The sequence below is a fragment of the Heptranchias perlo genome, unplaced genomic scaffold, assembly GCF_035084215.1.
Source record: "Heptranchias perlo isolate sHepPer1 unplaced genomic scaffold, sHepPer1.hap1 HAP1_SCAFFOLD_439, whole genome shotgun sequence".
NCBI classification, from domain to species: domain Eukaryota; kingdom Metazoa; phylum Chordata; class Chondrichthyes; order Hexanchiformes; family Hexanchidae; genus Heptranchias; species Heptranchias perlo.
Window position 1 is genome coordinate 2,186 of NW_027139452.1, and position 60,948 is coordinate 63,133.

The 60,948-nt window shown below is 45.7% G+C and overlaps 2 protein-coding genes and 8 non-coding genes across 11 annotated transcripts; 7 read left to right on the forward strand and 3 right to left on the reverse strand.

Annotated features, from left to right (window-relative positions):
* The first annotated feature begins 2,595 nt into the window (after positions 1–2,595).
* LOC137312826 (zinc finger protein 268-like) lies at positions 2,596–8,243 on the forward strand. 2 transcript variants are annotated; one of them, XM_067979240.1, is made up of 2 exons: positions 2,596–5,628; positions 7,663–8,243. In XM_067979240.1, the coding sequence occupies exon 1, from the start codon at positions 3,005–3,007 to the stop codon at positions 4,994–4,996; it is 1,992 nt and encodes a 663-aa protein (XP_067835341.1). In that variant the 5' UTR covers positions 2,596–3,004; the 3' UTR covers positions 4,997–5,628; positions 7,663–8,243. The 2 variants fall into 2 exon arrangements, with proteins under 2 accessions (XP_067835341.1, XP_067835342.1); XM_067979241.1 differs by having other exon boundaries at positions 2,596–5,605.
* trnat-agu (transfer RNA threonine (anticodon AGU)) lies at positions 6,608–6,680 on the forward strand. The gene has a single exon. It is a non-coding gene; the product is annotated as a tRNA-Thr (tRNA).
* Positions 8,244–11,082: 2,839 nt separating the features above from the next.
* On the forward strand, positions 11,083–11,154 carry trnaw-cca (transfer RNA tryptophan (anticodon CCA)). Its single transcript has one exon. It is a non-coding gene; the product is annotated as a tRNA-Trp (tRNA).
* A 1,582-nt stretch (positions 11,155–12,736) lies between these two features.
* Positions 12,737–12,828, reverse strand: trnar-ucu (transfer RNA arginine (anticodon UCU)). Its single transcript is given in 2 exon segments — positions 12,737–12,772; positions 12,792–12,828. It is a non-coding gene; the product is annotated as a tRNA-Arg (tRNA).
* A 2,670-nt stretch (positions 12,829–15,498) lies between these two features.
* On the forward strand, positions 15,499–15,571 carry trnac-aca (transfer RNA cysteine (anticodon ACA)). Its single transcript has one exon. It is a non-coding gene; the product is annotated as a tRNA-Cys (tRNA).
* A 16,344-nt stretch (positions 15,572–31,915) lies between these two features.
* trnai-uau (transfer RNA isoleucine (anticodon UAU)) lies at positions 31,916–31,989 on the forward strand. The gene has a single exon. It is a non-coding gene; the product is annotated as a tRNA-Ile (tRNA).
* A 16,030-nt stretch (positions 31,990–48,019) lies between these two features.
* trnaa-ugc (transfer RNA alanine (anticodon UGC)) lies at positions 48,020–48,091 on the forward strand. The gene has a single exon. It is a non-coding gene; the product is annotated as a tRNA-Ala (tRNA).
* A 5,667-nt stretch (positions 48,092–53,758) lies between these two features.
* trnal-caa (transfer RNA leucine (anticodon CAA)) lies at positions 53,759–53,840 on the forward strand. Its single transcript has one exon. It is a non-coding gene; the product is annotated as a tRNA-Leu (tRNA).
* Positions 53,841–54,860: 1,020 nt separating this feature from the next.
* trnat-agu (transfer RNA threonine (anticodon AGU)) lies at positions 54,861–54,934 on the reverse strand. The gene has a single exon. It is a non-coding gene; the product is annotated as a tRNA-Thr (tRNA).
* Positions 54,935–55,227: 293 nt separating this feature from the next.
* LOC137312825 (zinc finger protein 229-like) lies at positions 55,228–59,964 on the reverse strand. The gene has a single exon (XM_067979239.1). It carries the CDS (start codon positions 59,613–59,615, stop codon positions 58,434–58,436), a length of 1,182 nt encoding a protein of 393 aa, XP_067835340.1. The 5' UTR covers positions 59,616–59,964; the 3' UTR covers positions 55,228–58,433.
* Between the last annotated feature and the right edge of the window lie 984 nt (positions 59,965–60,948).

Consider the following 60,948-nt stretch of genomic DNA (forward strand, 5'->3'; position numbering starts at 1 on the left):
TATTACAAAGAGAATTCAATAGTTTAAATTATTCGATTGATTAATTTATTATGTAAATAACCAAGAGTTTAATTTATTGTATAAAAAATTCAATAGCTAAATTTATTATGTATATAGTTCAATTGTTTAATATTTTATAAATAATTCAAGTGTTTAATTTTTATGTAAATTATTGAATTATTTAATTTATTATATGAATAATTAAATTGATTAATATATTTGATCAATAATTCAGTAGTTTAATTATATAATAATTGAAGTGTATAATTTACGATGTAAATAGCTCCGTTGTTTAATTTATTGTATAAATAATTCAATTGGTGAATTTATTATACAAACAAACAAGTGTTTAATTTATTATATGAAGCATTCAAGTGTTTAATTTATTACGTAAATACTTCATTTGTTTAATTTATTATTTAAATAATTCAACTGTTTCATTTATTATATAAATAATTCAATAGTTTAATTCATTATATAAATAATCAATTGTTTAATTTCTTACATAACTACGTCAGTTGTTAAATTAAACTATTGAATTATTTTCATAATAACTTAAGTATCCAAATAATTCAATAGTTTAATTTATTATATAATAATGCATGTCTAATTTATTATATAAAAAATCAATTGTTTAATTTATTATATAAATAATTCCAGTGTTAAATTTATTCTATGAAGAAACAATGGTTTAATTCATTATGTAAATAATTCGTGTTTAATTTATTATATAAATAATTCAACAGCTTAATTTATTACATAAATCACACGTGTTAAATTTATTATATAAAGAGGTCGTGTTTAAATTATATAATTAATTCACAGGTTTAACTTATCATACAAAGATTCAAGTGTTTATTTAATCATATCAATAATCCATTATTTAATTTATTGAATGAAGACTTTCAAAACATTATTTATCATATAAATAATCAAGTGTTTCATTTATTATACAAATAATCAAGTGTTTCATTTATTATATACATACACATAATCAATTGTTTACTTTATTACATAAAGAAGTCTCGTCTTTAATTTATTATATAAATAATTCAACGAAATATTGAATTCTTTACATAATAAATTAAACAAAGGAATATTTATATAATGAATTAAACTATTGAATTGTTTATGTAATAAATTAAACAATTGATTATTTAATGAATTCAACGATTCAATTATTTAGAAAATAAATTAAACACTTGAATTATCTGCTTCCAATGTCTTTGTTTTTCGGCCTGATATTAAGATCATTAATGGCGGCTGCATCACCCAGCATGCAGCGCGGTACAGATTGTGCCCTATCTGAATCAGTGGAGCCCAGTGCGCAGGCGCAGTAGTGACTCATTACCGGTCAGTGTGTCCTGAGCATGCGCGGCCAGTCGAGGCTGCGGGAGGAGCGCGTTCGGTGCAGGTCAGAGGATCGGAGCAAGAGGCTCAATAAACCCCGGGGCCCGGGTCCGGGCTCAGGCCCAGGCTCAGGCTTTACAAACCCCGAGTGCGGCCCCAGACCCGAATATAAAACAGTGAACATTATCCCCCCCTCACTACCCGCCGGGAAATGAAGGGGAAATGGGGATCGGTCAGGGAGCGTCTGTAAATGAAGGAGAAATGGTGATCGGTCAGGGAGCGTCTGTAAATGAAGGAGAAATGGTGATCGGTCAGGGAGCGTCTGTAAATGGAGGAGAAATGGGGATCGGTCAGGGAGCGTCTGTAAATGAAGGAGAAATGGTGATCGGTCAGGGAGCGTCTGTAAATGAAGGAGAAATGGTGATCGGTCAGGGAGCGTCTGTAAATGAAGGGGAAATGGTGATCGGCCAGGGAGCGTCTGGAAATGAAGGAGGAATGGTGATCGGTCAGGGAGCGTCTGGAAATGAAGGAGGAATGGTGATCGGTCAGGGAGCGTCTGTAAATGAAGGAGAAATGGTGATCGGTCAGGGAGCGTCTGTAAATGAAGGAGAAATGGTGATCGGTCAGGGAGCGTCTGTAAATGAAGGAGAAATGGTGATCGGTCAGGGGGCGTCTGTAAATTAAGGAGAAATGGTGATCTCTATACCTTTAGTCATCCAGGGAGCTCTAGCTTTGGATGCTGTTCCTTTCCTCCTCGTGGGAATCTGTCTACTCTGTACCCAAACCAACTCCTCCTTGAAGGCCTCCCACTGTTCAATTACTGTTCTGCCTGCCAATTTTTGATACCAATCCACCTGGACAAGATCCCTTTTTAACTCACTGGAATTAGCCCTCCTCCAGTTCAGAATTTTCACATTTGACTGTCCCCTGTCCTTTTCCATAACTGTTCTAAACCAAATGAGATTATGATCACTGCTGCCCCACTGAAACATGCTCCACCTGCCCCACTTCATTCTCCACACCCAGCCCACTGCTGTACTCACACTCTCTCACACTCTTTCACACACTCACACTCACTCTCTCACACTCTCTCTCACACCCTTTCACTTATGGTTTAGGGCCACTGAAAGATGATGCGATGGGTTTGGATTTCAGCACAGGGAGGAGGGAGAGTGTGTGGGACGGGGATTTACAGCTTTGAGGAATGAGAGAGGAAATAATGTTCCATAGAAAGTAAAGTTATCTGATCTGAATTTCTATCCTGTAATTACAGTGATAACTTTTATAAACTACTTTTACAGGGGAGGATTTGCAGAGGGAAACTCAAACCAAAGATCACGTCAAGATCTGACAGAGTCACTCGATTCATCAGGACCTGAATATCATCGACCTTTGAATGTGGAAGGAGAAATGTTTGTCTGTTCTGTCTGTGGGAGATGATTTTAGACATCAGTGTGAGTGGAAAAGCACCGAGACATACACACACCCGAGTGAGAGTGTTCCAGTGCACTGACTGTGGAAAGAGCTTTAACCAGTTACACAGCCAGAAAAAACACCGCACCATTCACAGTGGGGAGAAACCGTACACGTGTTCTGTGTGTGGACGAGGCTTCAACTGATCATCAACCTGGAGAGACACAAGGACACCCAGACCATGGAGAAACCGTGGAAATGTGGGGACTGTGGGAAGGGATTCAATTACCCGTCCAGGCTGGAAATTCATCAACACAGTCACACTGGGGAGAGGCCGTTCACCTGCTCCGTGTGTGGGAAGGGATTCGCTCAGTCATCCGGCCTCCTGACACACCAGCGAGTTCACTCTGATGAGAGACCTTTTAAATGTTCTGACTGTGAGATGAGGTTTAAAAGCAAAATTAATCTGCTGATACACCAACGTACCCACACTGGGGAGAGGCCGTTCACCTGCTCCGTGTGTGGGAAGGGATTCACTATTTCATCCAGCCTCCAGACACACCAGCGAGTTCACACTGGGGAGAGACCTTTTAAATGTTCTGACTGTGAGAAAAGGTTTCAATGCAAAAGGAACCTGCTGACACACCAATGTACCCACACTGGGGTGAGGCCGTTCACCTGCTCCGAGTGTGGGAAGGGATTCACTCAGTCATCCCTCCTCCTGAAACACCAGCGAGTTCACACTGGGGAGAGACCGTTCACCTGCTCCGTGTGTGGGAAGGGATTCACTCAGTCATCCCTCCTCCTGACACACCAGCGAGTTCACACTGGGGAGAGGCCGTTCACCTGCTCCGTGTGCGGGAAGGGATACACTCGGTCATCCACCCTGCTGACACACCAGCGACTTCACTCCGATGAGAGACCTTTTAAATGTTCTGACTGTGAGAAGAGGTTTCAAAGCAAAAGTAATCTGCTGTCACACCAACGCACTCACACTGGGGAGAGACCGTTCATCTGCTCTGTGTGTGGGAAGGGATTCACTTGGTCATCTGAGCTTCTGACACACCAGCGAGTTCACACTGGGGAGAGGCCTTTTAAATGTTCTGACTGTGAGAAGAGGTTTAAAAGCAAAATTGAACTGCTGAGACACCAACGCACTCACACTGCGGAGAGACCGTTCATCTGCACCGTGTGTGGGAAGAGATTCACTCAGTCGTCCATCCTGCTGACACACCAGCGAGTTCACACTGGGGAGAGGCCGTTCACCTGCTCCTTGTGTGGGAAGAGATTCACTCGGTCATCCATCCTGCTGACACACCAGCGAGTTCACTCCGATGAGAGACCTTTTAAATGTTCTGACTGTGAGATGAGGTTTAAAAGCAAAATTAATCTGCTGATACACCAACGTACCCACACTGGGGAGAGGCCGTTCACCTGCTCCTTGTGTGGGAAGAGATTCACTCGGTCATCCATCCTGCTGACACACCAGCGAGTTCACTCTGATGAGAGATCTTTTAAGTGTTCTGACTGTGAGAAGAGGTTTAAAAGCAAAATTGAACTGCTGAGACACCAACGCACTCACACTGGGGAGAGGCCGTTCATCTGCACCGTGTGTGGGAAGAGATTCACTCAGTCATCCAACCTGCTGAAACACCAGCGAGTTCACACTGGGGAGAGGCCGTTCACCTGCACCTTGTGTGGGATGAGATTCACTCGGTCATTCATCCTGCTGAGACACCAGCGAGTTCACTCCGATGAGAGACCTTTTAAATGTTCTGTCTGTGAGAAGAGGTTTAAAAGCAAATTTAATCTGCTGACACACCAACGCACCCACACTGGGGAGAGGCCGTTCTCCTGCTCAGTGTATGGGAAGGGATTCGCTGGGTCATCCACCCTGCTGAAACACCAGCGAGTTCACACTGGGGAGAGGCCGTTCACCTGCTCCGTGTGTGGGATGAGATTCACTCGGCCATCCAACCTGCAGAGACACCAGCGAGTTCACTCCGATGAGAGACCTTTTAAATGTTCTGACTGTGAGAAGAGGTATAAAAGCAAATTTAATCTGCTGACACACCAACGTACTCACACTGGGGAGAGGCCGTTCTCCTGCTCCGTGTGTGGGAAGGGATTCACTTGGTCATCCTCCCTGCTGAAACACCAGCGAGTTCACACTGAGAGACCTTTAAATGTTCTGACTGTGGGAAGAGATTTAAAATCAGAAACGAACTGCTGAGACATCGACGCACTCACACTGGGGAGAGACTGTTCACCTGCTCCGTGTGTGGGAAGAGATTCACTCGATCATCCCACTTTCTGAAACATTAACTTGTTCACACTATTGAGTGACCTTTTAATGCAGTGACTGTGAGAAGAGCTTTAAAAGCAGAAATGAACTGCTGTCACATCATCGCATGCCCATTGGTTGAGAGACTGTTCACCTGCTCCGTGTGTGGGAAGGGATTCACTCAGTCATCACACGTGCTGAGACACCAGCGAGTTCACGAAATGAGCAGGTCCAACGAGCCGGTCTGTAACACAGGCCAATGACTCAGTGCAGCTCGTTACCCAGTCACTGGGCTCCGTTATAGCCTCTCCTTTGAGTAACACACAAGGAGAAATTGTAAATCTGAAACAGAAAGAGATAATGTATAACACTTCATATCAACCACCAGTTTTTCCCTCTTTCCGGCTTTTAAAACAATCTGTTTCACAGTTTGTCAAACCCGAAACAGCCTCTGGGATTTGCTGATTGAGAATTTCAGTGGAAATTGGGACCGTCATTCAGTATCGGAACAAATATCCCCGCTGAGGTTTCGGGATTGTTACTGGTTTATTTATATCAGTGAGTGACCAATTTTAAACTAGGTGAGGGTCTAAACCTAAGGTAAGAGCCTGGGATAGACAAGAGATTCTTCAATGTATCAAGTTAAATTACACTGATTCCACCAACATTGGACATCACATCCCTCAAACATTGTTACCTGTTACTGTATAAAACTGGTGAGGGTGGAAATGGGAAATAACTGAAAAAAACTTCATTGTTTCAAAGTTATAACCCTGTTTTATCTCTCCTACCCTTCCTAATTAATGGAATGACATTTGAAATTTTTCAATCCATGGAATTATTCCTGAATCAATAGAGTTTTGAGCGATCATGACAAAAGCATATACAATTTCCTCACCTGTTCCCCTTAGTCCCCTGGGATGGTAAACATCAGGTCCTGGAGATTTGTTTATCTTTAGTCTAATTGTTTTCTCCAATACCATTATTTTACTTACACTGAATCCCCTTGATTTATTTTCAGTTTTCCTCGTGTCTCTGGTACATTATCCTCATGCTTTTCTGTGAGTGTCAAAAAAGGCTGCTATTTCCTGATTTTTCAATTACAATATCACCTCCATTTGTCTTTAAGGGGCCCCCATTACTCTTAGTCACCCTTCTTTCTCTTAATGTACGTGTAAAAACCTTGAAAGTTGTCCTTAATTTCACTCACAAGTTTTTCTCGTTTTCCCTCTTTGCACCTTTTACGTTTTTTCGTTTCAGCACCACAATAAACAACTCTTCACTGTGAAATTTACTCAATTAGTTCTTCAGTGTCAGAGCGAGAATTGTCCATCCCGAATTTATTTAAAGTAACAAACACAAGCACAAATATTCATTCGTCGATCAAAGCACCTTTGGACACAGAAAGATAAACACAGCCTGAAACGCAGTCAGTATCGGGATTCACAGGGAAACGGGCAAGCGAAATCGACAAAGATCAAACAGTCTGAACCCACAACAGAATGTGATGTGTAGCTGATAGATATTAATGAGAGGAGGTGGGACACAGTACCATGAATTGGCACGTGGCTTAGTTGGTTAAAGCGCTTGTTCAGTAAACAAGAGATCCTGGGTTCAACTCCCAGTGGTGCCTTTGTTTAATTTGTGGTGTTTCGTGAATTTTAGACGGAAAAACGCACAGTGCGGTGTTTGTGTTTTGTTCAGGAGCCAACACAGAACTGATCAGGAAGTCTCTTCAAAAATGCCTTTTCATGAAACAGTCAGCCCTCTCATAGAATGTGTCAGTGACACGTTCTTGTTTCTGGGCTCATTGAGGTCGGGGGATAATTCTCGATTCGAGGGTCATACCCTGGAGAAGCCCTAATTTAACCCTAGACTTTTGATCTTGACGTGCGGTTCAAACTTTGCAAAGAGGAAAAATAAATCCCCAAATCACTCCACCTGAATCTCAAGCGCTTTCGGAAGAATTTCAGTTCAAACAATCAGGACTTTAAAGGCACCTCAATGAGCTGCACTTTCATTGAACGAGCTTTGCTTCCAATTACATTCGACCTTGAAACCGCTCTGGGTTTTCATCTCACTGAAGCAGAGTGTGGCCGCTCTGTATCTGTGAGCATGTCGGTGACGAGGTTCGCTTTGATATTGGTCGCTCTCAATTTTTAAGATCTCGTCAAGTTCAGGGAAAAGAAACCGAGAATCGAATTGTCCCTGTAAGTGATGAATTGAAGGGATTGGTGCTCCAAGCAGATCTGGAAAATGCGCAGTGCGGTCTCTCAGGAATTCCAAATCCACCCTCTCGCCACTCAGCGATCATATTAACTGAGCTTTACTCTGGCCCAGTGACACCGCGCTGAAATCGAGTATTTCTCTGGCACGTTTCTCTTAACTTCACAGTTGCTGGTTTAAGAGTGAAGACCGGCTCGTTGGATTTTCACTCCTGCAAGTTTCAACCATTCATTTTGGAAAAGTAAACTGACAGTAGACAGCTGTTATATTGGTCACTGCAGCCTCAAGGTTTAGCTCAGTGAATTACTGGTTTCGCAGGTGACCTCTTCACTTGTCTTGATGGTGCTATTGGTTAGATTGATTCGAGCCCTTATTTTATTTTTCCTCAGGATTCATTGCCTCAATGTTCCAGGGTTTCAATGTGTGTTTTGTCTGCAAGAAAATGTACCGTGATCATTGCCGGCTGAGCAGGGCTGATATTCCACCATTTACCCTGTGGACTAAAAAAAACCTTGTGATCGGAGAGCAGGCACATGAAACTTATAAAGGAATGGAACATTGGCTTCACGGAAATCACAATTCATCTTGACAGACAAGATCCTGAAAGGCGAATTCGCTGTGACATGGAGATTTCTGTAGTGAGCGAGACCAGACTGTTTCTATGTTCAGAGAATAAATGGCGCACGCTTTATGTTGGAAAAGCAAAACGGTGGGGATTTTTGTCATAGCCCGATGCCTTTCGTGTTGTATCAACTGTCCCTCGTTGCGTTACTTTCATCTTGATCGCATAACCAGTTCGGGCGTTCTTGTGATAAATGGCGACAATTGCCTGCTTTGATAAATTTAACAACGGCTGCACCAGATTCCTGGCGTCAAAAACACTGAACTTTTAACCCCACTCTTAAGATACAGTCTGTAAAATAATGAAATTTCATCACATGCAAAGCACAAAAATCAAAGATTCCAACCACTCGCTGTGTAAAGAAGTTTCTACTCATGTCACCTTTGCTTCTTTTGCCAATCACCTTAAATCTATGCCCTTTGGTTCATGTCCCTTCCGCCAATGGGAACAGTTTCACTCTATCTACTCTGTCTGGGCCCTTCATGATTTTGAATATCTCCATCAAATCTCCTCTCAGCCTTCTCAGTTCCAAGGTGAACAATCCCAGCGTCTTCAGTCTATCCATGTAATTTAAGTCCCTCATCCCTGGAATCATTCTAGTAAATCTCCTCTGCACCCTCTGAAGGCCTTCACATCCTTCCAAAAGTGCACTGCTCAGAACTGGACACAGTATTCCATTTGTGGCCGAAATAGTGTTTTATGAAGGTTCATCATGACTTCCATGCTTTTCTACTCTATGCCCCTCTTTATAAAGCCCAGGACCCCGTCTGCTTTATAAACCGCTTTCTCAACCTGCCCTGCCACTTTCAACGATTTGTGCACATATACCCCAAGATCCCTCTGTTCCTCTAACCCTTTTAGAATTCTGCCCTCTAGTTTATATTGCCTCTCCTCGTTTTTCCCACCGAAATGCATCACCTCGCATTTTTCCGTGTTAAACTTCATCTGCCACGTGTCCGTCCATGCCACCAGCGTGTCCATATCCTCTTCAAGTCTATCCACTTCACTGTTCTCTACCCTTCCAAGTTTTGTGTCATCTGCAAATTTTGATATTGTACCCTTTACTCCCAAGTCCAAGTCATTAATATATATCAAGAAAAGTAGTGGTCCCAGCACCGACCCCTATGGAACACCATTGCCCACCTCCCTCCTGTTCGAAAAACAACCATTCACCACAACTCTCTGTTTCCTGTCATTTAGCTAGTGTTGCATCCATATTGCTATTGCCCCCATTATTCCATGGGCTGCAATCTTGACAGCAAGCCGACCACGTGGCACATTATCAAACGCTTTTTGAAAATCCATATACACCACGTCAACTGCATTGACCTCATCTACCCTCTCTGTTACCTCATCAACCAACTCTATCAAGTTGGTTAAACACGATTTGCCTTTAACAAATCCGTGCTGGCTTTCCCTAATCAATCCACACTCGTCCAAGTGACTGTTAATTCTGTCCCAGATTATCATTTCCAAAACTTTCCCCATCACCGAGGTTAAACTGACTGGCCTATAGTTGCTGGGTTTATCTTTACACCCTTTTTTTGAACAAGGTTTTAACATTTGCAATTCTCCAGTCCTCTGGCACCATCCCCATATCTAAGGATGTCTGGAAGATTATGGCCAGTATCTCTGCAATTTCCCCCTTTGCTTCCCTCAGCATCCTCGGGTATATCCCATCCGGACCAGGTGACTTATCTATTTTAAGTACAGCCAGCCTTCTTTCTCATTTTTTAGCCCATCCAGTATCTTGACTATATCTTCCTTTACCGAGAATCTGGCAGCATCTTCTTCCTTGGTAAAGAACAATGCGAAGTACTCATTTCGTACCTCAGGCCATGCCCACTGCCTCCATGAGTAGATCTCCTTTATGGTCCCTAATCGTCCCCACCCCTCCTCTTACTACCCGTTTACTGTTAACATGTCTGTAGAAGCTTTTGATTCCCTTTTATGTTGTCCGCTATTCTTATGCTCTCTCTTTGCCCCTCTTATTTCCTTTTTCACTTCCCCTCTGAACTTTCTATAGTCTCTCTGGTTGGCACTTGTGTTATTAACCTGACACCTGTCATACACCACTTTTTCCCACTTCATCTTACTCTCTATCTCTCTTATTATCCAGGGAGCTCTGGCTTTAGTTGCCCCACCTTTCTACCTCGTTGGAATGTACCTTGTCTGTACCCGAATCATCTTTTCAAAAGCCGCCCACTGTCCAATTATAGTTTTGCCTGACAATCTTTAATTCCAATTTACCGGGGCCAGATCTGATCTCGTCCCACTGAAATTGACCCTCATCCAATTGAATACTTTTACTTTAGAGTGGACAGAGTCCATTTCCATAGCTATTCTAATCCTTATGATACTGATCGCTGCTCCCTAAATGCTCCCCCACTGACACTTGCTCCACTTGGCCCGCCTCATTCCCTTGCACCAAGTCCAGCAATGCCTCCTTCCTCAGTGGGCCAGAAACGTACTGGTCGAGAAAGTTATCCTGAACACATTTCAAAAATTCTTCCCCTTCTTTGCGCCTTATATTATTGTTATCCCAGTCTATATGAGGATAGTTGAAATCACCTGTTATCACGACTCTATGGCTTTTGCACCTCTCTGTAATTTCCCTGCAAATTTGCTCCTCTATATCCGTCCCACCAGCTGGTGGCCTATAGAATACACCCAGGAGTGTAATCGGACCTCTATTGTTCCTCAGCTCTAACTCAGGACCCAGGAGAAATTCCCTCCTTCCTGGGAACTTTGTATTAAGCAGAAGTTAGCAGCAAAAAGTGTTCGTGGTGGGACTGAGAAATGTTTAAACAGCCGGCTCCCTGTAAAACAGAGCACCAAGTATCGGTTTAAATAAAGTCCTGAACTGACAGAGCGGCGGGCAGATGAGGATTGAATTAAATCCCAATTCACTGAATCTAAACAAGGTTTAAATAAGTGAACCTGTCAGGAGTGGGATTCCTGAGCTTGTGTGTGAGCTGAAACTGGATCGGTCCCGTTCTGTAAAGACTGAATGGCAGGCGGCTCCCAGACAGGGCTCAGGCCGGGACTGGCAGCTCTCCGCAGGTAACGGCTGGATTGGAGAGCGGGGCTCCTGCGGTGTTGCTGCTGCTGCTTCCGCCTCTTCGAGTCCCTGTGGCGGTCGGTACCGATCTCCCTCCTATGGATCCGGCTCCAGGTGGGCGCTGTGGACCTCGTGGCGCAACGGTAGCGCGTCTGACTCCAGATCAGAAGGATGCGTGTTCGAATCACGTCGGGGTCATTGCATTTTCGCAATGTTTCAGTGTCACTCTGTTTTATCGCGGGGGAGTCTTTCAGGGATGGTCTGTTCACTGTGTGTAAAATAATATTTATCACAGAATGAACACACCACAGAAGGAGGCCATTCAACCCATCAATCCCTTACCTGCCTTTTGTAAGATCAATCCCATTGGTCCCATTCCCCGTCCCTTTCCCCGGGGCCCTGCATTTTCCCCTTCAAGTATTTATCAAATTCCTTTTTAAAAGCCACGATTGAATCTGCTTCCACCGCCCTTTCAGGCAGCACATTCCAGATCATAACCATTCGCTGCGTAAAAAAGATTTTCCTCATGTCGCCTTTGGTTCTTTTGCAATCACCTCAAATCTGTGTCCTCTGGTTCTCGACACTTCCGCCAATGAGAACAGCTTCTCTTTATTAACTTTATCTGAACCCTTCATGACTTTGAACACTTCTATCAAATCTCCTCTGAACCTTCTCTGCTCGAAGGCGAACAACCCCAGCACGGGGTAAATGCGGTCAATTAGCTCCAATTTATTTATTTGGGCATTAAACAAAATGTGAGAGACTGGCGAGGCGTTGTGTGAACGGAGCTCGCTGCTTTCAGACAATAAATCCAATCACTGCGTGGGCGCTGGGTTTAAATCTCACAACTGATAGAATTTCTGGCAATGTTCATTTTGACCTGTTCGCAGAAAACCCGATTGTCGTGCGATGGAGCAGAGGATGTGAAAGAAGCTGAAAGTGGAAGTGCAGATATTAGTTTCATCACAGTGACTGGACACGTTTCCACAGGTTCGGGTCTCTCACCTTAAGATTCTTTCCAGCAGAGTGGGACAGGTGATCAGAGTGACCGGGCTCCAGCGGCGCAATCGGTCAGTGCGCGGTCCTTATCTGACAGGACAGGGTCGGGAAATACCGAGGTTGTTAATTCGAGTCTCACCGAGATCAAACAATCCTTTTGCTTGTGAACATTTCGACCGGAGTTGAAGGTACAATTAGTTTGTTCCAAAATGCATCTTATTTGTATTGCCATGTGGTTCCTCCGGATTACGCTGTTGCAATAGCAGATGAGATGTTCAGTATTACTTGTTTGCAGGAGGGACGCTGCGGTTTTGGAGACACAAACTATGATTTTGATCCATCTACAAATCGTGGGATTTAACTGGAGCTTTAAACCAGCGCCTTCGACCGCTCAGCCAGGATACTTTCCAACCTACACTTCAGGAGCTAGTTTTACAGGAATAGAATTACTACAAGCAAGAATTCTACCCCTCCAGCACCAATGCTCACACGGCAGCAGGATGCATGTGTCCAGTTAGAAACCTGTCTGAAGGAACATTCAGTCTGACAGAGCCGGAAGTCCAGCAGATTGACTTTCGGTCTGAGCAGATGTTGAGTCTCCTCCTTGAGAGAGTTTCGCCAATCCAGCTCAGAGTGGATTCAGAATCATAAATCCGGGTGTGACTGGAGCCACTTGTGTAAGATGAAGTGCAGGGGGCAGTTTCCCGTCCTTGACGGACATTAATGATCCTGTTGCGGTTTTGCTGCAAAATTTCACTTCCCAGCTCCCTGAACTAAAACCCAACTCTGGTGGGACTCGAACCCACTACCTTTGAATGTCCCCTCCAACCACGAAGTAGAAGTCCAACACGCTGTCCATTGCGCCACAGAGTCAGTGATGGAATTTGAAGGAGAGCGGGGATCCTGTGCTGTGGTTGAGGCGGTCAGGCCGCTCCTGCTTCCGCCTCTCACATTCCGAGAGCCGGGGCGGCAGTCTGCACCGATCGCCCTCCAATGGAACCGGCTCCAGCCGCTTGTTGTGGGCCTGGTGCAAGAACAGTCGCGTCTGACTCCACATCAGAAGGCTGCGTGTTTTGAACCAGGTTGAAATCACAACATTTTCACTGTGGCTCAGGGTCCTGCCGACTGATTTTAGATCGGGACAGTGTTTTAGCGATGGGATGTTCAGTGTTTGTGCAACAATATCAAAATTAAATTTGACACATTAATAAGCTTTTTGTTCTATTACTTTCTATTTGCACCCTCTCCAGTTTTATGTAGAAACAGTGAACAATGTTTAAGGGATGTGGTGTGCAGTGTTTGTGGAATCAGTGTAATTAAATTTGATACTTTCATCTGTTCCTTCTCCAACCCAGACCCTTATCATTAGATTTGTAGCATCACCCTGTTTAAAATAGGTTACTCAGTGATAGAAATAAATCAGTAACAACCCCGAAACCTCAGCGGGTATATTTGTTCCAATACCTTGTGATGGTCTCGATTTCCATTTAAATTTTCAATCAGCAATTCCCAACGGGTGTTTTGGGTTTGACAAACTAATTTAAGTACTTGACTGGTTCCTGGAAATGATCCAGTGGGGATTTCCTCACCGGTACAGATATAGAAATAAATACATTCCATCATTTCACAAATGACAGTTGTGTAAATAAATATATCGCGATATCCAACATGGAAAAGCAGCTCTTCATGTTCATAAAAAAACTTCCACATTTTATTGTATTAATCCACTTACGTTTCAATGTAGAACATATATTCAGAGCATCCCTCTAAACTTAAAGAATGGTAAAACAATTGCAGATTTTACAAACACATAACACGCTATCGTATAATTAAGATTAAGGCCTACTTTGTGAAAGTTGTATTCTAATTGTCTTTATGATGTTAAGAAAAATATTTCTAGATGTACATCCCCAACTTAACGGAGAAACTAAGATGTAAACCGAAAGGATTTTTCAAAAACTATTTGGGGCGATTTGATCAGTTCCCCTTCTCCTTTCTTTAATTGTTACCTTTTGCTAATTGTTCATCTTGATCCGTTTGCTTCATTTTTTCCTCAGTCATTGATGGTGAATTTTCTATCCGTTAACGTTCTTAAATATTTGATTTGTTTGTTCCTTTCCTCTTGACTTGTGATTTGTTGACCTCCAGGTTAAAGTGTGAAACAGAAATGTGTTTATATTCAGGCGTGACTCTGAAGTGTGAGACCGAGAGGTGATGCCGGATGTGTGACCGAGAGAACAACTGCTGGAGGCGGAACTGTCCGTGACCTAACATACCCCCTGTGGCATTGCTCATGGTGGGTCGGATGACAATGTTTTATATTGACTGAACGGCTATGTATATAACACACAACGGATTTTACTGCTGCTTTAACTCCACAAAGTATAATCACCATAAATGCCCAAAGTCTCAGATCAGTTAGAATTGAATTGCTGTTGGTGAGGGGAGTTTGTACATTGGAAGGAGTTTATCCATTTTCAGCTCCAGGTAAACCTGCAAACCTCCCTCACCTGTAGGTTACGTCACCATGAGGTTTCCACCTTGCTTTGCGCTTCTGGACTTCTGAAATGTGATTGAACCTGACCAAAAGTTTCCTATAATTAGTGAGGAAGGAAGGTATCAGTGTAAATGGGAGATATAAACGTGGATATTTCACTGGGTACCATGAGAACCAGATACACTGCTCATTCCAGTTATTGGTCCAGCAGGAAACAGAAATCATTCTCTTCAACTGTACTCGCCCGAAGGAAAAGGAAAGAAACAAAACTACTCAGTTCTTTTTTTTTAGCTTCTTCTGCTGGTTTACGTTCACTCACCGAGAAAGTGAGAGAGAGACTGAGAGATTGGATTGGCTGTTTCACTTAATAATCTATTATACTTTGTACTTATTGTTAGAGACGGTTCCATCCCAACAATCCTGTGCCTGACCTTCTCATTGATACTAAGATGTGTTCAAAATGAGTTTCAACCAATTTTACTAAAGCTGAACAGCGAAAACTGCTCTGAAACGAGCTTCGCTTCGCAACTCTTCATGGAGATTCGGTTGCTGGTTGTAAGTAAAGAAGTTTGTACAATCAGCCCTCTGGAGCAATATCCTCAAAAGGTGTTTCGGACACATTGTATGAGAGGTCCGCCTGTACAATGCAGGAACACTTACATACTGCAGATCTGGAATCCTTTCCTTGTTGGCTCCGGAACTAATACAAATACCGCTCTGTGTTATTTTGTTGCTTAATTCACAAATTGGGTAAATATCACAGAGGAGGCTGAAGACAAAAAAGGCCCCGACCAAACGGGCACTTTGAGCAGCTCAGCCACGGGGCCAAATCAAACTGCAACTTCACCACCTCCTCTCACTGATACCTGTCAGATACTCGCCACTGTCTGGTGGAGTTTGAGGCCGTTTGGCACATTTCTATATCTCTTGTCTATTTCGCTGTGTTTGCCGACACTGTCTGCATCTCTCGCTGTGTTTCTCTCTCTGTGTCAATCTGTGGGTTGATTCTGAATGAAAAATGAAATAAAACACATTAGTCATCAGCTGGGCCAGTGGCGCAATGGATAACGCGTCTGACTACAGATCAGAAGATTGTAGGTTCGACTCCTACCTGGCTCGGATTTAAGCAATTTTCACTCTGACACTGGGGAACTGAGAATCAAATTTCATAATAAAATATTGTTTATGGTGAATCAGCGAAGAAAACATTCCATTTTCAATGATTTCGGTTCAGTTATGTACAGAATGAAACTGTGACCACAACGTGTTTCGAACACGCCGCCTTTTAAGTTGATGTCCGGCTCGCTAACATTACAGCACGAGGTGTGGGCACCGCACTGATAACCTTCAGGTGTATCCGGGCCTTTCAGACACTTCGTGGGACACAAGAGCTTTCCAATCCCCGCCAGCTCCTGGACACCGAGACTTCCGTTCGAAGCAGCATTCACCACCAGGACCGCTATTCCGCTCCCTTTGCCGGTCTGCATAAAATCCGATGCTAAAATTACAAAGTTGGACGGACAGTATCTGGAAAACAGTTCAACTTTCAGTGTTCAGACTTTGGTGAGAGCTGTGAACAGGACTTTGGGTAAATATAAATTGGGTGTGGATTCGGAGTGAGCTGTTCTGTTATAAACTGTGGATGTGTATATATGAATGTGATGTTTATATATGAACTGTGGGTGTGTATATATGAATGTGATGTTGATATATGAACTGTGGGTGTGTATATATGAATGTGATGTTTATATATGAACTGTGGGTGTGTATATATGAGTGCGATGTTTATATATGAACTGTGGGTGTGTATATATGAGTGTGATGTTTCTATATGAACTGTGGGTGTGTATATATGAGTGTGATGTTTATATATGAACTGTGGGTGTGTATATATGAGTGTGATGTTTATATATGAACTGTGGGTGTGTATATATGAGTGCGATGTTTATACATGAAGTGCGGATTGACCGGGAGGGGTAATTCCTCCTGGGGTTATATTTTCTTCCAACATAAGGACACAAAGTTCAATTTGCAGTGGGGCGGTAATCGCTCAGTTGGGAGGGCGTTGGACTAAAGATCTAAAAATCTCGGGTTTCACAAGTTTGAGTTATTTAGTTTCTGCCTCTTTGAATCCCGGAATCATAGAATGGTGACAGCACGGAAGGAGGCCATTCGACACGTCGAGTCCGTGCCGGCCCTCTGCAAGAGCAATCCAGCTTGTCACACCGCCCCCCCACTCCCCCAGTTTACCCGTAGCCCTGCATTTTTTTCCCTTCAAGTACTTATCCAATTCTCTTTTGAAAGCCACGATTGAATCTGCCTACAGCACTCACTTAGGCAGTGAATTCCAGATCTTAACCACTCGCTGTGTAAAAGCGTTTTTCCTCATGTTGACTTTGATTCTTTTGCAATCTCCATAAATCTTTGTCCTCTGGTTCTTGACCCTTCCGCCCATGGGAGCAGTTTCTCTCGATCCACTCTGTCTAGAATCTTCATCTTTTTAAAAACATCGACGAAATATCCTCTCAACATTCTCTGCTCTCAGGAGAACAACCCCAGCTTCTCCAGTCTATCCACGTTACTGAAGTCCTTCATTCCTGGAACCTTTCCAATAAATCTGTTCTGCACCTTCTCAAAGGCCTTCACATCCTTCCTAAAGTGCGGTGCCAAGAACTGGACACAATACTGCAGTTGTGGCCGAACCAGTGTTTTATAAAGGTTCATCATAACTTCCTTCCTGATGTACTCTATGCCTCTATTTATAAAGCCCACGATCCTGTATGCTTCTTTAACCGCTTTCTCAATCTGCCCAGCCATCTTTAAAGATTTGTTCACATGAACCCCCAGATTTCTCGGTTCCTGCAGCTCCTTTCGAATTGTGCCCTTCAGTTTATTTCTCCTCTCCTCGTTCTTCCACCAAAATGTATCGCTTCGCACTTCTTTGCGTTAAATTTCATCTGCCATGTTTCTGCCCATTCCACCAACCTGTCTTTGTCCTGTCACTCTCCTCCTCACTGTTGTTGGACTGGAAAAATACGCTTGTGAACACAGATCCAAAACCTCCAGCCTCCCCTCACCTAACCTGATATATATATATAATAAAGAATGATTAGCCACTCCTATCCTCACAAAAATTCGATAGTTAAATCGCACATGTCGCATTTAGGTAGCAGCAAAGCATGATGGGATACTTGACCATTATGGGAGCAGTTCGTAACCCACACTGTAAGAGCTGACAAAGGCAGGTTTGTTGGATTTATGGCCACCCCCTCGATTATCTCCAGAGCACACGAAGGAATGTTTACTCAAGGACATTGTTTATCCTAACTAACTCACTTGGGATGATCAAGGGAGAAGCGGTGGATATTTCCAAGGTCACCCCAGCACAAAAGGGAGTGAGGGATGAGCTGCTCAGGACTTGTGAAGACCCCCGCCCAGTCTCAATGTTTGGGACTTATGTGTTTACTGATAAGGGCCCTCCTCAGGAATGTGAGATGTTTAAAGTCATGGGACGACCCAAGGTAGCCCCTGACAAGTGAGTGGCAGACTATACCACCCAATGAAACCCACTGTAGTTATGTAAACATGTACCCTCACCTTTCACAGCAGGTGGGTGTTGCTTATTGAAAGGTATAAACATGCTTGTAGTGCTGATGTTCCTTTGAGAGTTAGTCACGAGCTTGAGGAAGCTGACCCCTCTCCCTTTGTGCACAAAGTTTTCTAATAAACTTTAACTTTGTCAGCAGTTCCGTCTCCGTCTGGTTTTGCTCCAAAAATTCGAGTCGAACAGTTGGTGTCAGAAGTGGGATACTGCGCTGCAGGTCGGCTAACGGATCCTGTATTGGAGGGTACGTGGTGTAGTGAGACAGGATAGCCCTGTACTCCAGATGGGGGCTGCCCCTGTATAAAGCCCTCGAGGGTGAGGCCGGTAGCCTATGGTAGGGGCTCGGCTCATTATTGGAGACAGGATTGGCAGTGGTACTTGCCGCAGTATTAAAATTATCCACGTAGTAAAATTCCTCACGGAGACCACGGATTGACGGAATTGACTGGACCTGTTGGTTTATAAGATATAGTGTATGTGTTTGTTTGCTTAGAGTATAAGTTTATGCCGTTATTCCGATACAGTATAAGGTTGGATTTTGAGAGTCACGTGGTGATCGACACGGACAAGGGTGGTGGTTTATCTCAAACACCGAGCCTGAGCCTGAATTAAGAGAACCAAGTCCCACGTGACGGCCAGGATCAAGTAGGCGAAGGGAACGACAACCACCACAGGATCGTGATCCGGGGACCAGTGAGTGTGTATAAATTAGACTATAAGGTGATACGTTTGTGCCGATTAAAGCATAAGATTAGAGTAAAATAAATTAAAGTATAAGATAGAGCATAAGGATATACGTAATGATTGACATGAGTAACGAGGGGAAACCCCTTCCTCCGGACGTCCCGGCTCTGCCCACCAGTGTCTCTGTTGTAAAACGAGTCCAAGAGGCTAATTTAAAATATCAAAGTGAAATGATCAGGAACGGATGGAAGGAAACGAGTCCAGTCGTCGATCAAATAGAGTGGTGGGCGGGACACAAGGCTGCTAAACAAATTAATTATGGTACCGTTCTGCTCGCTAGTTGGGCAGATCAGACAGGATATTTAATCGTGGACAAATGGGGGAGACCGTCTTCTCTCCAGGACTTTTTGAGACCTGTACAAGAGGCTAAAGTTCGAGTTTGCAGCCTTTTGGATCTGGAAGTGCCAGCAACGGAGGAGTTAGACGATTTACAGGAATGTGGGGGGAATTGTTAAGGCAATGGAGGCTCTGCAGCACAAAACGCCGCAGCCTGAGTGCCTCCCGAATACAACCGTATCTGCCCTTCGGCACCGGTACAACCTGGAAATGGGGAGCCGAAACCCCTGGCCCCTGTCCGAGTAAATCCAAACCCAGCCGGAGGGGCAGCAAATGGGGAAATGGGAGGCAGGGGCACATTGGGGGGAATCTCAGCCTTTAACACCACAGGAGAGATCCAGCCTGATCCTTCTCATTCCCGACCTGAAGTGATATAATCCCATTGTCGACGTATGGGAAAGATACAAAGCGCCGCCCGACATTTTAATCTGTCCATAAAGGACATAAAAGATATCATTGAGGTTAAGTGCCTCTCTGCTGTCTTTGGGGCGTTGCCCCCTTGGGATTTGCAGGTCCCAGCTACTATGGTCGAGTATGACACCCAATTTGAAGCTCTAAAGACCTGGGTTCAAGATGGATTGGGTAACGGCACTGCCACCTGGACAGAACTCACGGCCCCACGACAAAACCCTGGGGAAGACCCCAGTGCGTATATTGACCGGGTAATTGAACGGTATGAACATTGGGGACAGACCAACGGCATCCCCGCCAAACACAACGATCCAAGATTTATAGATAGCTTAATTCGGGGACTGGATAAACCATACAAACAGCGCTTAGGATGGGGGCCAGTCCACAGGCCACTGAGGCAGGGCTTCGGGAATGGACGAGTCGGCTTTTCGGGTTCTATCTGACAGACACCCACACTCACCGCCAGGGCCACACCCTATCCGTCCTGCGGTGGATCCCGCACCACACTAGCCCAAAAATTAAAACAGAACCGGTAGCAGTAGCCCGAGAGGATCGTGCCTGCTATAATTGCCAGGAAACAGGCCATTTATATCGAGACTGCCCCGTGTAAAGGAAACCATGCACCAATCGTGGGCACCCGGGGCATAGCCAAGCCACGTGTTACGGAAAGGGGAGGGGGTGAGGGGAGGACAGGGGCCCCGGGGGACCACTCAGGGGTCACAAAGACCAACAAAGGGGGGGTTATCCGACCGTGAATTGGAGGGACTGCGAGCTCTCTTCCTCCCATCTTCCCCTCATCAAGGATTGGACACCACGGCCTCCTCCGTCGGAGGACCGGGGGCCACCCGCCCGTGTCTAAACGTACTGTTAGGAGGCCGGCAGTATTGTGCTCTTTTATACACGGGAGCCTCGGTGTCGATAACCGACTCAGATTTTCCTACCGTAAAAAAAATACATATCAGCGGGGTTAGTGGGGAGAGCGTGATCCTTCGCCAGAGCATTCCAATCCCCCTACAGCTATCCCCCGGGCCAGGCTCTGGGAAGATCCCAATAACCAGGGTCTGATTTTGGGAATGGACATCTTGCACCAGATAGAGGCGAACCTGCCTTGAGTGACCACTCACTGCAAATAGGGGGGCCGGGAGGGGGAGGTTTCCCTTTTCAGCAGATTATACCCAACAGTGTGGGGTACAGGTCCTCCGACCGATTGAGCGTGCTTGGGCGGAGGAAGGGATATGGGGGAAAGTTTGCGCAGTTTACCCTCTCGCATGGGCTACCCACAAGCTAGATTGCGGTAGGGCACAGATAGACCCTGTCAGGGTTCACGAACCCTACCACGAGGCTCACCGGCAGTATCCCCTCCGGCCGGAGGCCCAACGTGCCGTTGAGTCAATAGTGGGAGATTTGTTAGAAACCGGGATAGTGATTGAGACCCGTTCCCGGACCAACTCCCCCGTATGGCCTGTGCAAAAGCCAGATGGGTCCTGGAGGCTGACCATAGATTATACGGCCCGGAACAAAGTCACAGATAAACTCCACGCTCCAGTAGCAAACCCCGCTGCCATTTTAAACGGCCTCCAACCAGGCCTGTCCATATTTACGGCACTGGACATCCAAAACGGGTTCTGGACCTGTCCTCTGGACGCTGGGTCCCGGGAATGTTTTGCCTTCACTGTGCGGTCCACTCAATATACCTGGACCCGGCTGCCCCACGGATTCCACCATTCCCCCATTATTTTCCACGAGTCTGGAAAAGGCTCTCCAACCGGCAATGGTGGATGCCCGCATGCAAACCCCCGCCTGTCTCCAGTATGTAGACGACTTTCTCATCAGAAGCCCTTCACCCTCAGATCATTTAGACGCCCTAACATGTGTCTTGGAGACGCTAATCGTCGGAGGTTTTAAACTGAATCCGACTAAGGCCCAAGTGGGGCTCCCACGGGTTATCTATCTGGGTCAGATCATCTCCCCAGAAGGGAGACCGTTAACCCCCGAGGGGGTCCGAGCACTTTTACAAATGCCTGTCTCCGTCCTGCGGAGTGTAATGGGTTTGTTCAATTACTGCCTCACGTACGGAACTGACTTCACCGAATTGGCAAGTCCCTTAAACAACCTCCTAAAGGGAGGGCCCCCGGGAGAGGCGAGACTGGATTGGACACCTGAGGCAGTCGAAGCTTTTGAAATGGTCAAAATCACTTTGGCTAATGCACCTGCCCTGGGTCTCCCGGACCCTGCAAAACCCTCCCATTTGTGGAATTGGGTGGGCAATCGGGCGTATAGTGCGGTGGTGGGACAATTCCGGGACGATCACATCCGGCCGGTGGGGTACTATTCCTGCCCAATACCATCCTCTATGACAGGACAGCCTCCATATCTGGCCGCCACCGACTGTGCGGCACCGGCTGTAGAAGCAAGAGAGCCCATGGTAGGTCCCGGTAAAGTTATCCGACACACCCGTCACAGCCTCGTTAAACTCCTCACAGGCAGCGTAAAAACAACTTCCAATCAGGGGCGTGCGAGATGGGAGGCGTGTTTGTTCGGTAAGGGGATCCGGATTGAGGTGATAACTGACCCTCGAACGAACCCGGCGTCTTTCCTGATTGATGAAGGGACTCCTCATGATTCACGACTATTTTACGCTACGAGAGTCAGGGATCTCTCCTTACGGAACCCATAGTCCGGGCCTGTTTAGAAATGTCTGTAGACGGGTCCAGCTTTTACCACGAGGGCCGACGGGTCACTGGATGGGCCGTGGTGGGTCCGTCAGGACAGACTCTTGCTCAAGGGGCCTTGGGAACGGAGGAGGGGGGCAACTGGCCGAGATCACCGCGCTCACCAAAGCCCTCCAATTGGCGGACGGGGCAACGGCGAACATATACACTGACAGCCAGGATGCTTACTCTGTCGTCCATGACTACTCGCGTCTCTGGCAGCGACGAGGGGCTGTTTAATTAAGCACGGCCCCTGCGATTGCCGAGCTTATTCGGGCAGCGGATGGTCCCACCTTGTGGGCTGTCATTAAGATTCGGGCCCATCAGACGGAGGAGACCCCGGAAATCAGAGGGAACCGGGCTGCGGACTTGGCCGCTGAGCAGGCTGCCTCCACCCTCCCTGTGACGGCTCTTAATTCTGCAGAGGGGAAGCACAAGGGAAAGGGTTCCGAAGCTAGCGAGGTAACAAGTGAGTCCCTCCTAACCGCGTACCTCTCTGAGTCCCCCGAGAATATCCACCTCTGGGTGCAAGAGGGAGCACATCAAGACGCCCAGGGGTTTTGGCGTCATGAGACCCGGTATGTGGTCCCTGGAGCCTTTCGACGAGCCCTGATACAATCCGACCATGAACCCACACACCTGGGAGGGTACAAATTATACTACCTCATAGCTGACACCTGGTGGTGGCCCGGCCTGGCCAGGGAAATCCACGAGTCCGGACGCTTCTGTTTGCCCTGTCTCCAAACGGGAATTGGTGGTCACGTTCGAGTACGTATGGGACACGCCCGACGGCCCAGCGGACCATGGACACATTTACAGATGGATTTCATTGGCCCCTCCCTCCCAGTGGCGGTACAGCCATGTTTTTGTCATCATTGACCTTTTCACTCGCTGGGTGGAGGATTTCCCGACCAGGGGGAATACGGCCGAAGCAGCAGCAAAAATCCTAGCCATGGAGGTCATTCCTCGCTGGGGAGTGCCCGACCAGATAGATTCGGATCAGGGAACTCATTTCACCGGCAAGACAATGAAACAGGCTTTGGCTCTTTTGGGGGTCCGACAGCGGTTCCACATCCCCTGCCATCCTCAATCGTCTGGAATGGGAGAGGGAATGAACCGCACGCTAAAACAATCCATCAGTAAAATCATCCTGCAGACCGGTAAAGGGTGGAACACCGTCCTCCCCGCTAATCTTTGGCGATTACGGGCCACGCCAGCCAAAAGCACCGGCTTTACACCATTCGAACTAATGACTGGACGGGCCATGGTGTTACCCCAAGACGCACCCCCACTGGGCACAGGGGACACCTCCCAGTTCCAAAACACCCTCCTGACATACCTGCGTCTGCTCAGTGAGACCAACCAGGCTAACCATTTCCGGGTCCAGCATTTACAGGAGGCACACTATCTCTCCAGATGTCAGCGTCTCCCTCCTCAAGCTGATTGCTGCAGCATGAACGGATCGGACTGGATTGGAACAGGACGTGTGGAGGTGTTAACAGGTGCGTAATAAATCGTTAAGAATAATGCGAATCAGCTTTCTTGGTTTTTTTTCCAGGACCAAGGTCAGAAGATCGAGTCAATTGTTTAGGATGTTCTGTATCTCTCTCTCTGCCTTACAGGTACACGGGCCGGCCCCAGTACTGCCACCGCTACCGGACATATTGACTCTCCAACTATTGGTTACCCAGGCTGGAATATTTCCCTCCTCTTCATCCTCCTCTCTGTTTCTTTCCTCTTTTCCCAGGTCTATCGGACCCCTCTTCGCCTACCCCGGCCCAGCACTGGTCCCTGAACCTGGGACAGTGGCGACTTTGACACTATGAATTGGTCTGTATCAGGGATGATAGGATTGTTGGGACTGCTGGTTTATGGACTGGCAGCTACTGACTGGGAGTTAGAATGGTGCCGGGACGAGTTTGGTACACACACGTGCTATCTGGATGATAGCCGAGGTGGGTATGTGTTAGTTACGCTACTTAATGTGTGCCATCCCCAGTCCGGAGTTTAGCTTCACCCCGGAAATTCCTGTACGAATTGGACATGAGGAGCTGGTGGACATACACCAGGACAACACGACCTTTCTTCAAGTGTCTGAAGACATTAGGAACGACGTATGGAACTACATCAACACGTTTGGATATCCAATACCTCCATTGCCCGAACACCTGAGACAGTTACGAGAGAAGGTTGAACATTCCCAGCAGGTGTATTATACCATGGAACAGGGGAGCAAGGAGTTGAGGAAAGACATCATGTGGTGGGATGTCTTATGGGACTGGGGACTAAATGGACAGATTCACCCATGGATCCGACTAATTTCCCATGTTTTGGTCATGGTGCAGTTAATACTGGTCTTTATTCTGCTATGTATGGCATGTAAGAAATGTAAACGGGCTGTGGCAAAACATCTGGCTGGACAGGAGGTTAAAACAGCTGGTGCATGCACCCCTCCCCCACCCGTGCTTCAGACGATTTCAGCCGCTTGTGGGAAAAATCAAGTGTGTGGGTGAGGAGAGCAGCAGGAGATTGAATCGGGAATGGTTTTAATGTAAATGACTAATTACCCTCTTTTGATGCAGACCCGGTGCCTCGACGGGCGGCCGCCTCGACAGGACTCATTTCGGATCATATGTGACCAATAGAGGATCCCCCTGGAATAGCCAGTGGGCTGGAGAGGGGAGAGCGGGAGTAAATTAGGTTGATTATTATACAAAACCTCAGTCACTTGCGCTCTTGCTTTTCCCTGAATAATCCAATGTCCAGGTTTGGAGGGGGGACTGTTGGACTGGAAAATAGGCTTGTGAACAGAAATCCAAAACCTCCAGCCCCCCCTCACCTAACCTGATATATATATATATATATATATATATATTAAAGAATGATTAGCCACTCCTATCCTCACACACACAAGTAGTTAAATCGCACATGCAGCATTTAGGTAGCAGCAAAGCATGATGGGATACTTGACCATTATGGGAGCAGCTTGTAACCCACACTGTAAAAGCTGACAAAGGCAGGTTTGTTGGATTTGTGTCCACCACCTCGCTTATCTCCAGAACACACGAGGGAATGTTTATCCAAGGCCGAAAGCCGACATTGTTTATCCTAACTAGCTCACTTCGGATGATTAAGGGAGGAGCGATGGATATCTCCAAGGTTACCCCAGCTCAAAAGGGAGTCAGATAGGAAGCAGCTGCTCAGGACTTTGTGAAGACCCTTTGTGTAGTTTCAATGTCTGGGACTTGTGTTTATTGATAAGTGTCCTCCTCAGGAATGTGAGATGTTTAAAGTCATGGGACGACCCAAGGTAGCACCTGACAAATGAGTGGCAGGCTGTACCACCCAATGAAACCCTCTGTAGTTATGGAGACCTGTACCACATTCTACAGCAGGTGGGTGTTGCTTATTGAAAGGTATAAACATGCTTGTAGTGCTGACGTTCCTTTGAGAGTTAGTCACGAGCTTGAGGAAGCTGCCACTCTCCCTTTGTGCACAAGGTTTTCTAATAAACTTTAACTTGGTCAGCAGTTCCGTCTCCGTCTGGTTTTGATCCAAAAATTCGAGTCTAACAAGTCTGAGGATTGATTTAATTGAGGTGTACAAAATTATGTGTGGCCGATATAGGCTGGATAAGAAGGACCGATTTCCCTTAGCAGAGAGGTCAATAAACAAGGAGCAGGGCATAGATTTAAAGTGATTGGTAGAAGGACTATTGAGGAGCTGAGGAAAACATTTTTCATCCAGAGGCTGGTAGTTGTCTGGAACTCACTGCCTGAAAGGGTGGTAGAGGCAGAAACCCTCAACTCATTTAAAAGGTACCCGGATATGCACCTGAAGTGCTGTGACCGACAAGGCTATGGACCAAGTGCTGGAAAGTGGGATTAGGCTGGGTGGCTCATTTTCGGCTGGCGCGGACACGATGGGATGAATGGCCTCCTTCTGTGCCTAAATTTTCTCTGATTCTATGATTCTAATTAACACTAAGCAGGGTAGTTCAGGGATCATGAGAACACTACTGAAGAAAAGTAACTGCTGGGAACCAAGCAATGTGTCCTTGTAAACCACAGATTAGGGAAGTTCCAGCTCCAGTGACAGAGATGGATCACAACAGGGTATAAAAGTGAGGGGATACTGATGTAAGCGGCAGTTGGGACTGGAGACACCGGAGATCAAGCTCAGGGAGTCCGTGGTTCCATCCAGAGGGCTGATCTCGTCCACACGGGGGATTTGCATGTTTAGTCTGGTATGGGAGAGGAAAGAGAATTTGCTCATATATTTCTTCATGAGGTATTAAAGTTGCTGACTCTCAGACTTGTTAATTAATAAGACAATGCATTATTTAGAACCTTCCATCCCTAAGTCTCTCTGCTGCTCTACTTTTAAACTTTGACCATTTAGTTCACATTTCATCTCATTTTTCTTCCTCTCAAAATGCATCACGTCACATTTCTCTGCATTAAATTTCACCTGGCCCATTTACTAACCCGTGGACGTCACAGTGAAGTCACTGACTCCTCTTCACAGTTGCCCCGGTGCCAATTTTGGCGTCATCTCGAAATTTTCACCTTGTGTCCCACAGACACAAGCTCAGATCATTCTCTGTATTGTGGTTAGCAATGGTCCCAACACTGACCCTGTGGGACACCACTGTTCACATCCCTCCAGTCTGGAGAACATCCATTAACCACTACTTTCTGTTTTCTGCCCTTCACACAACTTCCTATACACACTGCCTCATTCCTTTTAATACGGTAAGTACTAATTTTATCAACAAGCCTCCTGTCCGGCATCTTACCAAACACCCTTTCACAATCAATGTACACAACAACCACTACATTCACTTTATCAGTAGACTTGAGTTATCTCAAATGATCCATGTTGGCTGTTCTTAATTGATGTGTTTTTCTTACAAATGTTGAAATGTTTGCTCCACCTCATCTGGTTTGATCTGTTTCAAGACGCAACAGAAAGGTCGAGTTGTCTCCAGGAGTTTAAGATAAATTAGGTTTTAAAAATTATGTTTCAGACAATGAGGGACATCTGGGCTTCGACCCGCCCATTCGGTGCCACAACTCCCACCCCTCACACACTCCGACTGGTTGGAAGACCAACTCACCGCTCAGCCGCCCACCCCTCCAGTCAATTTCCGCTCCTCCTCTTGGTCCGGAACTTTCCTTAATCACCAGGGCGCGATTAGTGTTGAGACATCCTGAGGTGCAGTTCGAAAATAAATATGAATTGAACCCGTCAGTTGCAACATTTAATAAAACGAAATTAATAAAAGTTACCGAAAAAATATTTTCTGGAGTTCACCAAAGTGGTGGAGCGTCTGCGCTGTGTGTTTGTGCCGATTTAAATGACACGAAGTGCTGGTATTTCAGTTTATTTTATTATCTTTGTTCCAAACGCGCTCTTCCTGCTTCCAATGTCTTTGTTTTCCGGCCTGATATTATGATCATCAATGGCGGCTGCATCACCCAGCATGCAGCGCGGTTCAGATTGTGCCCTATCTGAATCAGTGGAGACCAGTGCGCATGCGCAGTAGTGACTCTTTATCGGTCAGTGTGTCCTGAGCATGCGCGGCCAGTCGAGGCTGCGGGAGGAGCGCGTTCGGTGCAGGTCAGAGGATCGGAGCAAGAGGCTCAATAAACCCCGGGGCCCGGGTCCGGGCTCAGGCCCAGGCTCAGGCTTTACAAACCCCGAGTGCGGCCCCAGACCCGAATATAAAACAGTGAACATTATCCCCCCCTCACTACCCGCCGGGAAATGAAGGGGAAATGGGGATCGGTCAGGGAGCGTCTGTAAATGAAGGAGAAATGGTGATCGGTCAGGGAGCGTCTGTAAATGAAGGGTAAATGGTGATCGGTCAGGGAGCGTCTGTAAATGAAGGAGAAATGGGGATCGGTCAGGGAGCGTCTGTAAATGAAGGAGAAATGGTGATCGGTCAGGGAGCGTCTGTAAATGAAGGAGAAACGGTGATCGGTCAGGGAGCGTCTGTAAATGAAGGAGAAATGGTGATCGGTCAGGGAGCATCTGTAAATGAAGGAGAAATGGCGATCGGTCAGGGAGCGTCTGTAAATGAAGGAGAAATGGTGATCGGTCAGGGAGAGTCTGTAAATGAAGGAGAAATGGTGATCGGTCAGGGAGCGTCTGTAAATGAAGGAGAAATGGTGATCGGTCAGGGAGCATCTGTAAATGAAGGAGAAATGGCGATCGGTCAGGGAGAGTCTGTAAATGAAGGAGAAATGGTGATCGGTCAGGGAGAGTCTGTAAATGAAGGAGAAATGGTGATCGGTCAGGGAGCGTCTGTAAATGAAGGAGAAATGGTGATCGGTCAGGGAGCGTCTGTAAATGAAGGAGCAGTGGTGATCTCGACATCTTCAGTCATCCAGGGAGCTCGAGCTTTGGATGCTGTTCCTTTCCACCTCGTGGGAATCTGTCTACTCTATACACAAACCCACTCCTCCTTGAAGGCCTCCCACTGTTCAATTACTGTTCTGCCTGACAATTTTTGATTCCAATCCACCTGGACAAGATCCCTTTTTAACTCACTGGAATTTGCCCTCCTCCAGTTAAGAATTTTCACATTTGACTGTCCCCTGTCCTTTTCCATAAATGTTCTAAACCTAATGAGATTATGATCACTGCTGCCCCACTGAAACTCGCTCCACCTGCCCCACTTCATTCTCCACACCGAGCCCACTGCTGTACTCACACTCTCTCACACTCACACTCACTCACACTCACACTCTCACACACTCACTCTCTCACATTCCTCTCACACCCTTTCACTCATGGTTTCGGGCCACTGAAAGATGATGCGATGGGTTTGGATTTCAGCACAGGGAGGAGGGAGAGTGTGTGGGACGGGGATTTACAGCTTTGAGTAATGAGAGAGGAAATAATGTTCCATAGAAAGTAGAGTTGTCTGATCTGAATTTCTATCCTGTACTTACAGTGATAACTTTTATGAACTCCTTTTACAGGGGAGGATTTGCAGAGGGAAACTCAAACCAAAGATCACATCAAGATCTGACAGAGTCACTCGATTCATCAGGACCTGAATATCATCGGCCTTTGAATGTGGAAGGAGAAATGTTTGTCTGTTCGATCCATGGGAGAAGGTTTCAAACATCAGTGTGAGTGGAAAAGCACCGAGACACACACACCCGAGTGAGAGTGTTCCAGTGCACTGACTGTGGAAAGAGCTTTAACCAGTTACACAGCCAGAAAAAACATCACACCGTTCACAGCGGGGAGAAAGCGTACACGTGTTCTGTGTGTGGACGAGGCTTCAACTGATCGTCCAACCTGGAGAGACACAAGGACACCCGGACCACGGAGAAACCGTGGAAATGCGGGGACTGTGGGAAGGGATTCAATTACCCGTCACAGCTGGAAACTCATCGACGCCGTCACACTGGGGAGAGGCCGTTCACCTGCTCCATGTGTGGGAAGGGATTCAATCGGTCATCACACCTTCTGTCACACCAGCGAGTGCACTCCGATGAGAGACCTTTTTAATGTTCTGACTGTTAGAAGAGATTTAAAAGCAAAATTCATGTGCTGACACACCAACGCACCCACACTGGGGAGAGGCCGTTCACCTGCTCTGCGTGTGGGAAGAGATTCACTCGGTCATCCACCCTGCTGATGCACCAATGCTCCCACACTGGGGAGAGGCCATTCTCCTGCTTTGTGTGTGGGAAGAGATTCATTCAGTCATCCAACCTGCTGAGACACCAGCGAGTTCACACTGGGGAGAGGCCGTTCTCCTGCTCCGTGTGTAAGGAGAGATTCACTCGGTCATCCCTCCTTCTGTCACACCAGCGAGTTCACACTGAGAGACCTTTAAATGTTCTGACTGTGGGAAGAGATTTAAAATCAGAAACGAACTGCTGAGACATCGATGCACTCACACTGGGGAGAGACTTTTCACCTGCTCCGTGTGTGGGAAGAGATTCACTCGATCATCCCATCTTCTGAAACATTAATACAGTCACTAATGTATCCAATCTGGCATTCAAGAGAAACAGACTTACCCAGAGCGGCGTTAGAATGTTCAACTCGCCACCACAAGGAGTAGTTAAGGCGAATAGAATGGATGCATTTACGGGGAAGCTGGATAAGCACATAGAGGAGAAGGGAATATTAGAGTTTGATCATAGGGTTAGATGAAGAGGGGTTGGAGGAGGCTCGTCTGCAGCATAAACACCGGTATAGTCTAGTTGGGCTGAATTGCCTGTTTCTGTGATGTACATTCGATGTAATTCTATGTAAGCTCCATCTGACACAGTTTTACCAACTCACTGAATCTATCAATTTCCCTTTGTAACTTTATGCTCCCATCTACACTACTCACTGCGCCTCCTAACTCGATGTCAGCGACAAACGTGAGTGTTCGGCTCTCTATTCCTTCATCTCCCTCATTTATACATATCGGAAACAGCTGATGCCCCAGAACTAATCACATCCGGCCAATTTGAGTACATCCCTTATTATCCCGGGCCTCTGCCTCCCACCTTCAAACCAAATCCCGACCCATTTCAATAGGTTGCCTTAAATTCCACGCACTCTCATTTTTGTTGCCAGTCTCTTATGTGGTCCCTTATTGGATGCCTTTGGAAGTCAATGTCCATCTCACACCCAGAGACACTCCATTATCGAGCACGTTAGTTACATCTTCAAAAAGTTCAACGAGCTTTGTTAGACTTGACTTCCCCTTTACAAATCCATGCTGGCTCTCTCTGATTACTCCATATTTATCCAAGTGCTCAGTCATTCTTTCCCCAATAACGGATACTGGGAACTTCCCCACAACAGGCGTCAGACTGATAGGCCTAGAATTTCCAACTTTATCTCTCCGACCCATCCGAAATAATGGAGTGACATTGACAATGTTTCAATTAAAGCAACAATTCCTGAATCAAGAGAGTTTTGATCGATCATGAGTAAGCATGTACAAGTTCCTTACCTATTCCTCTTATTCCCCTGGGATGGTAAACATCAGGTCCTGGAGATTTGACAATCTTCAATCTCATTATTTTCTCCATTGCCATTATTTTATTTACACTGAATCCCCTTGATTTATTTACAGTTTTCCTCGTGTCTCTGCTATGTTCGCCTCATCCTTTTCTATGAAGACCGATGCAAAGTAAATATTTAGCAACTCTGCCATTTCCTGATTTTCAATTACAATATCACCTCCATCTGTCTTTAAGGGGCCCACATTACTCTTAGTCACCCTTCTTTCTCTTAATATACCTGTAAATACCTTGATTGTGGTGGTTATTTTCCCTCACAAGTTTTTTCTCCTTTTCCCTTTTTGGACCTCTTCGGTTTTTCGTTTCAGCACCACAATAAACAAGACTTCGCTGTAAAGTTCGGCTCAATAGTTCTCCAATGTCAGAGCGAGAATTGTCTGAACCCTAATTTATTTAATGTAACAAACACAAGCACACTTAATCATCCGTGTATCAACGCACTGATGGATACACAAAGATAAACACAGCGAGAAATGCAGGCAGTATCAGGATGCACAGGTAAACGGACAAGGGAAATAGACAAAGATAAAACGGTCTGTCCCTCGAACAGACAGTAACGTGTCGCTGATCGATATTAGTGAGACGAGGTGGGGAACAGGTGCTGTGAATTGGTGCTGTGGTTTAGTTGGTTAAAGCATCTGTCTTATAAACAGGCGATCCTGGGTTCAACTCCCAGCAGTGTCTTGTGTCGCTTATTATTTTTACCTAATTTGTGGAATTAAGCGACAAAGTCACACTTTGGAATTGGTATTTGTTGAGGTTTGAGGAGGAAACCGATATCAGAATGACTGTTCAAAAACACCATTTCATCGCACAGACAGACCTCTCATAGAATGTGTCTGTAACACTTTAATTTAAGGACACGTTCTTGTTTCTGGGCTCGTCGGGGTCAGGGTATAATTCACGATTTATATCATAGAGGAGCGAATGGTTGTCTCCTCGACCTCCGGATAGCAGTGATAAAGTTCGAGGATACACAGAAGCGGACAGGGTGGTCGGGGTCTGGAACTCACTGTCTGAAAGGGTGGTCGAGGCAGAAAACCTCAACTCATTTCAAAAGTGCATGGATGTGCATTTGAAGTGCCGTAACCTACAGGGCTACGGACCAAGCCCTGGAAAGTGGGAGTAAGCTGGATAGCTCTTTTTCGGCCGTCACAGACACGATGGGCCGAATGGCTTCCTTCTGTGCTGTAGCTTTCTCTGATTCTATGATTCCGTGTGTGGGAAGGGATTCACTCAGTCATCACACGTGCTGAGACACCAGGGAGTTCAAAAGTGATTACAGGGGTTGGATTCTGCTGTTAATCCCATCCAGGACTGAACCATGTTCATTCTGACAGTTGGGGTTTGTTTCTTCTGATGTTAATAAGCCCTATAACTGGGCTGGAGTTTAATATTCTGGATATCTGTTAAATAAATCAGTTTTGTTTTAATCACCTTGTTGGAGATTTTGGTCTTTCCCACCTGAGTGTTTAGCATCACCTGACTGGAGCTCAGAAAGGACAATCTGGGGGGAGGATCGTCCGGTGGGAACAGAACTTCAGCCTGGACACAGTCCTTCAGGGCCACACTGAGAGGGGCAAACGGCACTTTGGTCTTTCTCGTCTCTCTTCACTGACAGAAAAGTCACCGTGCGGCGTCCAGTCTAAAAATGACTGTGGTAATTGTTCTATGAAGATTTAACCTGTTTGTGTGATAGTCCTGAGTCTACCATTTAAGGCAGGCGTTAACTCATTTAAAATAAACCCGCTTAAAATAAATGGGTTATGAATTGTGATTTCCGTGAAGCCAATGTTCCATTGCTTTATATGATTCATGTGCCTGCTCTCCGACAACAGGGTAAATGGTGGAATATCAGCCCTGCTCAGCCGGCAATGATCACGGTACATTTTCTTGCAGACAAAACACACATTGAAACCCTGGAACTTTGAGGCGATGAATCCTTAGGGAAAATAAAATTAGGGCTCGAAACATCAAACTTTCGCACCAACCGATAGCACCACCGAGACAGGTGAAGAATTCACCCACTGAACCAGTAACTCACTGAGCTGAACTTTTTGATTGCAGTGACCAATATAACAGTTGTCTCCAGTCAGTCCAAAATGAATGGTTGAAACTTGCAGGAGTGAAAATCCAACGAGCCGGTCTTCACTCTTAAACCAACAACTGTGAAGTTAAGAGAAACGTGCCGGAGAAATACTCGATTTCAGCGCGGTGACACTGGGCCAGAGTAAAGCTCAGTTAATATGATCGCCGAGTGGCGAGAGGGTGGATTTGGAATTCCTGAGCGACCGCACTGCGCATTTTCCAGATCTGCTTGGAGCACCAATCCCTTCAATTCATCACTTACAGGGACAATTCGACTCTCGGTTTCTTTTCCCTGAGTTTGGTGAAATTTTTAAAAATTGAAAGCGACCAATATCAGAGCGAACCTCGTCACCGACATGATCACAGATACAGAGCGGCCTCACTCTGCTTCAGTGAGATGAAAGACCAGAGCGGTTTCAAGGTCGAATGCAATTGTAAGCAAAGCTCGATCAATGAAAGTGCAGCTCATTGAGGTGCCTTTAAAGTCCTGATTGTTTGAACTGAATTTCTTCCGAAAGCGCTTCAGATTCAGGTGGAGTGATTTGGGGACTTCCTTTCCCTCATCGCAAAAGTTTGAACCGCAGCTCAAGATCAATAGTCCCGGGCTAAATTAGGGATTCGCCGGGATATGAACCTCACATCGAGAATTATACTCCCACCTCAATGAGCCCAGAAACAAGAACGTGTCGTCACATTTACGTGTCACGGTCACATTCTAAACTGGTTTGTCCTGTATTTTACATTACTGTCTAAATATTACAGATAAGCAGAGCACTTGAGCTGTCACAGCTGTGACTTTGACTTTTCTCCCTCTCCTCTGGATCTCCCCGGCAACTGCCACTAACCACAATCTTCTCTCACACTTCTCCATCAGGAAGTTCCGAGCCTCGGTTTTCAAATGAAATAACGCCCATCTCTCCAATCACCGACAGCCCAGAGAGAGTTTCATAATTTCAGCTCTCACTTTGCCCAAATCCTCCTTGAAGTACCATGAAAATAATTGTCCTTAAGTCACTAATAATATAATTAAGAACTTTTATTGTCTGGGGTTTTATTTCAGATTCCACGGCTTTTAAAGGTCACTGCGGATGTTTAACGAATCGCCTCTTGGTTGGAGGTTTCTGTGTGGGAAAGATCAGGAAGCGATAATTGAGAGACCGAGGATGAAGCTGTTTGATGGGAGCACTGGGGACACAGACCGTGCGCGGCTCCAGTGGAGCAATCGGTCAGCGCGCGTTATTTCTACAATAATTATACACTCGAGAAATGCTGGGGTTGTGAGCTCCAGCGCCATCTAAAGTAGTTGAACCTTCTAAACATTTTGACTGGAGTTCAAGGTACAACCGGTTCCATAACACATCGACTTCTTCATGTTCCCATGTGGGCACTGAGGCTCCTCTGACCTCCCGTCTTGCAATAGCAGGCGAGAGTTTATTTGTTTATAGGAGGGAGAGGGGGCGATTGGCGAGAGCTGAAATGGTAAAGCGGCCGGCACGACATCTTTAAATCTGAAGAACCAAAAACACAATTCTTCTTTCCGTGAAGCAGGTATTCATCGGTTTGAAGTGTCGTGTAGGGAAAATTCGGGAGGCAAATCTGCTGCCTGGTGTCACGGTGTAACGGGTGAAATTATTCAGCTTTCAATTGTTGATCGGCTGAAATGTCGAGAGGCCTTTCCCAGCTCCCGTGTGGAACAAGTTCAGCTTTTGAACCATTGGGTAAAGTGTTTTTTTTATTGCTGCGAACGAATGACAAGACATTTTGTACAAACAAGAAGAATTGTAAACTCACGAGTTCGCTGTCCATGTTTCTTACATCATGTTCAACAGAAACAAGGATTCTCCTCAACACGTTGCTGAAAATTGGAAAAAAAGAGATACTCCCCCGAATTCGACATCGACAGAGATAATTCTGAGTCCCACCCTGAATCTGTATCATGGAAACCAATCTTATAGCGAGTCTGGATAGCTCAGTCGATAGAGGATCAAACTTTTAAAATAGGTAGTGATCTGAGGGTCCAGGGTTCAAGTCCCTGTTCAGGCTAAAAGTTTTAAAACAGCTGGCAAGTTCTGCTTTTCAGGCGGACCAATATCAGCGAAAGGAGCAAGAGTTGGCCATTCAGTCCCTCGAGCCTGCTCCGCCATTTGATAACGTCATCGCTGATCTTCGACCTCAACTCCACTTTCCCGACCAATCCCCAGACCCCTTGAGTTCCATCGTGTCCAAAAATCGATCTATCTCAGTTTTGAATCGATTCAATGGCTCAGCATCCACAGCCCTCTGGGGGAGAGAATTCCAATGGTTCACAACCCTCTCAGTGAAGAAATTATTCCTCATCTGTGTACCAAATGGCCGGCCCCTTATCTTGGGATTATAACCATTAATTCTGGACTCTCCAGCGAGGGGAAACAGCATCCCAGCATTTACACTGTCAAGCCCTCCAAGAATTTTACATGTTTCAATGAGATCACCTCATTATTGTAAACTGCAGAGAATATAGGCCCATTCTGCTCAATCTCTCCTCACAGGACAAACCTCTCATCCCAGGAATCAATCTAGTGAACCTTTGTTGCACCCACTCTAAGGCAAGTGTATCGTTCCGCAGGTAAGGAGATCAAATCTGTACACAGTACTCCAGATGCGGTCTCACCAAAGCCCTATTTTATTACAGCAAGACTTCCTTATCCTTGTTCTCCAACCACCTCGCAATAAAGGCCAACACACCATTTGCTTTCCTAATTGCTTGCTGCACCTGCATGTTAACTTTCTCTGATCCATGTACAAGGACACACAAATCCCACTGAATACCAACATTTCGTGGTCTCTCATCTTTTACAAATATTCTGCTTTTCTATTCTTCCTACCAAAGTGAATAATCTCACATTTCCCCACTTTATACTTCATTTACCAACTTCTCGCCCACTCACTTCACCTGTCTGTATCACTTTGCATCCTCTTTGCGTCCTCCTCACAGCTTACTTTCCCACCAATTTTGTCTCATCAGCAAACCTGGATACATTACACTCGGTCCCCTCATCTAAGTCATTAATATAGATTGTAAATATCTGAGGCCCAAGCACTGATCTTCATGGCACCCCACTGGTTACAACCTGCCAACCCCAAAATGACCTGTTTATTCCGACTTCCTGTTTTCTGTACGTCAACAAATCCCCAAACCATGTTAATATATTACCCACAATCCCATGAGCCCTAATGTTGTTTAACAAACTTTTGTGTGGCACCTTATCGAATGCCTTTTGAAAATCCAAATGTACGACATGCACTGGTGCTCCCTTATCTACCCTGCTATCTACACCCTCAAAACCTCTTATAGATTTGTCAAACACGATTTCCCTTTCATAAAAGCGAGTTGCATGTGTCTAATTATAATATGATTTTCTAAGTGCCCTGTTACTACCTCCCTAGTAATAGATTCTCGCAATTTCCCTCCTACTATTGTCAGGCTAAATGGCCTGTAGTTCCCTATTTTCTCTCTCCCTCTTTCTTGAATAGCCGGGTTACATTTGGTACCTTCCAATCCAAGGGGACCTTTCTCGAATCATGGGAACTCTGGAAGATAAAACCAGTGCATCCACTGTCTCTGCAGCCACCTCTTTTTAAACCCTAGGATGTAGGCCATCAGGGCCAATGAATTTGTCAGCTTTTAGTCCCATTAATTCCTCCAGTACTTTTTCTTTACTAATCTTAATTGCTTTAGGTTCCTCACTCTGATTAGAACCTTGGTTCCCCAATACTTCTGGTATGATTTTTGTGTCTTCTACTGTGAAGACAGATACAGAATACTTGTTAAACGTCTCTGCCATTTCCTTGTTCTCCATTATAAATTCTCCTGTCTCTGTCTCCAATGGACCCATGTTTACTTTCGCTAATCTCTTCCTTTATATACACTTGCAGAAGCTCTTACAATCCATTCTTATATTTCTTGCTGGTTCTATTTTCTCCCATTTTAGCAATTTCGTGGTCATCCTTTGCTGATTTCTCAAACTCTCCTAATCCTCAGGCTTACTATTCTTTTTGGCAACATTGTAAGCCTCTTTTAACCTAACACTATCATTAATTTCTCCAGTTAACCAAGGTTGGACCACTTTTACGGTGGAGCTTTTAATCCACAAGGGAATGTAATTTTGTTGAGGAATTCTAAATTATTTCTTTAAATGTTCACCATTGCTTATCTATTATCATATTTTTAATCTCTTTTCCCAAACTACCTTAGCCAACTCACCCCTCATAACTCCGTAAATGGTTTTGTTTAAATTTGAGACCCCAGTTTCGGACTTAACGACATCACTCTCAAACTCAATATCAAATTCTATCATATTATGATCATTCTTCCCCAGAGGATCATCTACTATAAGATTACTAATTAACCCTGTTTCATTACACAATACTAGATCTGAAATAGCCTGTTCCCTTGTTGATTCCTCGACATATTGATCTAGAAAACTGACTCGAATGAATTCCATGAACATAAAACAGCTTATCTTGAGTTGCAAACATGGTGTCAACACGATGGGATGACTTATGACTGGAAGCCATGGTCAGATCTGCCAGGTGAATTCGATGTTTGCTGCTAACATGGAGAATTAATGAAACCAAGACTTCCCTGCAGAGCAAGGAGTTGGGAAGAAAGATGCTGGGCATTGAGAGGCGAAGGATTTTGTAGATAGCAGGATGAATAAAAAAAGGATCTCAACTCCCTGCTTCTTTTCTATACTGATAAATATAGACAGAAATCTCATCTCCGTGCTTCTTTCAGATAATGAATGTCTTAATGCTCAAGAGATCACTGATCCAAACCAATTATCTCCTCTCGCACTCTCCTTCCAATCTTGCACACGTTGCTTAACTTTGAAATTGTGCATTTTTTCACAGTGGAATTCAATTTAAAGGAAACGATGCTGTGATCAGCTAGTGTTGTTAAGGAGATGGAGCACCAGGAAATACATAAAAGGCTGATGATAACAGTGACTGTTCAGACACTGTGAGCTACAGTTAAAGGTCGGCAACATTAAAAGTGTCAGGCAGCAGATCTTTTCCAAATCTTGACACAAATGGCAAGAAAATGTAACGCGGACTTTGATCAATGTCACGACTTTCAAATAGCAGACATTTTATACACAAGGCAAGAAAGATTTACAAGGATGTTACCTGGACTGTAGAATTTTAGCTATGAGGAAAGATTGGATAGGCTGGTGTTGTTTTCTTTGGAACAGAGGAGACTGAAGGCAGATTTAATTGAGGTGAACACAATTATGAAGGTCCCAGATAGCGTGGTTTGGAAGGACCCACTTCTCTTAGCAGAGAGGTTAAGAACCAGGGGTATAGATTTAAAGTGATTGGTAGAAGGTTTAATGGGGAACTGAGGAGAAATTATTTCACCCAAGGTTTGTGGGGTCTGGAACTGACTGCCTGAAAGGGTGGGAGAGGCGGACATCCTCATCGCATTTTAAGAATACTTGAACTGCCGGTAGCTACAAGGCTATGGGCCAAGAGCTGGAAAGTGGGATTAAACTGGATAGCTCTTTTTCGGCCGGCACAGACGCAATGGGCCGAATGGCCTCTTTCTGTGCCGTAAATTTATTTGATTCTATGAGTCTAATTAACAGTAAGCAGGGTAGTTCAGTGATCATGAGAACGCTACTGAAGATAAATAACTGCTGGGAACCAAGCAATGCGTCCTTGTAAACCACAGACTGGGGAAGTTCCAGCTCCAGTGACAGAGATGGATCACAACAGGGTATAAAAGTGACGGGATACTGATGTAAGGGACAGTCAGGACTGGAGACACCTGAGATCAAGCTCAGGGTGCCTGAGGTTCCATCCAGCGGGATCATCTCGTGTACACGGGGGACTGGCATGTTTACTCTGGTACAGTACAGGAAAGAGAATTTGCTCATATATTTCTGAATGAGGTATTAAAGTTGCTGACTCTCAGACTTGTTAATTAATAAGACAATGCATTAGTTAGAACCTGCCATCCCTTAGTCTCTCTGCTCCTCTAATTTTAAACTTTGACCATTTAGTGCATATTTCATCTCATTTTTCTTCCTCTCAAAATCCATCCCGTCACATTTCTCTGCATTAAATTTCACCTGCCTGTTTACGAACCTGTGGACGTCACAATGAAGTCACTGACACTCCTCTTCCCAGTTCCCCACGCTGCCAATGTTGGCGTCACCTATAGATTTTCACCTTGTGTCCCACATACCCAAGCTCAGATCATTCTCTATATTGAGAAGAGCAATGGTCCCAACACTGACCCTGGGGGACACCACTGTTTACATCCCTCCAATCTGAAGAACATCCATTAACCACTACTCTCTGTTTTCTGCCCTTTACACAACTTCCTACCCACACTGCCTCATTTATTTTAATACCGTGCGTATTAATTTTATCAACAAGCCTCCTGTCCGGCACCTTATCAAACACCTGTTCACAATCCATCAACACAACATCCACTACATTCCCTTTATCAGTATACTCGAGTTATCTCAAATAATCCATGTTGGCTATTCTTGATTAATGTGTTTTTCGAACAAATGTTGAAATTTTTGCTCCACCTCATCTGGTTTCATCTTTTTCAAGCCACAACAGAAAGGTCGAGTTTTCTCCTGGAGCTCAATGTAAATTAATTTTTAAAAATGATGCTTCAGACAATGACGGATATCTGGACTTCGAACCGCCCATTCAGTGGCGCAACTCCCGCCCCCACACACTCCGATTGGCTGGAGGACCAACTGTCAGCACAGCCGTCCAGTCAATTTACCATAAGACCATAAGAGATAGGAGCAGGAGTAGGCCATTCGGCCCCTCGAGCCTGGTCCGCCATTTAATGAGATCATGGCTGATTTGATTTATACCTCAGCTCCACTTTCCCGCCCTTTCCCCATATCCTTTGACTCCCTTGCTGATCAAAAATTTGTCTAACTCAGCCTTGAACGTATTCAATGACTCAGCCTCCACAGCTTTTTGGGGTAAAGAATTCCAAAGACTCACGACGCTCTGGGAGAAGAAATTCCTCCTCATTTCCGTCTTAAACGGGCGACCCCTTATTCTGATACTATGCCCCCTAGTTTTAGATTTCCTCATGAGGGGTAACATCCTCTCAGCATCTACGCTATTGAGTCTCCACAGAATCTTGTCTGTTTCAATCAAAACTCCATTGAGTGTAGACCCAACCTGTTCAATCTTTCATCATAAGACAACCCTTCCATACCCGGAATCAACCTAGTGAACCGTCTCTGAACTGCCTCAAATGCAAGTATGTCCTTCCTCAGAACTGTGTGCAGTACTCCAGTTGTGGTCTCACCAGCACCCTGTACATTTGTAGCATGACTTCACTGATTTTATGCTCCATCCCCATGGACATAAAAGCCAATATTCCGTTTGCCTTCCAGATTACCTGCTACACCTGTATGTTGAATTTTGTCTTTCTTGCACGAGGAAACCCAGATCCCTCTGTAGTGCAGCATTTTGTAGTATTTCTCCATTCAAATAAAAAAGCAAAATATTTTTTCCTCCCAAAGTGGATGACTTCACATTTTCCCACATTATATTCCATCTGCCAATTTTTTGCCCATTCGCTTAACCAGGCAAGATCCCTTCACAGACACGTTGTGTCCTCATTGCAACTTGCTTTTCCACCTATCTTTGTATCATCAGCAAATCTGGCCACAAGACACTCTGTTCCTTCATCCAAGTCATTGATATATATTGTAAATAATTGAGGCCACAGTACTGATCCCTGCAACACCCCACGAGTTCGATGAAATGCCTACAAATTTCCGCTCCTCCTATTGGTCCGGAACTCTCCTTAATCGCCAGGCGGGATTAATGGTGAGACTGGCGGTCCCGAGGTGCATTTGGAAAATAAACATTAATTGAACCCTTCAGTTGCAACAGTTAATAAAACGAAATTAATAAAAGTCACTGAAATTTTTTTTCTGGAGTTCACCAAATTCGGGGTGGAGTTGGGGGGGGCTTCTATGCTGTGTGTTTGTGCCGGTTAAAATGGCTCGAAGCGCTGGGGTTTCAGTTCATTTTATTATCCTTGGTCCAAACGCGATCTCTCTGCTTCCAATGTCTTTGCTTTTCGTCCTGATATTAAGATCATCAATGGCGGCTGCATCACCCAGCATGCAGCGCGGTGCAGATTGTGCCCTGTCTGAATCAGTGGAGCCCAGTGCGCAGGCGCGGTATTGACTCATTACCGGTCAGTGTGTCCTGAGCATGCGCGGCCAGTCGAGGCTGCGGGAGGAGCGCGTTCGGTGCAGGTCAGAGGATCGGAGCAAGAGGCTCAATAAACCCCGGGGCCCGGGTCCGGGCTCAGGCCCAGGCTCAGGCTTTACAAACCCCGAGTGCGGCCCCAGACCCGAATATAAAACAGTGAACATTATCCCCCCCTCACTACCCGCCGGGAAATGAAGGGGAAATGGGGATCGGTCAGGGAGCGTCTGTAAATGAAGGAGAAATGGTGATCGGTCAGGGAGCGTCTGTAAATGAAGGGGAAATGGGGATCGGTCAGGGAGCGTCTGTAAATGAAGGAGAAATGGGGATCGGTCAGGGAGCGTCTGTAAATGAAGGAGAAATGATGATCGGACAGGGAGCGTCTGTAAATGAAGGAGAAAGGATGATCGGACAGGGAGCGTCTGTAAATGAAGGAGAAATGGTGATCGGACAGGGAGCGTCTGCAATTGAAGGGGAAAGGGTGATCGGACAGGGAGCGTCTGTGAATAAAGGAGAAATGGTGATCGGTCAGGGAGCGTCTGTAAATGAAGGGGAAATGGGGATCGGTCAGGGAGCGTCTGTAAATGAAGGAGAAATGGTGATCGGTCAGGGAGCGTCTGTAAATGAAGGAGAAAGGGTGATCGGACAGGGAGCGTCTGCAATTGAAGAAGAAATGGGGATCGATCAGGGAGCGTCTGTAATTGAAGGAGAATTGTTGATCAGTCAGGGAGCTTCTGCAATTGAAGAACTGGTGATCGGTCAGGGAGCGTCTGTAAATGAAGGAGAAATGTGATTGGTCAGGGAGCGTCTGTAAATGAAGGAGATATGTAATTGGTCAGGGAGCGTCTACAAATGAAGCAGAAATAGTGATCAGTCAGGAAACTTCTGTAAATGAAGGAGAAATGATGATAGGTCAGTGATCGTCTGTAAATGAAGGAGCAATGGTGATCTCTATATCTTTATTCATCCGAGCTCGAGCTTTGGATGCTGTTCCTTTCCTCCTCGTGGGAATCTGTCTCCTCTGTACCCATTCCCACTCCTCCTTGAAGGCCTCCCACTGTTCAATTACTGTTCTGGCTGCCAATTTTTGATTCCAATTCACCTGGACAAGATCCCTTTTTAACTCACTGGAATTAGCCCTCCTCCAGTTCAGAATTTTCACATTTGACTGTCCCCTGTCCTTTTCCATAACTGTTCTAAACCTAATGAGATTATGATCACTGCTGCCCCATTGAAACATGCTCCACCTGCCCCACTTCATTCTCCACATCGAGCCCACTGCTGTACTCACATTCACTCTCTCACACTCACTCTCTCACACTCTCTCACTCACATTCACTCTCTCTCACTCTCACTCACATTCACTCTCTCACACTCACTCTCTCACACTCACTCTCACACTCACTCTCTCATTCACTTTCTCACATTCACTTTCTCACATTCACTCTCACACTCTCTCACTCACATTCACTCTCTCTCACTCTCACTCTCTCACATTCACACTCTCTCACACTCACTCTCTCACACTCACTCTCTCACACTCACTCTCTCATACTCACTCTCTCACACTCACATTCACTCTCTCACATTCAATCTCCCACATTCACTCTCTCACATTCACTCTCTCACATTCACTCTCCCACATTCTCTCTCACACTCACTCTCTCACACTCACTCTCTCACACTCACTCTCTCACACTCACATTCACTCTCTCACATTCACTCTCTCACCCTTTCACTCTCTCACCCTTTCACTCTCTCACCCTTTCACTCATTTTTTTAGGGCCACTGAAAGATGATGCGATGGGTTTGGATTTCAGCACAGGGAGGAGGGAGAGTGTGTGGGACGGGGATTTACAGCTTTGAGGCACAAGAGAGGAAAGAAGGTTTTGTAGACACTAGAATTGTCTTTTCTGAATTTCTACCCTGTACTTACAGTGATGACTTTTATAAACTCCTTTATAGGGTATTAGATGGGGAGGATTTGCAGAGGAAAACTCAAACCAAACAGCACGTCAAGATCTGACAGAGTCACTCGATTCATCAGGACCTGAATATCATCGGCCTTTGAATGTGGAAGGAGAAATGTTTGTCTGTTCTATCCGTGGGAGAAGATTTCAAACATCAGTGTGAGTGGAAAAGCACCGAGACACACACACCCGAGTGAGAGTGTTCCAGTGCACTGACTGTGGAAAGAGCTTTAACCAGTTACACAGCCTGAAAAAACATCGCACCATTCACAGCGGGGAGAAACCGTCCACGTGTTCTGTGTGTGGACGAGGCTTCAACTGATCGTCCAACCTGGAGAGACACAAGGACACACGGACCACGGAGAAACCGTGGAAATGTGGGGACTGTGGGAAGGGATTCAATTACCCTTCAGAGCTGGAAACTCATCGACGCACTCACACTGTGTGTGGGAAGGGATTCACTCGATCATGCCACCTGCTGTCACACCAGCGAGTTCACTCTGATGAGAGACCTTTTAAATGCTCTGACTGTGGGAAGAGCTTTAAAAGCAGAAATGAACTGCTGAGACATCAACGCAGTGACACCGGGGAGAGGCCGTTCACCTGCTCCGTGTGCGGGAAGAGATTCACACTGTCATCACAACTTTTGTGACACCAGCGTGTTCACACTGGGGAGAGGCCATTCACCTGCTCCGTGTGTAAGAAGAGATTCACTCAATCATCCACCCTGCTGACACACCAGCGAGTTCACTCTGATGAGAGACCTTTTAAATGTTCTGACTGTGAGAGGAGCTTTAAAAGCAAAATTGAACTGCTGACACACCAACGCACTCACACTGGGGAGAGACCGTTCTCCTGCTCTGTGTGTAAGAAGAGATTTACTCGATCATGCCACCTGCTGATACACCAGCGAGTTCACACTGGGGAGAGGCCGTTCTCCTGCTCCGTGTGTGGGAAGAAATTCACTCATTCTTCCACCCTGCTAACACACCAGCGAGTTCACTCCGATGAGAGACCTTTAAAATGTTCTGACTGTGAGACGAGGTTTAAAAGCAAAAAGAATCTGCTGACACACCAACGCACCCACACTGGGGAGAGGCCGCTCACCTGCTCCGTGTGAGGGAAGGGATTCACTATTTCATCCAAACTGCTGACACACCAAATTGTTCAGACTGGGGAGAGACCTTTTTAATGTTCTGACTGCACGAAGAGCTCTAAATACAGATACAAATTGTGAAGACATCGACACACTCACGTCAGAGAGAGGCCGTTCACCTGCTCCCTGTGTAAGAAGAGATTTACTCGGTCATCACACCTGCTGAGACACCAGCGAGTTCACTCTGATAAGAGACCTCTGAAATGTTCTGACTGTGAGAAGGGATTTAAAACAAATGATCTGAAACACCAACACACTGACACTGGGGAGAGACTGTTCACCTGCTCCATGTGTGGGAAGGGATTCACAAATTCATCTGACCTTCTGAGACATCAACTTGTTCACACTATTGAGTGACCTTTTAATGCAGTAACTTTGAGAAGAGCTTTAAAAGCAGAAATGAACTGCTGACACATCAACTCACGCACATTGTGGAGAGACTGTTCACCTGCTCCGTGTGTGGGAAGGGATTCACTCAGTCATCACATGTGCTGAGACACCAGCGAGTTCACAAGTGACTGCAGGGTTTGGATTCTGCAGTTAATCACATCCAGGACTGAACTATGGTGTTTAGAGTCAGGAAGAACAACGTGTAAGGATTAACCCATTAACAGATAGAATTTAGTATAATTATAATCAATAGTAGAAGTAGAACAAAATGTACTGTGAATCTATGTATCTATAAATGTAAACTGTACTGTGTATTAATATAGAATGAACCATGTAACGTGTGTTCAATAAGAAAGCGCTGGTGGGCCGAGAAGGATGCATGATGGTTATTACAGTCAAGTTTGCAGTTAAAACTAAAAGGATGCTGACAACAGTAAAGTGGGAATGAACAGACCTAAGGGAGGAATGTGCTGTGATAGCATAATATCTAAAATACATGTAGATAAAGGGACTGAAGGTTCATTAAATCAAGGAGTCACTCAGGCTCAGGCCTCTCTATCTCGAGCCTCCACAAGCCAGTCAGTAGAAGTCTGTTTATACAAACGGTTCTGTGAAGGCTGGCAATGCAAACTCTAAATAAGGTTCTGTTAAGTCTGTAACAACAAGGCACGGATGTTACCAGGAGTTATGCTTGGAATGTAACTTCTGAAGGTTGAGAGACATGAATAATGGTCAGGCTGAGAGATGTGGATGTGAGAGTGAACTGCTCATAAACTGAAAAAGGGAATAAGAAGAGACCTCAAAAGCTGAGGAAGGCGAACAAGATTCTGGCAAGGAAGAAGAGAACTTTTCAGTCAACAGATCACAGCAAGAGAGAGAGAGAGAGAGACTGCACTGTAGTCACTTGGAGGGATAGAGAGAGAGAGAGAGAGACCGCACCGTAGTCACTTGGAGGGATAGAGATAGAGAGAGAGAGAGACCGCACCGTAGTCACTTGGAGGGATAGAGAGAGAGAGAGAGAGAGACCGCACTGTAGTCACTTGGAGGGACAGAGAGAGAGAGAGAGAGAGACCGCACCGTAGTCACTTGGAGGGACAGAGAGAGAGAGAGAGAGACTGCACCGTAGTCACTTGGAGGGATAGAGAGAGAGAGAGAGACCACACTGTAGTCACTTGGAGGGACAGAGAGAGAGAGAGAGAGAGACCGCACCGTAATCACTTGGAGGGATAGAGAGAGAGAGAGAGAGACCGCACCGTAGTCACTTGGAGGGATAGAGAGAGAGAGAGAGAGAGAGACAGCACCGTAGTCACTTGGAGGGATAGAGAGAGAGAGAGAGAGAGAGACCGCACCGTAGTCACTTGGAGGGAAAGAGAGAGAGAGACCGCACCGTAGTCACTTGGAGGGACAGAGAGAGAGAGACCGCACCGTAGTCACTTGGAGGGATAGAGAGAGAGAGAGAGACCGCACCGTAGTCACTTGGAGGGACACTCCCAAGGTTTCAAGGAACACTCATTATTTCTCTTTGTTAAGTATCACCTTTTTGCACTAATTGTGATGTGATTAATAAATCGGTTTTGCCTTTAACCGTAATACCAGTACCAGTGGTGATCTTGTTGTTGTCAGGAACCAGTCCTTAGATTGGATCAGATTATAATCCTGAAAATAGTGGTTTAAATCCTACAATTGGCGACCACGAAGGGACTATTTCTGACAACAGCTAAAACCTGGTGGGGGATAGTTACATAAAATAAATTGATTATTTTTCCAGTAAAATGCAGTGAGTGGAGGATAGTTACAGAATATAAATTAATTATTTCTCCAGCAAAATGCAGTGAGTGGGGGATAGTTACAGAATATAAATTGATTATTTCTCCAGTAAAATGCAATGAGTGGGGGATAGTTACATAATATAAATTGATTATTTCTCCAGTAAAATGCAGTGAGTGGAGGATAGTTACATAATATAAATTGATTATTTCTCCAGTAAAATGCAGTGAGTGGGGGATAATTACATAATATAAATTGATTATTTCTCCAGTAAAATGCAGTGAGTGGGGGATAGTTACATAATATAAATTGATTATTTCTCCAGTAAAATGCAGTGAGTGGAGGATAGTTACATAATATAAATTGATTATTTCTCCAGTAAAATGCAGTGAGTGGGGGATAGTTACATAATATAAATTGATTATTTCCCCATTAAAATGCAGTGAGTGCAGTGCACACCCACCACGGGTGGCCTCATAAAATGAGGACAATCAGTTCTTCTTTCCTTGGTGAGAGGTTTCTTCAATCTGGGGATTTAATTCATTGATGGAGCGCATGTTTTGCATGTGTTGAGGTCCTGGGTTCAACTCTCAGCATCTTCCAAAATAATTTTTCACCTGAATTACCCACGGAAAGTTGAATGACGTTTTTTGAGCTCAGCGAGTTCCAACTTCTGAGGCTCCACAAGCATTAAATTGTCCCGGAGCGGGACTTCATCTCACGGTCCCCTCAACAGCTCAACTCAAAGCAGCCGCCGACTGAGGGGAATGTGTGACGGTGCAATATCGAGCGAGCAGTCCCAGCTCTTGTTCCTGTTTGACGCTCTGTCATTCTTCCATCTCACTTTATGATTCAGAGGTTGGATTTCAGCCTTGTCACTGACCATTAGCGATTGGGTTTTTTTATTTCCGCAGATTTTTTTTGGAAAGTTCAAAGTAAAGAGGAGCAGAAACCCCGTGAACTGAAGCAGAGGTTGAACATTGTGAACACGCGGGACCGCTGGGCATCTCGATGTCCTGGAGAGACGGAGCAGAAAGCTCACGGCTTCACTTCTAAAGTGTCTGCTTGTTTATTTCTCAGGTATCTTTTGCCCCGTGGGGATGTCGCTCAGTGGAAGAGCGCATGCTTTGCATGTATGAGGTCCTGGGTTCAATCCCCGGCATCTCCAAACAAGTTACATTTTGGATTCAACTGTGAGAATATCATCTGAGACTCGCCTCACATTCACACACAAGGAGAGACAAGAGTTTCTTCACCTCGCGAAAAACCGAACGCTCCGCACAGAATATAATTCAATGGGAGAGCGCCCACGGTGTTTCAATGGCTCCCATCTCATGGTTGAACAGCTTGCCCAGTGATCGATTATTTCCAGTTTCACAGATTGGGGGGAAGCAGCGGACCGGCGTCCGACCACAAAGAGGGAAGAATAGTCTGGATGTTGGGAGCTTCTTCTTTTCCCAGAGAGGAGTGAGCATCTGGAATGTATTCCCGGCTGGTGTGGTGGGTGCTGACTCTCTCTGGTGTGGTGGGTGCTGACTCTCTCTGGTGCGGTGGGTGCTGACCCTCTCTGGTGCGGTGGGTGCTGACTCTCTCTGGTGCGGTGGGTGCTGACTCTCTCTGGTGCGGGGGGTGCTGACCCTCTCTGGTGTGGTGGGTGCTGACTCTCTCTGGTGCGGTGGGCGCCGACCCTCTCTGGTGCGGTGGGCGCCGACCCTCTCTGGTGCGGTGGGCGCCGACCCTCTCTGGTGCGGTGGGTGCTGACTCTCTCCGGTGCGGTGGGTGCTGACTCTCTCCGGTGCGGTGGGTGCTGACTCTCTCCGGTGCGGTGAGTGCTGACTCTCTCTGGTGCGGTGGGTGCTGACTCTGACTCTGGTGCGGTGGGTGCTGACTCTCTCTGGTGCGGTGGGTGCTGACTCTCTCTGGTGCGGTGGGTGCTGACTCTCTCTGGTGCGGTGGGTGCTGACTCTCTCTGGTGCGGTGGGTGCTGACTCTCTCTGGTGCGGTGGGTGCTGACTCTCTCTGGTGCGGTGGGTGCTGACTCTCTCTGGTGCGGTGGGTGCTGACTCTCTCTGGTGCGGTGGGTGCTGACTCTCTCTCCGCCTTCTCGAGGGATCTGGACCGGTTCTTGACTGGGGCAGAGATCGCATCATATAGAAGGTGAGTGGTTTTTTTCTGGATTTTTTTCTGGTTTGTGACCGCTCCCAGGAGATTCCATGTTCCCGGTGGGTGGGGCTGGTGGTGTGTGTAGGAAGTGTCCAGTCACGATGCTCCAGGCATGTGGGGCAGGATTGATGAACGAGCTGGTCTTTTCCTGCCCGTCATGTCCGTCTGTAACCCCAGATCGTTAAGGTGTTTTTAGTGAAGTGATCTTTAAACACAAAACCCTCACCTGGGACAAGTCCTGCGTCCGTCTGTCGTGAAATGAGATTCAATGCTGTCTGGGCCTCACCTTGTCCTCCTCCTTTTACATTATTATATTGTCCGCACACGGTGATATGTTTGGTTAAGATGAAAATACAAATTATCCGCTCTGGGCTCCTCCAGTCTCTCTGTGTTTCTCTCTCCTCCTAACCTGACTGTCAGATAATAGTAACTGGTGTCCTCTCCATCCCGTTCTCAACACCCAGACACGACGACTTACTGAATAAATTCAACACTCACAGACAGTCCAGTGTCAGACAGTTACAGACGGTTTCTCTCCACCTTTCCTTACAGGACTGGCGAAGGATGAATGCCCCGTCAGACCGGTTGATATACAGTAAAAGGGACAGTGACCGTCTCACCAATAGCACCGGAGGTCTGTTCACAGACACAGAATCAGTCTTTCCCTTTCTATCAGTGTGTCTATATTACGCTCAGTAACAGTATCCCGCCTCCTTGTACAGCACTAGGGAGAGAGAAAGACAGACAGACAGAGAGAGACACACAGACAAACAGACACAGTATCAGTCTCACACTTCCCATCAGTGTGTCCGTTTCACACTCAGTAACAATATTCCACCTTCATGTACAGCGCTAGAGAGAGATAAAAACAGACAGGCACAGTATCAGAATTACACTTCCTATCAGTGTCTCTGTATCACTCTCAGTAACAGTATCCCACCTTCATATGCTGTACAAAAGAGAGAGAGAGAAACTGACCTGTAATGTCCTGTTTACACAGAGTAACAAATTGGAAAATATTCCATTCCAAATGCTATTCCAAGGTGGAGTGACAGAAGATGCAGTCTCATCTCTCACTGATATTATTTCAGAGACAGACACATTATTAATCCCACTCTCAGGGACAGTGTCACACATTTAACCCTCTCTTGCATGTTGTCCCCTCTGCAATCTTGCAGCTCAGGGCCGCTCTGTATTACTCTCAGTGACCGAGAGTTTCACTCCGATTGAAATAAACTGGGACTGTTGCTGCCTGATATTAATCCTACACGGTCCCAGCAAATACACCAACTCCCACTTTCCTCCCCCGTTTCTCCAGGATTGGTTTGAGGAATCCTCCCTCCAGTTTCGGAGTCAAACGTCACTTTATCAGTCAGGGAGCCAAGAATGAACAGAACCCATTGGCTCATTCCACAGCCGCTCACTTTATCTCTGAAAGACTCTTTACCATCAAAAGAGCCCGAGAGAAACAGCAGGGATGGAAACCTCGAGTTTAATAGTTGGAGATTGTAAAGTCAGTCTGGATTCCAGCGTTAGGCACTGGTGGAATCCCATCTGTTTCCCATTCTGGTGCCTGTTCCTGCACTGCCTGTGGAGCCCATTCCCTCTGACCTTTCCCCCAGACCCACTTCCTTTGCTCAGACAGGCGGGAATGGAGAGATCACGGCCCCCGGGGGAAGGGAGCAAAGAGCAGCCTCGTTACAGCAGCTCATCGCTCCGGGACCGTGTCCGCAGATGGGCTCAGAGATCGGCATTGAGTCCGGGGGAAGGGCAGGGGGAGTCCGGGGGCTGTTTGTAAGAGGCGGAGTGGATCAGGAACTGGTCCCGGAACATGGAGTGAGAGGGGGGAAGGGAGAGGTCATTCTCGGGCTGTGTGTGGACAAGGTGTGTCCAGGGGAAGGGAGAGAGAATGGGAAGAACCTGCTATTAAAACCATTGCTGCTTTCTCTCCCCAAACCAGGAGTGAATGGTCCTGGTTTAGTTCCAGTCTCACCCTGTTTATTGTTATTGGACAGTGAAGAGTGGAAACAGAGCCGGACAGTAAGGATGTGGGGAGTTATACAAAGAGCATCTATTGCAGGCATCAGGTGAGAAGTGTGAAGGACACAATTTAAACAGCGGCTGTTTGGTTTCGGTTGAACGGTTAGTCCCATGGAAGAGGGGATGAGAAACCTGACCTGGACAAAGGTCCCTGCCCCATCGGGTAGTCCCATTCATGGATCAGTGCAGGGGTTGGGCTGTGTCTGGATGTCACGAAATTGTTGTAAAATAGCCCAACACATCCGGTGTGCAAAAGCTGAGTGCTGCAGTGGAGTCAGACACTGACACTGTTTGTATCACTGGTTTTCATTTGTGGATATTCAAAATGATCATTAGCAGAGATATTAAACTGATCTCTATTCTATTTTCAACCTCACCGTTTCTTGAGTTACAACAGATAATTTTTCTTTCCACAGGCGAATCCTTGAATGATCCAGAATGAATGTGATGTTTCCTCCACCCAAGGCACAAGGAGGAGTGCAGCCAGCTCCTTCTCACACACAGGAGGTACATTATCACCCACAGAGCACAGAGACACAGACAGGTCATCAGTTCCACAGTCTCAGACAGCAGAAGTAGTCAGTCCCACACTGATCCCAAGTTCCAGAGACACACTTTCAATCCAACATTCAAACAGAGCGGGTGAGGCAGACACTGTTCCATTTCCCCCCAACTCAGTCCCGCTGACAGGTAGATACAAAAATCCCAGTCCAAAATCACACTCTCAGATTGAAAGGCACTGTGTCAATCTCACAATAGGGCAACATAGCTACGAATTAAATACCAGAGAGAAATCACACATGGTATCCGATTGAAAGGGACAGAATGAATCCCAATAATGTACCTGAGATTCCAATTGAATACTATCCCAGAACTCTCTCACACATGACTTTCATACATGAAATATCCATTCGAAAAGTGAACCATTTGCTACAAATTGCAAACAAATCCAAACCTCACGTACAGTATCGATTGAGAAATACTGAAAGATAGTAAAGCTGAGAAACAAATTAGATACCTGTTCAGAATGCACTCGTAGAATGAAATTTAAAGATAGAGTATCAATTCTATTAGTGCAGACTGAGATACACATTATATACCAGTCCAAAAATCTCATACAATATTAGACTGAAAGATACAGTATCAATTCCATTTCTACAGACTGATCTACACATTACAAACCAATTCAAAAATGTCACCTTATCAGTTTGAAAGATTCATTATCATCCACAATATTACTCACCGAGATGCAGATTTAATAGCAGTCCAAAAAGCACACAAATTATCTGATTAAAACCTCCAACATTAAATCCTAAAGTTCGTCCATATTTACAAATTAAATAAGGAGTAAAACTCTTCAAACATTAAGATATTAAAGCTGAAGTATTGAACGCAATAATGTAATCTGAGAGAATAATTATGTACAGATACAGAATGAAACTCACATTCAGATACAGTACCAGAGACACACAGACACAGAATGAATCCAACACTCACAGATGCAGAAGGAATCCCAAACTCACATACAGTACTAGAGACTGACAGACACAGAGTTAATCCCACACTCTCATCAAGTACCAGGGACTGATAGGTACAGTATGAATCCCACACTAACATGCAGTATGAGTAACTGCATATTTAGGATGAATTCAACTCCCACATACAGTACTGGGGACTGTATATAAAGAATGAGTCCCACACTCACATGGAGAAACAGAGACTGACAGATACCGAAAGAATCCCACACTAACACACAGTATGAGAGACTGCCTATAAAGAATGAATCACAAACTCTCACACACACTGCTGACAAGACAGAGAATGAATCCCAAACTCACACACAGTATCAGTGAGTGACAGATACAGAATGAATCCCACACTAACATACAGTACCAGAGACTGACAGACACAGAATGAATCCCACACTCACACACAGTACCAGAGACTGAGAGATACAGAATGAATCCCACTAAACTATCAGGGAATAAGCACAGACCAGGGATCAGAGCCTTTACCCAGTAAACCATCAGAGAATCAGCATAGACCAGGGATCAGGGCCTTTACCCAGTAAACTATCAGAGAGTCAGCACAGACCAGGGATCAGGGCCTTTACCCAGTAAACTATCAGAGAGTCAGCACAGACCAGGGATCAGGGCCTTTACCCAGTAAACCATCAGAGAATCAGCATAGACCAGGGATCAGGGCCTTTACCCAGTAAACTATCAGAGAGTCAGCACAGACCAGGGATCAGGGCCTTTACCCAGTAAACCATCAGAGAATCAGCATAGACCAGGGATCAGGGCCTTTACCCAGTAAACTATCAGAGAGTCAGCACAGACCAGGGATCAGGGCCTTCACCCAGTAAACTATCAGGGAATCAGCACAGACCAGGGATCAGGGCCTTCACCCAGTAAACTATCAGAGAATCAGCACAGACCAGGGATCAGGGCCTTTACCCAGTAAACTATCAGGGAATCAGCACAGACCAGGGCCTTTACCCAGTAAACTATCAGAGAATCAGCACAGACCAGGGATCAGGGCCTTTCACCTGTCTGAGAGAACATTGTATCACAGATCGCTTGTGATAAACCTACACATTCTGATTTACAGCCGTGCATAACAGACGTTTGTAGCTGCGATGGCCGAGTGGTTAAGGCGTTGGACTCAAAATCCCCTGGGGATTTCCTGCGTACGTTCGAATCCTCCTCGCAGCGCGACTTCTTAAAGTTATGTTTACTGCTCAAATAACGATGAACTGGAGTTGACGAACCGCATTCCCTCTCTCAGAGACTCTCCAGCGCGGCTCATGCTTTTAATTCGGAGCCCAATGGTCTCTTGCAAAATTGCAAGACACGTGAAGGAATCTCTCCCAAGCTCCATCTTAAATTCTGCCCGTTCGCAGAACTTGACATTGATCCTATTTCTTCCTATACTTTGATCCCACCTTGTCTCTGTCTCTTGACTCGCTGTGTTTTTCCCTCATGGACTTCTCAGGCTTCGTTGAACGGCCACGGATGATCGAACCTGGAACACCGGCAGTGAAGGGTAAAGATGGAAAGACTGAGACGGGGGGAGTGGCGAGAGGGTGGATTTGGAATTCCTGAGTGACCGCACTGTGAATTTTCCAGATCTGCTTGGAGCACCAATCCCTTCAATTCATCACTTACAGGGACAATTCGATTCGCGGTTTCTTTTCCCTGAGCTTGGCGAGATCTTAAAAATTGAAAGCGACCAATATCAGAGCGAACCTCGTCACCGACATGATCACAGATACAGAGCGGCCACACTCTGCTTCAGTGAGGGGAAAACCCAGAGCGGTTTCAAGGTTGAATGTAATTGGAAGCAAAGCTCGTTCAATGAAAGTGCAGGTCATTGAGGTGCCTTTAAAGTCCTGATTGTTTGAACTGAATTTCTTTCAAAAGCGCTTGAGATTCAGGTGGAGTGATTTGGGGACTCCTTTTCCCTCTTCGCAAAACTTTGAACCGCAGATCAAGATCCAAAGTCCAGGGCTAAATTAGGGTTTCTCCAGGGTATGAAACATCGAATCAAGAATTATACCCCGACCTTAACGAGCCCAGAAACAAGAACGTGTCACGGACACATTCCATGAGAGGGCTGACTGTCTGATGAAAAGGCATTTTTGAAAAGACCTCCTGATCAGTTCCGTGTTGGATCCTGAACAAAACACAGCACTGTGTGCTTCTCAAATTCACTAAACACCACAAATTACACAAAGGCACCGCTGGGAGTTGAACCCAGAATCTCCTGTTTACTAGACAGGTGCTTTAACCAACTAAGCCACGGTGCCAATTCATGGTACTGTTTCCCACCTCCTCTCATTAATATCGATCAGCTACACGTCACATTCTGTTGTGGGTTCAGACTGTTTGATCTTTGTCTATTTCACTTGCCCGTTTCCCTGTGAATCCCGATACTGACTGCGTTTCAGGCTGTGTTTATCTTTCTGTGTCCATCAGTGCTTTGATACACGAATGAATATTTGTGCTTGTGTTTGTTACTTTAAATAAATTAGGGATGGACAATTCTCGCTCTGACACTGAAGAACGAATTGAACAAATTTCACAGTGAAGTGTTGTTTATTGTGGTGCTGAAACTAAAAAAAAATCGTAAAAGGTGCAAAGAGGGAAAACGAGAAAAACTTGTGAGTGAAATTAAGGACAACTTTCAAGGTTTTTACACGTATATTAAGAGAAAGAAGGGTGACTAAGAGTAATGTGGGCCCCTTAAAGACAGATGGAGGTGATATTGTAATTGAAAATCAGGAAATGGCAGACTTGCTAAATACTCACAGAAAAGCATGAGGATAATAAACCAGAGACACGAGGAAAACTGAAAATAAATCAAGGGGATTCAGTGTAAGTAAAATAATGGTAATGGAGAAAATAATTAGACTAAAGATAGACAAATCTCCAGGACCTGATGTTTACCATCCCAGGGGACGAAGGGGAATAGGTGAGGAAATTGGACATGCTTTAGTCATGATCGTTCAAAACTCTCTTGATTCAGGAATTGTTCCATGGATTGAAAAAATTCAAATATCATTCCATTATATAGGAAGGGTAGGAGAGATAAAACAGGAAATTATAGACCGATTAGTCTGATGTCTGTTGTGGGGAAGTTCCCAGAATCTGTTATTAGGGAAAGAATGACTGAGCACTTGGATAAACCTGAATTGATCAGAGAGAGCCAGCATGGATTTGTAAAGTGTAAGTCAAGTCTAATGAAAATAGTTGAACTTTTTGAAGATGTAACTAACGTGGTAAATGATGGAGTGTCTATGGGGGTTATGTGTATATTGACTTCCAGAGGCATTCGTTAAGGTTTAACATCAGAGACTGTTCTCATTTCTGTTGACATGTGGAATTCAAAGCAACCCATTGACATTGGGAGGGAGTTGGTTTGGAGGTAGGAGACAGAGAGTAGGGTTAATGGGTATGTACTCAAATTGACAGGATTTGATTAGTGGTGTCCCCCAGGGATCTGTATAAATGAGGCAGATAAAGGAATCGAGAGCGGTATATCCAGGTTTGTTGATGACACCAAGTTAGGAGGCACAGTGAGTAGTGTAGATGGGAGCATAAAGTTGTAAAAGGAAATTGATATATTCAGTCAGTTGGTAAAACTGTGTCAGATGGAGCTTACATAGAATTACATCGAATGCACATCACAGAAACAGGCAATTCGACCCAACTAGACTATACCGGTGTTTATGCTGCAGACGAGCCTCCTCCAACCCCTCTTCATCGAACTCGATGAGCAAACACGAATATTCCTTTCTCCTCCATGTGTTTATCTCACTTCCCTGTAAATGCATCCATGATATTCGCCTTAACTACTCCTTGTGGGAGCGAGCTGCACATTCTAACGACTCTCTGGATAAATATGTTTCTCTTGAATGCCAGATTGGATTTATTGATGACTATTATATTCATGGCCCTAAGTTCTGACGTCCCCACTCCCAAAAGTACAAACACCTTATCTACATCTGACCTATCAAACCCTTGCATAATCTTAAAGTCCTGTATCAGGTCACCCTCAGCCTTCTCTTTTCTCTACAAAAGAGCCCCAGACTGTTCAAAGTTTCAATCTGGGGAAGTGTGAGGCCATCCACTTTGGCCCTAAGCAAGATAAATCAGAGTATTTTCGAAATGGTGAGAAGCCAGGAACTGTGGGTGAGCAGAGATACTTCGGGAAATCAGGACGAGTTGGCAGACAGGTGCAAAAAATAATTAAAATGGCGAATGGAATGTCAGCCTTTATCGCAAGGGAACTGGAATTCAAAAGGGTGGAAGTTATGTTAGAATTCTATAAACTCTGCTAAGGCCACATTTAGAGCACGGCATTCAGTCCTGGGCACCAGACCTCAGGAAGGATATATTGGCCTTGCAGGAGGTGCAGCGCAGAAAGACCAGAATGATACCGGGGCTAAAATGGTAACATTATGAGGGCAAGTTGCGTGGACAAGGTTTGTATTTCCTCGTGTATAGAGGATTAAGTGGTGATGTAATTCAGGTGTTGAAGGTGATTCAATGATCCAATGGTGGGTGTGTGAGTTGGTGCTGAATCGGTCCCCTTCAGTGAAGAGAGGGTCAGCGGGCGCCTGACAGACACGGCTCGGAACGGGACTCGCTTCTCTCCGGCGGCAGCGGCTGGTTTAGAGAGATCTCTCTGTCTGCTGCTGTTACTCTGCCTCCCGCACTCTGGGAGAACCGCGGAGCTCGGTCCTCACTTTTCTCTTATGGATCCGGCTCCATCCGTTTACTGTTGACGGGAGTGCGTCTGATACCAAGTCAGTCAGAAGCGGGTGCAAATCACAACATTGGCATAGGCCCAAGGACTGGGGACTGGTTTGATATTGGGTCCTTTTTAAGGGACCGGCTGTAGAATGTTTGTGTAATAATAATGATCAGAATTAACTTTGATACAATGAAGTTTTTTTCAGTTATTTCCCATTTCCACCCTCACCAGTTTTATACAGTAACAGGTAACAATGTTTGAGGGATGTGATGTCCAGTGTTGGTGGAATCAGTGTAATTTAACTTGATACATTGAAGAATCTCTTGTCTATCCCAGGCTCTTACCTTAGGTTTAGACCGTCACCTTGTTTAAAATTGGTCACTCACTGATATGAATAAACCAGTAACAATCCCGAAACCTCAGCGGGGATATTTGTTCCGATACTTAGTGACGTTCCCAATTTCCACTGAAATTCTCGATCAGCAAATCCCAGAGGCTGTTTCGGGTTTGACAAACTGTGAAACAGATTGTTTTAAAAGCCGGAAAGAGGGAAAAACTGGTGGTTGATATGAAGTGTTCTACATTATCTCTTTCTGTTTCAGATTTACAATTTCTCTTTGTGTGTTACTGACAGGAGAGGCTATAACGGAGCCCAGTGACTGGGTAACGAGCTGCACTGAGTCATTGGCCTGTGTTACAGACCGGCTCGTTGGACCTGCTCATTTCGTGAACTCGCTGGTGTCTCAGCACGTGTGATGACTGAGTGAATCCCTTCCCACACACGGAGCAGGTGAACAGTCTCTCAACCAATGGGCATGCGTTGATGTGTCAGCAGTTCATTTCTGCTTTCAAAGCTCTTCTCACAGTCACTGCATTAAAAGGTCACTCAATAGTGTGAACAAGTTAATGTTTCAGAAGGTGGGATGATCGAGTGAATCTCTTCCCACACACGGAGCAGGTGAACAGTCTCTCCCCAGTGTGAGTGCGTCGATGTCTCAGCAGTTCGTTTCTGATTTTAAATCTCTTCCCACATTCAGAACATTTAAAGGTCACTCAGTGTGAACTCGGTGGTGTTTCAGCAGGGTGGATGACCAAGTGAATCCCTTCCCACACACTGAGCAGGTGAACGGCCCCTCCCCAGTGTGGGTGCGTTGGTGTGTCAGCAGATTAAATTTGCTTTTATACCTCTTCTCACAGTCAGAACATTTAAAAGGTCTCTCATCAGTGTGAAGTCGCTGGTGTGTCAGCAGGGCCGATGAATGAGCGAATCCCTTCCCACACACGGAGCAGGTGAACGGCCTCTCCCCAGTGTGAACTCGCTGGTGTTTCAGCAGGTTCGATGAATGAGCGAATCCCTTCCCACACACGGAGCAGGTGAACGGCCTCTCCCCAGTGTGAACTCGCTGGTGTGACCGAAAGTGTGATGACTGAGTGAATCCCTTCCCACACACGGAGCAGGTGAACGGCCTCTCCCCAGTGTGAGTGCGTTGGTGTTTCAGCAGTTCAATTTTGCTTTTAAAGCTCTTCTCACAGTCAGAACATTTAAAAGGTCTCTCATCAGTGTGAACTCGCTGGTGTGTCAGCAGGTTGGATGACTGAGTGAATCCCTTCCCACACATGGAGCAGGAGAACGGCCTCTCCCCATTGTGAACTCGCTGGTGTGTCAGCAAGGTGGATGAATGACCGAATCCCTTCCCACACACTGAGCAAGTGAACGGCCTCTTCCCAGTGTGAACTCGCTGGTGTGACAGAAAGTGTGATGACCGAGTGAATCCCTTCCCACACACGGAGCAGGTGAACGGCCTCTCCCCAGTGTGAGTGCGTTGGTGTTTCAGCAGTTCAATTTTGCTTTTAAAGCTCTTCTCACAGTCAGAACATTTAAAAGGTCTCTCATCAGTGTGAACTCGCTGGTGTGTCAGCAGGTTGGATAACTGAGTGAATCCCTTCCCACACACGGAGCAGGTGAACGGCCTCTCCCCAGTGTGAGTGCGTTGGTGTTCCAGCAGATTCCTTTTGCATTTAAACCTCTTCTCACAGTCAGAACATTTAAAAGGTCTCTCATCAGTGTGAACTCGCTGGTGTGTCAGGAGGCCGGATGACTGAGTGAATCCCTTCCCACACATGGAGCAGGTGAACGGCCTCTCCCCAGTGTGACGGCGTCGATGAGTATCCAGCTCTGAAGGGTAATTGAATCCCTTCCCACAGTCCCCACATTTCCACTGTTTCTCCATGGTCTGGGTGTCCTTGTGTCTCTCCAGGTTGGACGATCAGTTGAAGCCTCGTCCACACACAGAACACGTGTACGGTTTCTCCCCGCTGTGAATGGTGTGATGTTTTTTCAGGCTGTGTAACTGGTTAAAGCTCTTTCCACAGTCAGTGCACTGGAACACTCTCACTCGGGTGTGTGTGTCTCGGTGCTTTTCCACTCACACTGATGTTTGAAATCTTCTCCCACGGATAGAACAGACAAACATTTCTCCTTCCACATTCAAAGGCCGATGATATTCAGGTCCTGATGAATCGAGTGACTCTGTCAGATCTTGACGTGATCTTTGGTTTGAGTTTCCCTCTGTAAATCCTCCCCTGTAAAAGGAGTTGAAAAAAGTTATCACTGTAAGTACAGGATAGAAATTCAGATCAGATAACTCTACTTTCTATGGAACATTATTTCCTCTCTCATTCCTCAAAGCTGAAAATCCCCATCCCACACACTCTCCCTCCTCCCTGTGCTGAAATCCAAACCCATCGCATCATCTTTCAGTGGCCCTAAACCGTGATTGAAAGGGTGAGAGAGTGAGTGTGAGAGAGTGAGTGTGAGAGAGAGTGTGAGAGAGAGTGTGAGAGAGAGTGTGAGAGAGAGAGAGTGTGAGAGAGAGAGTGTGTGAGAGAGAGAGTGTGAGAGAGAGAGTGTGAGAGAGAGAGTGTGTGAGAGAGAGAGTGTGAGAGAGAGAGTGTGAGAGAGAGAGTGTGAGAGAGAGAGTGTGAGAGAGAGACAGTGAGAGAGAGAGACAGTGAGAGAGAGAGACAGTGAGAGAGAGAGACAGTGAGAGAGAGACAGTGTGAGAGAGTGAATGTGAGTACAGCAGTGGGCTCGGTGTGGAGAATGAAGTGGGGCAGGTGGAGCATGTTTCATTGGGGCAGCAGTGATCATAATCTCATTCGGTTCAGAACAGTTATGGAAAAGGACAGGGGACAGTCAAATGTGAAAATTCTGAACTGGATGAGGGCGAATTTCATGAGTTAAAAAGGGATCTTCTCCGTGTGGATTGGAATCAAAAATTGGCAGGCAGAACAGTAATTGAACAGTGGGAGGCCTTCAAGGAGGAGTGGGTTTGGGTGCAGAGTAGACAGATTCCCACGAGGAGGAAAGGAACAGCATCCAAAGCTCGAGCTCCCTGGATGACTGAAGATACAGAGATCACCATTTCTCCTTCATTTACAGACGCTCCCTGACCGAACAACATTTCTAATTCATTTACAGACGCTCCCTGACCGATCACCATTTCTCCTTCATTTACAGACACTCCCTGACCGATCACCATTTTCCTTCATTTACAGACGCTC

What these genes read in the sequence shown, in the direction of transcription:
- LOC137312826 (XM_067979240.1), top strand. Translation starts at nt 3,005, where the DNA reads ATGGAGAAACCGTGGAAATGTGGGGACTGTGGGAAGGGATTCAATTAC.
- LOC137312825 (XM_067979239.1), bottom strand. Translation starts at nt 59,615, where the DNA reads ATGGAGAAACAGTGGAAATGTGGGGACTGTGGGAAGGGATTCAATTAC.